Here is a 72089-nt window from a genome sequence, read left to right as displayed (position 1 = left end):
GAATTTCGAAAAATACTAACACCAAATGCATCAAACACTTTTATTCTACGAAGTTCAACTGTTTTTACAGGTTTGTTCTACAACAACGCATCTAAAACTGACGACGAATTGGTTTCCACCAAAAACCTTGCAGTTCCGAAAAACACCTGCAGCCTCACGATCAGCAGCAAGTCGAAAGAGTTCCAAGTGAAGGAAATAATCTTGAAGAAGAAAACTTTTGATGATTTCTTTCAAACCGAAAAAGAAAAGTTCACCGGCAAAAAATGGATTTCTCTGAAGAACATCGTCAATCCTGATGAAAATAATAATGTAGTATTAAAAATATTATACAAAAAAGATTTCGTCACAAGAAACAATTACGTAACAATAAATCCTGATAATGACGTCGTAAATGACGATGACGTCACAGTAGCGTTCCACGAGTCGTGCAACCAGCTTCTACCGATCCTCGGTTACTTCAGCCGAAACACTACAACAGCTGATAACGTGGACTTGCTCAAGCGTGACAAGTGCGATTTCGAGCATGTCAATGCGAGGGTCAACTGCAACTGGCGGGAAATAGTTCCGAACGGGAAACTCCCCTCAGTTGATCACGAGAAGAGGCGGGAAAGTTCAAAGGAAGTCCCTGTAAACTGCGCCGCTTTCCAAGGCGTGCAAGAAAAGGAGAACGTTCAGAACCAGTTCTTCGCCAAAGTGGTCGGCAACCCTGACAGTGGGGAGAAGTTCACCACCGCCTACATGACGTCACCGACCTTTGACGTCACGGAACTGGACCACGTGACTTTCTCGATGCACTCGGCGATCCACTGCGACGGGTCGAGCTTGAGAGGTTACGTCATACCGGCCAGCAATGACGTGTTGGAGGAGGTGGAAAGCGCGGAGAGTTTTTTCGAGGTCGACCACGCCGTGTTCGGGTGGAAGATGGAGAAGTTCAATTTCGACGTTTCCACCCTCGCCGGTGAATACAGGGTCGGTTTGCAGCGTGTTTGTAAAGTGTTCGGTTTATTGAGTGAAAATGTTGAAGTTTTTGAAGCGCTTGCAACTTTTATTCTTGTTTTGAAGACGTTTTATGATACCAGTGTAACGTTAATAGTGAACATAGTTTATAAAAATTCGAAAACTTTTTTGCGATCTGCATGTTATTAAAAATGTTTAAACAGGCATATAGTACACTTACAAACACTAAATTTTTTTTTCATAATTTATTTAAAATGTCAATTATTAGATTCGAAATTTAGCAAAACTAGTTTTTCAAACTGTTAGATGAATAAAGAATATTGCGTAAAAGATTTGAAGCGCTTACAAACGTTTGTATGTTATAAAAAATCATATTTCAACAGTTTGAAAGTATAACTTTTTTTTTAAAATTAACTAAGTATAAAGAATTTTTCAATATTAAATAAAATAAGCTATAGTGTTAGATAAAACACAAAAAATAATTGTCTTATTCTACAATCCAAGTACAAGTTACTGCTTCGGACCACTAAATATTTAAGCATGTTTGTAATTCATTAACTTTTAATTTAGTTTGAACATTAAATTATCTTTTATTCAAATTAATCTTTTGTGTAATCTATATGTAACTGAAAATCTAAATAGAAGTGTACAATACATTTACAACTACTAAACAAATTCAAAATAAATGTAAACTTTAACGCTTAGGTTGTTTTGAAAGCAAGTGTGCTTAACAACCAAACGTGCAAAGGTGACACCAAGTATTGCGGAGTTGGACCGACAATCAACATCGACGAAATTGTCATCGATGGAGGACTCAAGTGCAACAATGGTACATTTATAAGTTTGTTTGAGTACTTAAGTCTAACAATTAAAAATAAATACAATTACATATTTTAAAGTTGTTTACGCAAGTCTAAAATCTACATGTATATAGTTCAGGATAGTTTGTGAAAAGCTTATAGTATTTTCAAAAAATAAATCAAAATGAACTATTTAGAATAAGAAAATTAACTTTTTTTTATTGATTAAAAATATGTTGATCTGTAGAGTACAACAACTTAATCTATTCAACATATTTTGAAAGTTAAGTATGTTATGTAAGCTTAAGTTTAATTCGTTTTAATAGAACTATTTGCTTCTTGTTTAAACTAAAGTGAAATACATTCAGGTTTTGCGAGAAGCGTCAAACATTCTTTTTCAAACGCAAACGAGAACGCTCCTGATAGGTGGGAGAAGACGAGCAACGAAGGTAAAAATTTATTATACTCGTGCTCCGTGGAGAGTGAAGTATTTATCTCGTGATTGAAATTGTTGTGTTCATTTTCTTAAAATTTGTTCGTTTTTTTTGAAAATATTTTTCAAGTGCTTCTTTATATTTAGCTAACAAGAATTAATCCAGTATTTTATTATTGAATTAAAAATAGGGACAAAAAAACTTAGGAAAGCTTGTCTGTAAAAATTTATTATCATGAAACTTCTACTATATATATATATATATATATATATATATATAGAATTAAGTTATTTAACTTAATAAATTAAATTTTTCACACTGAGCTCACCTTGAGGGCTTTATTATTAAAAAGGATTATTTAAAGATGCAAAACTCAAAGGACTCGAGTTTCGTGACTATTCACTCATCAGCTTCAAAACAAGTTTAAAATAAAGCACAAAACAAAATCACCAATGAAAGTTAATTTTTTTTTGCATAAATAGATTATGACGTAATTTTGAAACTATCAAAAACCATGCAAAACGGCTTGTGCAAAAATTAATTTACCAATCGACAATAAACTAGCAAAATTTCATATAACTTTAGTGAGTAACTATATATTAGGACAGATAATTGAAAGAGATAAAGATAAAATTAAGATGGAAATTGAAATTTAGGTTATTTTAAGATGAAATTAAAACTTGTTAAACTTTAAAAGCGACTTTTTTATATGTCTACAAGACGATACAAACTCGCTTCTTTTGTTTAGGCATCTCTTGTCTTTCAGTGCATATACAACGGCTGATGCTTCTTTGAGACACAGCCTACATATTGGGCTATTGCCGTCGGCTATAGGCTGTGCTCTTTTTATAACTTCCCAGAATATTTCGAAGTCAATGTCGCTGCGCTTTAAGCCACAAACATACTTCGAAAGTTCAGTGTCATTTTCATATATGCCGCCTTTGAAAGATTTTTTATGATTGGCATACCTGAATCTAAACTGAGTCGAGCACAAGCAGACATAGAACCTCGTCTCAACGCCAGAGTTAACTGTGGCCTTGTAGACGATGTTCTCTGAACGGCAATTACCCCTTTCAAATTATATTTACAGCTACCAGCGCAGCCACATTGACTCTGAATTCCTGAGTTTTGATTTAAAATTTTTTGGTTATGTGCCTTAATGATATTCTCTAAATTTTCCGTACAAATTTAGAGAATATCATTTTTCACGCTTCTTTTATGGACTGTATAAAACAGTTTATTTCCTAACAATAGAAGAAACTGAAATTAACAGGCTGTTTGTTTTTTCAGAAGAAAGTTGGCAACTAGAAGTTAGCACACGTTCACCTTCAGCCCTGAGCACTGGACTTTTGAAATCAACCAAAAATTGCTCGTGCAAAGTTACTTTCGAATTCACAAATAATGTAAGTATTTTATAACTATAAATAATGTTTTTTTTCTACAAAAAACACAACTTTTAAAAATTTAAATTATGCGCAGATAGTTCAATTTGTAGGAAAAAAATTGTTAGCTTTGCTGAATTAAAATATTTAAAACTAATATTTGCTTAACATTAAAATGTATTATAGAACATAGCAGTAATTTAACACACTAGAGTAATGCGGATAAAGCCTATTGGACAGTTATCACAATAACAACAACTTATAAATTCAAATACCAATGTATAACTCAATTTTTTTAATTTAATTGTCAAAACAATGTTTGAATGTAAAGTATTATTCAAAAAGAATTCAAAATAAAACAACCAACCAATCACAGAACCTGATTCGTGGCGTTGTGACGATCCGCTTGGAGCAGAAGTACGGCCGAACACCGAACGAGCGAATGTCGAACAAGAAGATATTGTGGAAAACGCGACGAAGCGGAACGGTAGAGGTCGAGCTGAATCTGGTCGATGACGGAGTTCCCTTCGTGCTCGAGTTCGCCAGTTCCGAGTACGGGGGATACCCGGAAAACGTGTCGTTGGAGAACATCGTGTTCGTCGGCTGTGGTGAGTTGAATTTTTTGAATGTTGAATATCTGTTGTTGGAAACAAGTTGTTTTACTTTTCTTATAAAGTATTAGACGTTTTGTGAGTCAGTTTGAAAGTTTAAACTTGACAAAATAAATTTTCTTGTTAGCCTTACTATACAATAAAAAATGTTATTCAAAATTTAAATATTTTTACAGTTTTATTGATTTAATTTGGTGTTTAGAATAAAAAAAATTTATATGACCTAAAGCAATTTTTTATTACGCATGTTTAAAGTATTTTTTACTTCATAAGGTTGTTACTCATTATTTAAAATTTTATTTTACTTTACCTAATCAATATGTCTTTACAAACTATAAACCTATGTTGAATTTTCTCTTTATTGAAAGTCTGTTTATTAAACTCAGTTTAAGGATTTTTTAAAGTACACTTTTAATGTCATGTGTGTTGAAAATCAGTAAACGAAAATTAGTTGTATAAATGATATTTATTGCTCGAAAAATTTAAATTTTGTTTGTTTTTTGTTAAAAACTTTAAGAGAATTAGTTTACTAATTAGCTTTACTATACATTAAAAGAAGTTATGACACATTAAATTTATTAACAGTTATAATGATCTAATTTACAGTATTTATAAGACACTTCTATTGACCTTAAGCTATTTATTATTTGTTTCAAAATATTTTCTGTCTTTAGTTGATTTTCATTCTGTATTTAAAAAGGTATTTTTCTTTAATAGTCTTCTAAAGAGTACCTTATTACAAAATATTAACCAATTTTTAAAGAAAAAATGATACTTTTCAGATTTCGTCGAGATAAAATGAAAAGTTAAGCATCGATGTGGAAAGAAAGTGCCAGTTGAAAAAACGTGCTTTTAACTTTTTTTGCTGGTTTAAGCGCAAATTCACTAATTTAAGAAGTTTTAAGCTTAAAAATGAGTGTTTCAAACAGCTATGTAAAGTGTTGTGCAAATGGTTGTATTCACAGACTGAGCAGTCTTAAGCTTTGATTTATGTGATTTGCTTTTTCTAATGAATTCAAAACTTACAAAAAACAATAGTACTATCATTTTGTTTGAAAATTTTGTTTTGTAAATGCTATAAAAGTTTATTTTTAAAAGTTAAAGTTCTTAGCTTTTGTATTTTCTTTTTAATTTTCAAAAGGTTTGCTGTCTTATTTTTCTTTTTTTTTTTTGTTTAGTGAATTCTAGTTGTTTAGTTTTAAACTTTGTATTAACCAATTACATGGTTCAGCTAAAAAATAAGTTTACGAGTTAAAACTTAACTTCTTTTATAGAAATAAATAAAATTTTTCAGTTATACTGACAAACATTATTTTATTTTACCTCTGTAGCGCTATTGTATTTTTTGCCTTTTCACGTTTTAGTAATTTATATGCAAAACAGCATAAACACTGTGTAAAAAATAAAAATAAAATACTAGTGTGGTATGAAAATGCGTTTAAATGGTTATAAACTTATAATGTTTTTGTTGGACTGGCTTTAAAAAGATTTAGTAAAATTTACTGCAGTAAATTTAAATTCATTGTATCTTTCTAAACAATTAATGTTAAGTATTAATACTAAATGATGCAGTTCAATGGTCGTTTTATTTTGCATTGTTCTTTATTTTGCAATCTTTCACTTAATGTTTAATGCTATAAAGCATTATTTTGCCTATAATAAATGGTGACTTTTTAATATTTCGTTAATTTGTTGTAATGCTAATTGAATATTACTTAAGGGTTTTTTAAACACTTAAGGCTAAATGAAATATGACATCAAACATCCCGCTAATATACATATCACATCAACTAAATATTTAAAGGTAAGTTTGTATACCTAAAATTTTTTGTTTTACGATAAATCATTTTATTAAAATCACATACAAGCTATGCTTTTTAATTTTCCAAAAAGCAAAAAATTACAGACAAAATTTGCATGTTTAGAGTGATGATGACGTCATAATACATCAAAAGCATGTATATATGTTAAATTATATGTTATTCCATCACCACCAACCTCTGCCCATTAAAATCAGACATTTAAATGTCAAAATACTTTCTGACGACCAAAACGCCATTTTTGTTTACTCATAAACGAATGTCAACAAGTCCGCTATTGCAAGCAGCATTTGTTATGGCAAGTATCTTGGTGAAAAGCATAAATTTGTTATTTTCAAGAGTGAAAAAAGAGTAAAAATAGGCAGAGCAACTGCACTGACTTACATTTAAAATTTAGCTTCTGGTCAAAAATGATGTAAAAGTTTGATTTATCAATTTATAAATTCTGCGAAACTGTTTGATCTTTAAAAAACTTAACAGCTACTCAAAAAAAAAAACTAAACTTGTAGTGTTCCATTAAAGCTCTACTAACCTTGAAATTTAAAGTATTTACTGAAAGTTTAAAAGTTTAGAGTTTTTGTTTTTAATTTTATTTAATAAACAGATAGTAAGTGCGGTTGCAAGACTGTTGAAATTTTGACAGTTCTGAAAAAGTAATGCATTATTTCGAAAATATATAAATATTTAACACTTCTAAAACTTCTTTAAAAATATTTAGAAATTTGCAAAAAATAGAAAAAGGTTTGTAGATATTAACAACACTAAAACATGTATTTTAAACTTTTTTCCAGTATACATTACTTTTTGAGATATGGTCTTTTGAACAATTTTTTTTTTAATTTGAATTGTTATGCAACCAAACAGAGCATGCTACTGTAACTTGTGTTTCATTTTCTATGTTTTGCAGTTGATTACGTAGATAAAAAATATTAGTACTAACTATATTTTCTATAATACCTGTAGTATTTTTTATGAACAACTGAAAACTTAATAATATTTAAAGTGTTTACAACAAACTTTTGCAACTACTAAGTTTTACCGCAGAACAAATCATCAAATTTGAACTCGTGTTAAAAAATAATTCTGTTTAAACAAAATGTTTTTGTTGTTTAATGCAAGTTGTACCAAAAAAGTCTCTTTTTGCTTACTTTAGGAGCAGTTTTAACCATTGGTTTAATAACAAGACTTCAAAGGACAGCTTGAAATTTTGATTTTTGTAGTAACAGTACCCATATATCTGCTACCTGTACAAGTTTAAAGATTTTAAAAATGGGCGAAACATATTTTTCTGTAACGAAACGTGTTCGCACTTTTAAAGTTTGCATGGAACTTTTTTTACATGTTATTTTGTACTTGAAATAAAAACGTTACATGAAGAATACGATTGAGCGACTCGTTTTCGATAATGTTTCTTGTTCTGATACGAAACAATATACCTTTTTAACTTATGATATTAAATTGTTTTGTCTTTTAACTTAAGTCATTACAAAATACGATTATTAAAAAGTAAAGAATTAAATATCAACATATGTATGGAGATTTTATTCTTTGTTTATAAACTTCCGCTACTTTTATATTTATTGTGAAACTCTATTACGTATAGAAAACAACAACATCCATCAAAATCATCACTTGTTTTTCTTCAGTTTATAATTTAATATAAAACAATTAAAACTTTAACTGCTTATAGTAGTAAAATAAGCTTGTAGAAACTAAATTGTGCCTTAAAGAAAGGTTATTTCCCAATCTAAAGACTAAAAAAAAGTTTTGTGACAATTGCTCTACAAAATGTTTTTTAACAAAAACCACATTTTTGACATATATAATAAGCACCAACTTTAAACTTTGCTGAAATTTACTTAAAATAAAGTTCTACCATCACGAGATAAGTATAATTTTCAATAAAAATACCATTCAAAATAAATAAAATAAATGTAAACTATGATTGCGGTTAAACTGGATCAAATTCATCCTACAAATGTAAATCGATACGAGATTTTTAATAAGAATCGAAATACATTGATACTACAAAAAGAGGTTGTTGTTCTCTACAAAAATGTAAAATGCATGCTGTTTATTACTTTTTTGTAAATAGTTATGTTAACTTGTTTTTATTTTAAATTTACATCTACTATTTTAGTTTACATAATCAAAATATTTCTTACACTTTTGTTCGTTTTGTTACTGTTTTATTCAATTACCTAGTTCTGATAAAGCGAACTTTTCCAGTTATAAAACTGCTTTATTAATAGTACAAGGTTGTTTTGTTTTACCAAAACCATGTAATTAGACAAAAGAATTTAAATAAATAAAATATTAAAAATAGTTTTACAATATGTGTGCTTTTTAAACAAGCTTTTTACGGCTAGTAAGTTGGGCAAAGCTTTGCTTAAAAATTAAACAAAAGTTCGCAAAGTTAATCAAAAAACACTGTGTTCGATTGGATTTACCAAACAAACAAGTTTCAAATACTTTTTAAGATTAAAAGTATATCATATTAATTTGTCTTGTCTTTTAACTCAAGTCATTGCAAAACTAATATAATCTTGCTAAATATTTAGCTGGCACAATTTCTAAATATTTTTTGAGAAGTTGTAAATTTGACGTAAAATTACAAATTAAATTTAATTTAAAAGTGTCTAAATCTAAAAAGTGTACGATTTTTTTAGAATTAAAATTTGTTTAAGAGTTTTACTCGTTTTTAGTTTATTTTAAAAACCCCTGCTTGTTTTATATTTCTTTAAAAATGTTTCATTTTACAGCGAAAAATTTGTAGTTTTTTAAAAATCGTGTCTCACTTTTCTATAAGCACTCGAACTTATTTTAGTTTTGATATGTCACAATCGCGCACTTTGAATTAATAAAACATATCAAAATTATACTATTTTCAAAGTAAACTTTAAGTTAAACAAAAATTTGAAAATTGATCTGATTTAAAAAAAAGGAGTTTTTCTGGTTTAATTTGTAGTATAAAGAGTCAATTCATTTTACTTATATTAATTTAAGGTTGCAATATTTATCGTTTTTTTAAATTTGAAATTAACTTTAAGTTTAATTTAAGTTTTACCAAATCTAACTAATTACAACTTTGTTAGCAGTGATATTTTTAGCTTGTATTATACATTACTATTTAACTCAGTTTATTTCAACTAAAATAAAATAATATCGTTTTATTATTAAGTAGAAAAAATCAAACTGGCTTTCTTTAGAGTTTAAAAAAAATCGGAATGATAAAATTTTTGTACGTCCTTGAACGTATTTGAGTTTAAAGTTGAGTGTTATCAAAAAATAAAAACTTTTAAATTACGTATTTAATAATAATATTGCCTCATAAATATTATATATTTCTTAAAACCAAACGCACTAACATGTAGTTGAAAGTTCAAAAAACAAATTATACTTTTAGAATTTATTGTAAAAAACTTAAAAGTTAAAAACTACGCGATTTTAATATATATTAATTTTTCACCAAAAATTTACGTGAACTTGATTTATTAGACTTAAACTTAAAAAAACATTTTCTTTTTAAACTATATGATGTATGTATAAACATACATAAATAGATCAATAATTTATGTTGTTAATAAAATAATAAAAAACCATACTTTCTTTGTATTCTAAATCTAGCTTGACCTTTTTAAAACCTTGAATAGCAATACTATCTTTATAGAGTATGTGAAATTATTTACATCTTGTTAAAGCTCAACAAGAAAACAACTTTGTTTAAATATATTTTTATTTATAAGGAAATTATCTTATGCTAATAATGTAAGTTAAAGAACTATTAAGTAACATCTTGACTATGAAAATTTATTTTAAAACAAAACGAACTTAAAACTACGCAGTTAAATAAAGTTTATATTCAAGTATTTGATGTGAATTTATTAAAATTTATTCAGTATAAAGTATAAGCTTAAGTAAAGAAAATTTTTACAAGTTTATTTTTTATTAATGAATTTTCAAACTAAACGTCTTTAAATACACTACTTATGGTTATTATAAAATACTAATTCTAGAAAATTAAGTCACAACTAAATTTCTTCAAATTTTAGCGTTATTTATTTTTAACTTTTAGCAGCACTAAGAATTTCATTCAATTTTAGTATCTTTTCATTACTTGTCATAACAAGCCAAGCTGAAGATAACAGTCATGTTAGCACAATACCAAGTGACAAACAGTTATTTTTCAAATAAATGAACTTTTCACGACTTAAAAAATCTCAGTTAAAGTTTACAAAGTGTGACTTTTGTTCCAGAAAGTTTTTCAAACAAAAGTAAAATTTTTGACTAGACAAACACATTCACTTTAAACAAAAAACAAGTTTATTTTCGAGAGTTCAGTAGAGTTTTTAAATAAATCATCAAGAAAAGTTGTTACATAAATGAAACAAATGTCAAATATGATAAATGATAAAAAACAGTACAAATACTTTGTGAAATTAATAATTTGATACAAAGCATTTTAGTATACGATTACCTAATTATATTGATGCGTGTGTGAAAAGGTTTTATCTAAATAATATAACATTTGCATTAGATATATAGCATTGTATGATACCTGATGTTTATTACTGACTTTTTTGGGGTTTTCGTGTAATAAAACAATACAGTTTTTATGTTGCTGCTTATATAAGGTTGTTAAAAATTACTTAACATCGTACTAGATTGTATAATTATATATACAGGGCTAAATTGTATAACATATAATTTTTACTTTCTTGCTTGGTTGTTTAAAGCATTTTATAACATTTAATTGATTTAACACTCACTTATAAGGTAAAAACTAAGTACGTATTTTTTTAGTACTTTAAGTTTGATCTTTGTATAACAAACCATATCTTAATATCAATGATTTAGCATGCAAATTTATGGTTTACTATGTATAAAATCTCAAACTTGTGTTTGTATATTATTTTTGTGATAACTAAAACTTATAACATTTGTTTGACATCAACAAAAATTAAAAAAGTGTTTTGCATATTCTGCGTTACATAACAATATCGATAGATTTAAAGCTTTAGCATTGTGAGACCTTTTAAGTCCTCTTATATTCAGCTTATGATTTAATTTTAATTTTTTCAGTTAAACAAGTATACTTAACAGAAAGTCACTTTGACGGAATCGAGCAGGCGTCTTTAAAGCTTTAAAATAATCAGAAAAAATTAAGTTTGAATATCAATTGATTTCTTTGAGCATTACACCTATTCATAACACTTTTCCAAGCTAAGAAGAACTCAATGCTTTAGCTTTATTTTTAATTTTATCCAGTTTTTAAAAGTGCTTTTGAAAAAAGCCTAAAAATATTTTAAGACTAAAACAACGTTGACTGAATATTTGTTTAAAAATGTACAATTGCACCATAGCTTACTCAAAATTTTCGTATTAAAAACTGAACATTTATCATTTTTAGAATAAACTAGCGATAAGCAAAAAATAAATAAATTATTTACGCATTTTAAAGAATACTAAACTCTCTATACGATTATAATGTATCATCATTACGATGGAAAACGATTAAACAACAGTCGACGTCAAACTACATTAAAAATTAAAAGTTTTTAAATATCTTATCGCTATAGACGGACTGTACTGTGTTTTTAATAGCTTATGTTTCATTAGGCTAACGCTTTGCAGAATAACTTTATTAGCATATACGTTGAAAATATTTGTAGTTTTTTATCATTTTTGTTTAGCCTAATATTGTAAGATAGTTTTTTCACAAAAACAGGTTTTTATTTTTATGTTTTACAAGTGCTGTTATAAAACAAATTAATTGAATTTGACAGTTTTTAAGTACTTAAGTGTTAGCATTTACAAAACACTATTTTATAATTGTTTTTTGAAAATTAGTTTGTTTTCAAACAAATTTATGTAGATAATTGTTAAGTTATCATTAAAAAAGCATCAACAAATTGATATAATTAAAAATAGTTGAAAAATTTTTTCACACAGTTTTTTAAATATTTCAAATAAAAACGTAGAAGAAAGTTAGAAATAAAACAGTAAAACACTGTGTTTTTTACATTTGACAACTTAAACTAAACTTCTTATTTGTTAATAAAATTCTTCGATATTTTTGTAGTGTTTATTATATTTAAAAAAAACTTTACAGTTTCAGTTACATGCTAACTTTTTTCGTCGCTTTTTTTTTCAACAGCTAAATTTTCATCGGTTGTTGAAATCTAAAGTGTAGTTACATAACAAATACCCGTTAATATTAAAAAAAAAAGATTTTTATAAACACCAACAGTAGTTACTACTTGTGAGGTAATTCTTGCGTTATTGATATTTAAAAGTTCGTTGAAACAATTGACCAAAGCATTTACATATTTTCAAGTAACCTTGCCAAAATCACGTGCAATAAAAACGAAAACATAATTGATAAACTGAAATTGATCGAAAGCCAAATTTATTGAAGCTGGATACTATGCACAATTTCGGTTGCGTGAGTAGAAAAATACATTAATCTTCAAAATGAAATGTAAGTTTATAATAAATATGTGAAAAAACACATTTAAAGATTATAAATCATTGTCATACAGCTTTGTTTTATTTTGAAGCACTCTGTGTCATAACACAAACAAGATTTAGTCTTCAGTAGAGAACTAAAAGTTTTTTTTTTATCTGAGTATTAGTATTACTTGTATTTTTAAAAATAAATATTCTGATGTAAAGTAAATAATAAATACACACTTTTCGAACTGTTTTTAGTTTGAATTCGTAATTATGAGCTAGAGTTTACTTTGAAAATTTAGTTTAAGACAGTTTTAAAAAGTTAGTTTTGTTTTTAAAGTATTAATTTAATTTTTATCTGTTAATGATTCCGTCTAGCATGCGTATTTGATCTCAACAAATTTATTTGTTGTTTAATTAATAGATAAAATGTTTTAAAGCGTTAACAAATTTAATTATGTCTCTTAAAGTTTCTTTTATGCTCCAAAAGTCTATTTCAAACCCAGTTGGTACAGAAAAAGTAAGTTATTTTGTAAAGATTTTAAGCTAATTAATTGTGAAAAAATGTTAAAATATTTGTTAAGCAAATTTGTTTTCAAATTTGTTAGTTGCTCGAAGCTTTCAAGTTATTATTTTCTTGTTTCAAATTAAGTGTAAATACTTTTATTTTTTTATCTCTAGCTTTTTTTTACTTATTACTAATAGTACTATTTGGTTTATAAAACAATATTTACATATTTGAATGTTTTTTTTTTCTAATTTATGTTTTGAGTTAGGATAAGTCCTTTAATTTACGATGTTTTAACATACAAACATATCATTTTAAATTATAAATGCCATGGCTTATCAAATATGTATATTAGTCATGATACAACGGTTATAGTAAGTATTTGAAAGAGATTTGTACGTTTTTTTTATACAGTATTTTTTCTTAACTTAAACATATTGCTCAATATAGTGGAATGTAAAGATCTTATATAAATGATTATAAAAGTGCAAATATATTTATTATACTTGTAAACGTCGTTATTTTTTTTACCAACGAAATCTGGTAATAAATAAAAAACTTAATTTGCACTTGTTGTACTATTTATATAATTTTTTCTATAAAGTTTAATGCTTAATAAAGGTTGAATTAAATAAACCTTCTATTAGGCTACTACAATGTATAATATTTACACTACTCTGCAAAGGAAGTTTAAATTTAGCAGCCAAAAAAGATCGTGACAAATTTGTATGGCTCCAAAGTCCAATTTTGAAACTAAACTTCTTCAATAATGCTTGAGTTCTTTTAGTCCTAAAAGTCAGTTCATTCAAAAAAACTAACAGTCATAAATTTCGTGACTAACTGTATCGTATTTGATTGAGGTGTCTATTCAAACTTGATTTTAACTTCCTTCGCTTATATTATTTTAAAATTTCAAAAAGTCAACACCTCCTGTACTTTTTTTAGTTGACAGTCAAAAAACTCGTGACATGCTTGGTATAATGTTAAAAAGTGATTTTAAAAGAAAACTTCAAGAAGTAAAAAAAGTTTTGATGGGTTTGGCAACCGGTAAAGCATCAAATGAAGTTCGTATGCAAACGTTAAAGATTTCCTGTTTTGCTTAAGAAAATGTGAATATTATTTTTGAATATTATTTTTTAAAAGTTAATTTTTTTTCATTTACTGATTATCTTTACAGCATGCTTAGTTCTTTTTTTTTAAATCTCAGTGTTTTTGTTATAACAAAACAGTTTTTATTTAATTTCGCCTAATAAGTGGAGTTAGGAATCTTTTTAAAACAGCTCGACTCATTTGAAAAACTATTATTCAAATTAACCATTAACAATAATTAATAAATGTCTGATTAGAAATTTCAGACATTTTATATTTTAACAAGTTTAGCAAGTTTATAACTAGTTTACTTAATAGCTAAGTTAGTTCATTGAGTTTTAGGCTATTCAAATTACAATACATACTTTAATTAGATTTTTAAATTTAGCATTTGAAATGCTGTGAAAATTCGCTTATAATTTAAATGCAGATACTTTATTTAATTTATTTAATCATAGTTTTATTTATAAACTTCCTAAACTCATATACTTACTATCTTTAAATAGTACATAAATGTTTTAGAGCTTGAAAAACAATGCTTTTATTTTGATAAACTCAGCAGTAAATTGCTTTATGCAGTATTTAAATGATAAGCTAAGTTTGAACACTTCCTCAATCGAATGATGTTGTATTGTTAACAGCAGTTTCGTAGCAATATTATGGGAAAAGTCTAACTAGTATTAAAAAAAATCAAGTTTTGCGAAACGCCATTACTCTTGGTTATTTTAAGTATAATTTAAACAGCTGTTAGTTTTGTGTTAATCTCATTATTGTTTTTGTTACCTTTACATGGCAGCTTCAAAACAAGTCAATTATGTCTACTAAAGTACTTTGTTAAATGTAAAAATTTAAATTTAAAATTATTGTTTCAGTTTAACTATGTTTTAAAAGTTTGTACATTTTACTTTTAAATTTTTTTTTGAAGGTTATTTAGTAGTACATCATAATTCTGTTAAATTGTATTTACTCTTATTACTTATTTAATATTTATCTGACTGTTATAAACGTTTTAATGTAAAAAATTAAAACTCTTACCTTTAAATAAAACTTGAAAGTTTGTTTACAAATTACTGATATTAAATTATTATTTTATTTAGACCTTGATTAACCCAGTAACCGAATAAAATATTTTTACTTATACGATTGTGAATTAAGTTCAAAAAAATATCAGCTTATTGTTTGTTTTTATCAATAACTAAACTAAAAAAAAATGTTGTAAGCATTTATAGCAATAAACAAAAGCAAGTCAATATATTTTTCTTAATATTGTATCTATATTTAAGGTCATGGATAAATATTGCTTTATATTTGTTGTTGAAACTAAAAAGGGTCAGTATTTTGTTTTTTTTTGTTGTCAATCATGAAACTGTTGTTATGACAAATTTATAAAAAAATTTAAAAACATATGATAAGAAAACGTTGACATCAAAAGACGTTTTGACAGATGCAGAAATTATCTTTGAGATTATTACTGTTTTAGATTTTTTAATAATGTGTAAGTCAGATGGGTTAGACGGAATTTTTTTGATGAATATATTTTTTAAAATACTCTAATTTCTAATATATCATTACTTAATGGAGTATTACCTTCAAGTGTTAATAAGACATGTAAAAACAGCTTTGATTTGCATCAAAACTAACACCTAAAAGTAAAATTAACAACACATGTTGTTAAAATTTTAATAAAGTTTTAATTTTTTTTATGAAATCATTTCTTATGTTTGTTTGAAAATGTTTTGCAACTTGAAAAGAAAACGAACTGCTAAATAAAAGTTACCAAAAAACCACAATGATCAAGCTAATATTTTTTTGCTGCTAGGTTACTTCCAAAAAACTCTTTTAAGTATTTTTTGTTTTCGCTATTATTCAAAAATTATTTAGTTTAAAACGCGAAAAAGTTCGTACTGACTTTTAGTAACGTTGTTTTGAAATGAATACTAAATAGCGTTGGCTGCAGTTGTAAGGTTTTGGAAATAATTTCATTCAAGCAGTAAATTCATAACTTTATACGATTGCGGTAAAGTTATAATACAACAGAATATTAAAAACATCCTTTTCTCCAACCAACCTTACCCAAAATTTTTTATCTATACACTTATCCCTAACCCACCTTAGCCAAATATGTGAAAAACTAACCAAAAAAAGTTATTACTTAAAACTAAAAATAAAAATAAGTAAAATATTAACCAATCAGAAGCCACTTAGAACTGCAGCTGACGCATTTAAATTTTATGTGTTATTCACGAGCAACAGGTGCCTTTAAGTTGCGAATGTCGTCTTTAACTTGTTAAGGAAAGCTGAAAATGTCAAAAAATAAAACACAACTTTTGCATTAATGTTGCAATATTGGATAACAGATTTTACAGTTGATAATATAAAATCACATGCTATGTTGATATCCGTGTTTCTTTCGTAAAATATGTTTTATAACCTTTAACGATTTTCAATTGTAAATCACGTAGGCAGTATTGTTTAAGCGTTGATTTTTCTTGAAAACGTATTTTTTTAATTTTTTAGTTAACTTTTGACTATACTTTTTCAGTATACCTAAAGTTTTTAAATCTGTTTTTTTCAATGTTCATTATTATTTTAGTTCTTGCTTACTAACACTTTTGAATACTTTGAAATAAAAAATAAAAATATTTGAATTTCAACCCTTTACGAGGTACTTCCAGTCATAAATCTTAAAGCTTTGTTTATTAATTTTTTTTTCTCATATTTGCAAAATTATTTATCAAAACATTATGTACTAGAGGCATAACCATGTTATAAAAGCTTATCTAACAAAATCAGTACATCAATGAAACAGGTCTCTGGTTTTATTTCAATATCTTTACGCGTTTATTACTTTTATTGTTTTTAAAGTAAATTGCGGAATTTTCAAGCTGTAAATCACAGAACGCAGTCTAATCACATGAATTTTTGATACACTAAAAATACTTTAAACAGTTTAAAAATACACACTTTTTATAAAAGTTCTAAACCGAGTTAATATAAACATTAAAGAAATTTCACTCATTAATTCATGAGATACATACAAGTAAATTTGTGTTTGCATTTTAACAATAATATCATCATGGGACTTGAATTTATTGCGCTAAAATCGATAGTTTTTTAGTCATGCTATCACATAGTGATTCCATTACAAAAATAAAAGTATCAAGTAACGAAAATTTGTGTTGGGTTTTCGTGACAATTTTTTATTTGCAGTTTTGCGTGTAGCTGCTAGTTGGTTGTGCCGTAAAAATAACTTTGATTTTGTTTATGTTAAGAAAAGTTGTTTTTTTTTAAAGATTGTTTTAAATTTTGATTTTTTTTTACTTGGATAGATATTATTTTCATTTTTTAATGAAAAGAATAACTTACATCTTAATATGATTGACAAAGTAAAGTTTGAATTAAATTAGTATAAATTTTAAATGTGTTTTATTATTTTCAGTTAAAATTGGAATGGTTTTATATGTATAAATATATAAATATTAAAGAGCTAATAAAAAATTATGATTGTTTAAAATCACTAAGAAACTTGAGGTTAAAACAAAAAACTTTTAAGCTGTGTACCAGTTGTTTATTTACTTTTAGTTATTTATTTTACAGCTAAAACTAAGCTGCATAAAAAATTCAATTTTGTCTGTATTTTGATTCAGCAAATAAAACGTATTTACAATTAGTAGAGTACAGTCAAAAAAAGTTGTAAAACACAACTTAAAAAGCATGCTTTTATTTTTTAAACTAGTTTTATAAATAATCGTTTTCATTGTATTAAATTTAGGCTTTTTTATTCTTTTAGATTTACAATTTTTTTCTTGTTTTTAATATTAAAACTTCTGTCTATTATAAATTCTTTGTTATTTAAAGCTTTCAATAGCCGTAAGTATTTTAGTTCTAAAGCACGTTTTTTAAATACAAAAGTTAGCATTGAACAATAAAAAGAAGAAAATTTCAAAAACTACGATAAAAAATAATTGCGTAACAAAATAAATAAATAATTGTTCCTGATTGAGAAAGTTCAGCATTTATTAAAAATCAAAGAAAAATAAAATTTTGTAATAATTATTTTACGACTATAACTTGAAATAACACCAAGTTCAATAAACAGTGTAAGAAGTCTTTGAACTTTAAGCAGACTTTTAGTGGATTTATTTTTCTACAAATATCCTTTTTTTCGGTAATTTTTTTTGTGCTCTTCTGGAAGCATGGTGGTATAAATGTCAGAAGTATTGACACTAGGTTTAATAACTTCTAAAGAAAGTTGTAACTTATACAAGTAAAGCTCTTTTGAGAATTGAGGAAATGAAATGTTAATTTTCAAGAGACTATACACTTTTGTAAATCGATATGTCTTAATACAGTTTAACTTGTACTAAAAATTTTAGAACTGTTTTTAACTTAAGAGTTGCTTGTATGCTCAACAGGTAATCAACAGTTTCTAATTATATTGAGGTTAAGTTATTTCTTTTTTTAAAAGATAATATAGTTGGTTTGGGAATAAAAGTAAGGTTATTTAGACTTACTTTAAATGAGTTTTGTTAGTTTGTGATAACTGATAATTTTATAATAGTTAAATTTCTGCAAGTCGACTTTTTAAATCATTCTAAGACGAGTTTATTTGTTATCGATTTGTTTTTTCTTTAAATTTAACTCAGAATTTTTGAGAGATGTTTTGCTCGATAAAAAAATGTATACAGTTTAGTTTGCATACGTTTCTAGCATTAACAAAATTATTATCAAAAGTTTTACAAATAATTTTGCTGATTTAGCTATCAATAAAGAAACTTACAGATAGTAGTTGTTAATATTAATTTCTGAAAAAGTGTTTGAAGTGAAAAAGTGTTATGCCAAAAGTAATTAAGGAAACGTACGTAATGCAACAAAAAACACGTAAGTTACTGATTGAGTTTTTTATTTATTTTTTATTTGCTTAAAAGTTTAATTAAGTATAATTTTTTTATTTTGAATTTCATTACGGAGTATAATAAAGTTTTTACTATTTTTTGACTTTTTACAATACAATAAAAGTTTTATATACTGTTTCAGTAGATTTAGTTCAAAACTTTGCTTTTAGAAGCTTTAGCATCATACTCATTTAATTATAAGTTTTATTAATTTTTATTTTTTCAGAAAAAGATCAGACGCCGAAAGACTGCGACCAGCTGATCGCTGTGAGCATCAAGGAGAGCAAGAAGCGCAAGAAGCGCAAGAAGCGCAAGATGAGCAATATATGCTCCTACTGCTTCAAGAAGAAGAGGACGCTGATCGTCTTCATCGCCATCTTCCTCATCGTCGCGCTGGCGTGCACTTTCATCTTGCTGAAAAATCGAGGTGAGTTTTGTTTAAAGTTTATGATAAGCATTTAAAACATTTGTTTCCCTGTAAATATTTAAAAATAACATTTCTGTTTGAGACTTTTATTGAGTTTCGTAGTTAAATTGAAAATTAAAACGTTATATCCCTATTAATATTTTAAACAAACAATTATTTTTTTAAATCAACTTTATTTTACAAAAATTAAAAGAGTTTTTAAGAAACTCAGAAAATACTAACACCAAAAGCACCAAACGATTTAGTTCTACGATGTTTCTCAGCTGTTTATTTTTCCAGGTTTATTTCACAACAACGAATCTAAAATTGACGAAAAATTGGTTTCCACCAAAAACCTTGCAGTCCCGAAAAACACCTGCAGTCTCACGATCAGCAGCAAGTCGAAAGAGTTCCAAGTGAAGGAAATAATTTTGAACAAGAAATTTTTTGATGATTTCTTTCAAACCGAAAAAGAAAAGTTCACCGGAGAAAAATGGATTTCTCTGAAGAACATCGTCAGACCTGATGCAAATAATAATGTAGTATTGAAAATGTTATACAAAAAAGATTACGTCACAAATAACAATCACGTAACAATAAATCCTGATAATGACGTCGTAAATGACGATGACGTCACAGTAGCGTTCCACGAGTCGTGCAACCAGCTTCTACCGATCCTCGGCTACTTCAGCCGAAACACTACGACAGCTGATCACGTGGACTTGCTCAAGCGTGACAAGTGCGATTTCGAGCATGTCGATTCGAGGGTCAACTGCAACTGGCGGGAAATAATTCCGGACGGGAAACTCCCCTCAGTTGATCACGAGAAGAGGCGGGAAAATTCAAAGAAAGTCCCTGTAAACTGCGCCGCTTTCCAAGGCGTGCAGGAAAAGGAGAACGTTCAGAACCAGTTCTTCGCCAAAGTGGTCGGCGACCCTGACAGCGGGGAGAAGTTCACCACCGCCTACATGACGTCACCGACCTTTGACGTCACGGAACTGGACCACGTGACTTTCTCGATGCACTCGGCGATCCACTGCGACGGGTCGAGCTTGAGAGGTTACGTCATACCGGCCAGCAATGACGAGTTGGAGGAGGTGGAAGGCGCGGAGAGTTTTTTCGAGGTCGACCACGCCGTGTTCGGGTGGAAGATGGAGAAGTTCAATTTCGACGTTTCCACCCTCGCCGGTGAATACAGGGTCGGTTTGCAGCGTGTTTGTAAAGTGTTCGGTTTATTGAGTGAAAATGTTGAAGTTTTGAAGCGATTGCAACTTTTATTCTTGTTTTAAATTTTTTTATGATAGCAGTACTTACAAACACTAAATACTTCATTGTATAATTTATTTAAAACGTCATTTAGTATATTCGAAATTTAGCAAAACTAGCTTTTCAAACTGTTAAATGAAGTTTCCAAGAAAGAACATTGCGTAAAAGTTTTAAAGCGCTTACAAACTTTTAGATGTTATAAAAATCATATGACAACAATTTAAAATTTTAACATTTTTTTTTTAATTCACTAAGTATAAAGAATTTTCTATATTAATTAAAATAAGCTATAGCGTTAGAAAATCACACAAAATAATTATCAAACCAAGTAAAAACTACTGTTTTGAACCACTAAATATTTTAGCATGTTTGTTTTCAATAACTTTTAATTCAGTTTTTACATATAATTAGCTTTTTAAAAATTAAACTTACGTGTAATTTATATGTAACTGAAAATCAAAATTTAAGTGCACAATACGTTTACAACTACTAAACAAACTTGCAATAAATATAAACTTTAACGCTTAGGTTGTTTTGAAAGCAAGTGTGCTTAACAACCAAACGTGCAAAGGTGACACCAAGTATTGCGGAGTTGGACCGACAATCAACATCGACGAAATTGTCATCGATGGAGGACTCAAGTGCAACAATGGTACATTGATAAGTTTGTTTGAGTCCAAAAGTCTTAAAATTATAAATATATACAATTATTTTAAAGTTGTTTATGCAAGTCTGAAATCTACATGTGTATAGTTCAGGATAATTTGTGAACAGCTTATAGTATATTCAAAAACAAATAAACTAAAAAAGCTATTTGTTATCAAAAACTAACTTTTTTTTCTATGGATTAAAAATATGTTGATCTGTTAAGTACAACAACTTAAACTATTCAACATATTTGAAAGTTAAGTATGTTATGTAAGCTTAAGTTTAAAACGTTTTAATAGAGTTTTTTGTTTTGTTTCAATATTAAACCTATAAATCTGTATAAATTCGGAATTTTTTTCTTTCAAACTAAAGTGAAAAACATTCAGGTTCCGCGAGAAGTGTCAAACTTTCATTTTCAAATACAAACGAGAACGCTCCTGATAGGTGGGAGAAGACAAGCAACGAAGGTAAAAGTTTATTATATTCGTGCTCCGTGGAGAGTAAAGTATTTATCTCGTGATTGTAATTGTTGTGTTCATTTTGTTACTGTGAAATTTGTTCGTTTATTTTGGAAATATTTTTCAATTGCTTCTTTACATTTAACTAACAAGAACTAATCCAGTATTTTTTTATTTAAATTAAAAATAGAGACAAAAAAACTTAAGCAAGTTTGTCTGTAAAAATTTATTATCATGAAACTTTTACTAAATATATATTGAAAGAAAGACAGTTGAAGTTTGGCATTGTTTATAAACAAAACTATATTTTTGTTTTCAAACTACATAACACATTTTTACTATAACTTATTTTGCTTACAAACTTTGACCGTAAGCTAAAGTTTGGTGACTTGATAATTGTGCAAATCATTAGCATAATGTGGCAAGTCATATTTGCCGAGTCAGCAAAAAGCTTTTTTTTATCTTATTTTCATTATTGATCACTAAAACTTTATTTTTTTGATTTATTTTCAATATGATTGTGTAAGGTGAGCTTTTCATTGCTAAAAACTTTTAGGTTTTAATTTTTTTTTTAACAAACTGGTTTTCAAGTAAGGTTTTTTAGTATTTTATGACAAAACAATTTCAACTATGGTATATAGTTTTTAATTTAAAGTTATGAAAAATTTTTTGTTTAAAAGTTATAAAAGTAGATTGAAATGTATGAAATATTGAAAATTTTCTTTTAAAAGAGACTGGAAGTATTATACAATAACTAAACACTACCAGTACAATAATAACTAAAACTATTTTTGTTTAATTGTGGTTGTCAAAGACACCAATTACTAATTATATGAATCATAAGACTTTTTTCGTAAAACTTAAGTCTTTTAATTTAACAATGTTTAAACAGTTTTTATTGCTTTTTCTTATAAAAATCCATCCTTTTATTCTTGCTTGTTAGCTCAACTTTTTAAAGTAAAAATCGAAGAAAATTAAATTAAATGACTGTTTATTTTTCTCAGAAGAAAGTTGGCAACTAGAAAACTATACTTCACCTTCAGCCCTGAGCACTGGACTTTTGAAATCAACCAATAATTGCTCGTGCAAAGTTACATTCGAATTCACGAATAATGTTAGCATTTTTTTAACTATATATAAAGTTTTTTTTTCGACAAAAAAGCACAATTTTTTGAACTATAAAATCTTTGTAGATAGTTCAATTTATAGCAAAAAAAATTTGTTACCTTTCTTAACGGAAATATCTAAAACTAATAGTTGTTTAACATTAAATTGTATTATAGAATATAGCAGTTATTTAACACACTAGACTAGAGTAATATGGAGAAAGTCTACTGGGCAGTTATTACCATTAAAGAAAAATTCAAATACCAAAGTAAAACTCAATTTTTTAATTTTATTATAAAAACAATGTTTCACTCGTTTGAAATAAACCAAACGAAATCCTCAGTTGAATGTAAAGTAATATTCAAAAAGAGTCCAAAGCAAAACAACCAACCAATCACAGAACCTGATTCGTGGCGTTGTGACGATCCGCTTGGAGCAGAAGTACGGCCGAACACCGAACGAGCGAATGTCGAACAAGAAGATATTGTGGAAAAGGCGACGAAGCGGAACGGTGGAGGTCGAGCTGAATCTGGTCGATGACGGAGTTCCCTTCGTGCTCGAGTTCGCCAGTTCCGAGTTCGGGGGATACCCGGAAAACGTGTCGTTGGAGAACATCGTGTTCGTCGGCTGTGGTGAGTTGAATTTTTTGAATGTTGAATATCTGTTGTTGGAAACAAGTTGTTTTACTTTTGTTATAAAGTATTAGATGTTTTGTAAGTCAGTTTGAAAGTTTAAACTTGACAGAAAAAATTTTCTTGTTAGCTTTACTATACATTTGAATAAAAATTATAAGAAATTTAAACTTACTAATAGTTTTATTGGTTTAAATTTCAGTTAAAAGTAAAACATTTTTAAACGAGATAAAGCTTTTTTTGTTATATATGTTAGAATTGTTTGTTACCTTAATAGGTTTTTATTTATTATCTAGAAATATCTTTTAATTCTCTTTAACAATACACATTTACAAATTATTAACCTATGTTGAATTTTTTGTATATTGAAAATCTGTTAATGAAACTTAAATAAAGGATTTTCAAAAGAACGCTTTTAATGTTTTGCGTTTGTTGAAAATCTATAAACGAAAGTAAGTTGTATGATATTCATTATTCAATTTTTTTTTTGTTTCAGGTTTAAAACTTAACTTTAAGAGAATAGTTCACTTTTTAGCTTTGCTATACATTAAAAGAAATTATGATACATTAAATTTATTAACAGTTATAACGTTTTAATTTACAGTTATTAATAAGAAACTCTATTGACCTTAAGCTATTTTATTATATATTTTAAAAACAATTTCTGTCTTTAGTAGGTTTTTATTCATTATTTAAAACGATATTTTACTCACTAGTCTTCTAAAGAGTACCTTATTACAAAATATTAACCAACTTTAAAAAAAAAATATCATTTGCAGATTTCGTCGAAGTAGAATGAAAAGGTTAAACATAGATGTGGAAAAAAAGTGGCAGTTGAATAAACGTGCTTTTAACTGATTTTGCTAGTTTAAGCTAAAAAATCACTGATTTAATAACTTTTAAGTTTGAAATTAGTTTCGCAAATGGTTGTATTCACAGACTGAGCAACTTTAAGCTTTGTTTTATGTGGTTTTTTATTCTAATGAACTTAAAGACAATAGTGCTACCATTTTGTTTAAAAATATTGTTTTGTAAACGTTATAAAAAGTCAAGTTGACTTTTATTAAAAGTTTATTTTAAAAAGTCAAAGTTCTTAACTTTAGTTTTTTTCTTTTAATATTCAAAAGGTTTTTTTTTTTTAATTTTAGTTTAACGACTACTTGTTTAGTTTTAAACTTTGTATTAACCAATTCCATGGTTTAGCTAAAAAATAAGTTTATGTGTATATATATATTTTTTTTTTAATTTTTGAAATTTTTCAGTTAGACTGACAAACATTATTTATTTTACCTCTATTGCGCTAGTGTATTTTTTGCCTTTCCACATTTGAGTAATATATATGCAAAACAGCATAAACACTGTGTAAAAAAAAACTAGTGTGTTATGAAAGTTCGTTTGAATGGCTGTAAACTAATAATGTTTTTTTAACAGACTAACTTTAAAATTTTTAAATAAATTTGCTATAGTAATTTGAAGTTTACTATATATTTCTTAAAAATAAAAGAAAAGTGTTAAGTGTTAATACTAAATGATACAGTACAATGTTCGTTTTATTTTGCAATGTTCTTTATTTTTAATCATTAACATTTTAATTTTGTTCAGTTAAACAACTACACTTAATAGAAAGTCACTTTGACGGAATCGAACAGGCGTCTTTGAAGCTTTAAAATAATCAGAAAAAAAAAGTTTGAATATCAATTGATTTCTTTGAGCATTAAACCTATTTGTAACACTTTTCCAAGCGCAGAAAAACTCAATGCTTTTAATTTTAAGTTTATCCAGTTTTTAAAAGTGCTTGCCACTTGGAAAAGGCCTAAAACGATTTTAAGACTAAAACAACGTTGACTAAATAGTTTTTTTTAAATGTACAATTGCACCATAGCTTACTCAAAATTTTTGTATTAAATACTAAACGTTTATCATTTTTAGAATAAACTACCGATAAGCAAAAACAAATAAATTATATACGCATTTTAAAGAATACTAAACTCTCTATATATTTATAATATATCATCATTACGATGGAAAACGATTAGACAACGGTCGACGTCAAACTACATTTAAAGCTAGGAAAAATTAAAAGTTTTTAAATATCTTATCGCTATATACGGACTGTAATGTGTTTTCAATAGCTTATGTTTCATTAAGCTAACGCTTTGCAAAATAACTTCATGAGCATATATGTTGAAAATATTCGTAGTTTTTTATCATTTTTGTTTAGCCTAATATTGTAAGATAGTTTTTTCACCAAAGCAGGTTTTTATTTTATTTTTATGTTTTACAAGGACTGTTATAAAACAAATTAATTGAATATGACAATATTTAAGTAGTTAAGTGTTTGATTTACAATAAACTTCTTTATAATTGGTTTTTGAAAAGTAATTCGTTTTCAAACAAATTAATGTAGATTTTTGTTGAGTTATCATTAAAAGAGCATAAGAAAATTGATATACGCACATTTAAAAATTATAAATCATCGTCATACAGCTTTGTTTTATTTAAAGCAATCTGTGTCAAAACAAAAACAAAGTTTAGTCTTCAGTAGAGAACTATAAGTTTGTTTAGTCCAAGTATTAGTATTACTTGTATGTTTTGAAATAAATATTCTTATGTAAAGTAAATAATAAATACACGTTACGAACTGTTTTAGTTTGATTTTGTAATTATGAGCTATATTTTATTTTAAAAATAAAGGTTTTGACAGTTTGAAAAAAACTAAAACGGTTTTTATCTGTTAATGATTCCGTCTAGCATGCGTATTTGATCTCAACAAATTTATTTGTTGTTTAATTATTAGATAAAATGTTTTAAAGCGTTAACAAGTTTAACTATGTCTCTTAATGTTTTTTTTTTATGTTCCAAAAGTCTTTTTCAAACCCAGTTGTTACAGAAAAAGTAAGTTATTTTTAAGCTAATCAAACATGAAAAAATGCTGAAATATTTATTAAGCAAATTTATTTTCAAACTTGTTAGTTGCTCGAAGTTTTCAAGTTTTTTTTTTCTTGTTTTAAATTTAGTATATATACTTTTAGTTTTATATCTCTAGCTTTTTTTTTTACTTTTTAGTAATAGTACTATTTGGTTTATAAAACAATATTTACATATTTGAATGTTTTTTTTTTCTAATTTATGTTTTGAGTTAGGATAAGTCCTTTAATTTACGATGTTTTTACATACAAACGTATCTTTTTAAATTATAAATGTTATGGTTTATCAAATATGTATATTAGTCAAAATACAACGGTTATAGTAAGTATTTGAACGAGATTTGTACATTTTTTTATACAGTATTTTTTCTTAACTAAAAAATATTGCTCAATATACTGGAATGTAAAGATCTTATATAAATGATTATAAAAGTACAAATACATTTGTTATACTTATCAAGGTCGTTATTTTTTACCACCGATATCTGGTAATAAAAAAAAAATAATTTGCACTTGTTGTACTATTTATATAATTTTTTCTATTAAGTTTAATGCTTAATAAAGTTTGAATTAGATAAACCTTCTATTAGGTTGCTAGAATATACAGAATTTTTACTACTCTGCAAAACAAGTTTAACTTTAGCCATTAAAAAAGATCGTGACAAATTTGTATGGCTCCAAAGTTCGATTCTGAAACTAAACTTCCTCAAGCTTTGAAAGCTTGAGTTCTTTTAGTCCTAAAAGTCAGTTCATTCAAAAAAAACCACCAGTAACAAATTTTGTGACTAACTGTATCGTGTTTGATTGAGGTGTCTATTCAAAGTTGAGTTTAACCTCCTTCGCTTAAATTGTTAAAAAATTTCAAAAAATCAACACTTCCTGTACTTTTTTTAATTGACAGTCATAAAACTTGTGACATGCTTGGTATAATGTTAAAAAATTATTTTAAAAGAAAACTTCAAAAAGTAAAAAATGTTCTTATGGGTTGGCCAACCGGTAAAGCATCAAATGAAGTTAGTATGCAAATGTTAAAGATTTCATTTTTTGCTTAAGAAAATGTGAATATTATTTTAGTCAAAATGAATATTTAAAAGTTATTTTTTTTCATTTACTAATTATCTTTACAGCATGCTTAGTTCTTTTTTTTTTTTTAAATCTCAGTGTTTTTGTTATAACAAAACAGTTTTTATTTAATTTTGCCTAATAAGTGGAGTTAGGAATCTTTTTAAAACAGCTCGACTCATTTGAAAAACTGTTATTCAAGTTATTCATTGACAATAATTAATAAGTGTCTGATTAGAAATTTCAGACACTTTATATTTTAAATTTTAACTAGTTTACTTAATAGCCAAGTTAGTTAAAAGAGTTTTAGACTGTTCAAATTACAATACATACTTAAGTTAGATTTTTAAATTTAGCATTCGAAATGCTGTGAAAATTCGCTTATAAATTAAACGCAGATACTTTATTTAATTTATTTATTCAAAGTTTTATTTATAAACTTCCTAAACTCATATACGTACTACCTTTAAATTGTACATAATTGTTTTAGTGCTTGAAAAACAATGCTTTGTTTTTTAAATAAACTCAGCAGTAAATTGCTTCATGCAGTATTTAAATGATAAGTTAAGTTTGAACACTTCCTCAATCGAATGATGTTGTATTGTTTACAGCAGTTTCGTAGTAATATTATGGGAAAAGTCTGACTAGTATTAGAAAAGTTCAAGTTTTCCAAAACGTCTTTACTCTTTAATTATTTGAAAAGCTGTTAGTTTTCTACTAATCTGATTATTGTTTTTGTTAACTTTACTCGGCAGCTTCAAAACAAGTCAATTATGTCTACTAAAGTACTTGGTTAGATGTAAAAATTAAAACTTAAAATTGTTATTTTAGTTTAAGTGTTTTTTAAAAGTTTGTACATTTTACTTTTATATCAATGCTTTTTGGAAGAATATTTAGTAGTACTTTATAGTTCTCTTAAATTATTTAAATTCTTATTACTTTTTTAATATTTATCTGACTATTAAAAAAGGTTTTAAGTAGAAGGTTAAAATTATTACTCTAAAATAAAAGTTAAAAAGTTTGTTTACAAATTACTAATAATAAATTATTATTATTTTAAATTTTGATTAACCCAGTAACCCAATAAAACATTTTTAATAATACGATTGTGAGTTAATTTCAAAAAAAAAATCAACTTATTGTTTGTTTTTATCAAAAACTAAACTAAAAAAAATGTTATATGCATTTATATCGATAAACAAAAACAAGTCAATATATGTTTTTAATATTGTATCTATGTTTAAGGTCAAGGAAAAACATCGTTAAATATTTGTTTTTGAAACTAAAAAGGGTCAGTATTTTGTTTTTTTTTGTCAATCATGTATTTATTGTTATGACGAATTTCAAAAAAAAAATTGAAAAACATATGAAAAGAAAAAGTTGACATCAAAAGACGTTTTGACAGATGCAGAAATTATCTTTGAAATTAGAATTGTTTCAGATTTTTCAACAATGTGTAAGTCAGATGGGTTAGACGGAATTTATTTTTATGAATATATATTTAATAATTCACTATAATATTATTGTTTAATAAAGTATTACGTTCAAGTGTTAATAAGACACGTAAAAACAGCTTTTATTTGCATCAAAACTAGTGATGTACCGGACTCACTATCCGGGTCCGGGTCCGGCCGGATATTGCCATTTTTGTCTGATATCCGGATCCGGCCGGATTCTAATTTGAAAAAAAAGTCCGGATCCGGTTCCGGCCGGATTCTAACTTGAAAAAAAAGTCCGGGTCCGGTTCCGGCCGGATTCTAATTTTAAAAAAAAAGTCCGGACCCGGATCTAGTTAGTAAAAAAGAGCATACTGAAAAGTATTTTTTCATAAACAAACCCTGTGTGAATTAATAAGAGTCATTTTCGTCAGTTAAAATTAAACACCTACCGTGGGCTCATTTTGTACACGTGACTAATTTACAATTGTTTACATTTAAACTATGAAATAAACATTTCATGAAATGCAACTTTTTACAAATGTTGTAAAATTGAAAACTTTGGAATGAATACTTGCATTATTTATTGTTCAAAGTTGAGCTCAGAGAATATTTAGAGTTAATACGGTTGAATGTACGAGCCAATGAGAATCATATGACGAAATGTTTCAAACTAAATACTGATGCAACAAAACATCAGAATATGACAGGCAGTTTATATGTAAGCAGTTAGTTAGTTTCGTGTGTAGCTTGATACAACAAAATATCTTGAATGTTTTTGTGAATGCTTATTGTAAGTAGTGTTTTGTTTTAAAAGTGAATATTTCAACAGGTGTTTAATTGTTTAAATATTTAAGCCAGGTTTGTAGTTTAATAGTTTATTAAAAATTTTACAGTTTCTTGTTTACTAAAAGTTTTATTGAATTTTTAGTTTTTAGTTTTAAGTCTTTTGATATAGATTTAAATAGCGTCCAGTTTTTAAAGTGTTACCAAAGTAATATTTCTAGTATTTCTTGTTGTGTTTTATATAAAAGATTCATCACTCAAAACTGTCGTGTCTGATCATAGAAAGTAGTCTTAGTTAGAATTTAGTATTTTTTAGATATTAATTAAATAAAGTAGGATTTAGTTATGATGGGTAGTACTAATAAGTTAAGTGTACCACAATCAGTCCACAAATTTACTACCAAATTTTCAACCTTTGCTAGCTGTTCTACTGATTATTAGATTAAAGTAATTTTTTCAGTTTTTAAAAACCTCATTATGACTCAGGCTTGTTTATACTCACTCTTGCTAGTTTTATTGAATTAAACAGTGGCAACCCTGCTAGTTTGAAAAATTTTGGGAATTTTAGAAAATCTTGGACTGCCTCAGGCTAGTTTAGTTTTTTATAACAACTCAGGCTAGTTTTCTTTTAGATTTTAAATGAGTTTGAGCTGATCCAGTTTTCAATATTTTTAAATTTTCTAGTGTATTTTGTTCAAGAACTTGATTTCAGATTTTTAATTGTGAATAACACCTAAATTTGTAAACCTTGTGGCTAGCTGTTCTACTTATTAATAAATTAAAGTTCTTTTTTTTTCAGTTTTTAAAAACCTCATTCTGACTCAGGCTAGTTTATTCTAGTGATGTACCGGATTCACTATCCGGGTCCGGGTCCGGCCGGATATTGCAATTTTTGTCTGATATCCGGATCCGGCCGGATTCTAATTTGAAAAAAAGTCCGAATCCGGTTCCGGCCGGACTCTAATTTGAAAAAAAAGTCCGGATCCGGTTCCGGCCGGATTCTATTTTGAAAAAAAAATCCGGATCCGGTTCCGGCCGGATTCTAATTTGAAAAAAAAGTCCGGATCCGGGTCCGGCCGGACCCGAAATTGTAGGTCCGGTACATCACTAATCAAAACTAACACCTAAAAGTAAAATTAACAACACATGTTGTCAAATTTTTAATGAAGTTTTATTGTTTTTATGAATTCATTTCTTATGTTTGTTTGAAAGTATTTTAAAACTAGTGAGGAACGCGAACTGCTAAATAAAAGTTACCAAAATACCACAATAAAAAGTTAACATATTTTTTGTTAGATTACTTCCAAAACACTCTTTTAAATATTTGTTTTTTGTTTTCGCTTTTATTCAAAAACTAATCAGCTTAAAACACGAAATAAAATCGTACTGACATTTAGTAACGTTGTTTTGAAATAAAATTTAAAAGGGGTCGGCTGCAGTTATAAGGTTTTGGAAATGTTTCCATTCAAGCAGTAAATTTATAACATTACACGATTGAGGTAAAGTGATAACACAGCAGAATATTAAAAACAACCTTTTCCCCAACCCACCTTACCCAAGATTTTCAATATGTACACTTATCCCTAAACCACCTTACCCAAATATGTAAAAAAATTAACCAAAAAAAAATTATCAGTTAAAGCTAAAAATAAAAAAAGTGAAATATCAACCAATCAGAAGCGACCTTAGAACTGCAGCTGACGCATTTAAATTTCATGTGTTATTCTTGAGCAACATGTGCCATTAAGTTGCGAATGTCGTCTTTAACTTGTTAAGGAAAGCTGTAAATGTCTAAAGATAAAACTCAATTTCTCCAACAATTATGCAATATTGTGTAGAAGATTTTACAATATAAAATCACATGCTATGTTCATATCCGTGTTTTTTTCGTAAAATATGTTTTATGACCTTTAACGATTTTCAATTGTAAAACACGTAGGCAGTATTGCTTGAGCGTTGATTTTTCTTGAAAACGTATTGATTTAATTTCTTAATTAACTTTTGAATATACTTGTTCAGTATACTTGAAGTTTTTTAAATCTGTGTTTCAATGTTTTTTATTGTTTTTGTTTTTTCTTACTTACACTTTTCGATTACTTTTAATTAGAAAAAAGCAATAGAATAATTTCAACCCTTTACGAGATACTTATAGTCATAAAGTTTAAAGCTTTGTGTGTTAAAGTTTTTTCAGATTTTCAAAATATTTCCGATAAAATTTTTATTTATTAAAAAAGTGTATTTTAGAGGCATTACCATGTTTTAAAAGCTTATCAAACAAAATCAGTACAGCAATAAAACAGGTGTCTGGTTTTATTTCAATACGTTTTACGCGTTTATTACTTTTATTGTTTTTAAAATAAGTTGCGGAATTTTTGAGCTGTAAATCACAGAACGCAGTCTAATCACATGAATTTTTTATATACTAAAAATACTTTAAACAGTTTAAAAATACACACTTTTTATATAAGTTCTAAACCGAGTTAATATAAACATTGAAGAAATTTCACTCATTAATTCATGAGATACACACAAGTAAACTTGTGTTCGCATTTTAACATTAATATCATCATGGGACTTTAATTTATTGCGCTAAATCGATAGTTTTATTAGTCATGCTAACACATAGTGATTCCATTACAAAAATAAAAGTAACGAAAATTTATGTTTGGTTTTCGTGACAATTTTTTATTTGCAATTTTGCGTGTAGCTGCTAGTTGGTTCTGCTATAAAAACAATTTTGATTTTGTTTATGTTAATAAAATTTGTTTTTTTTAAAGATTGTTTTAAATTTTGATCTTTTTTTACATGATTAGATGCTAGTTACATTTTTCAATGAAAACAATAATTTACTTTCAAAAATGTTTGACAAAGTTAAGTTTGAATTAAATTAGTTGAAGATTTTAAAGTGTTAAATTATTCTCAGTTAAAATTGGAATGTTTTGGTTTTCATTTTTATTCATTTTTATTTACTATTAGATGATAGTGATTGGTTAAAATCAAATTGGTTTAACAAAAAATATTTGTTTTACAGCTAAAACTAATCTGTGTAATAAGAACAACTTTATCTATTTTGACATTAAGCAAAAAAAACGAATTAACAGTTAATAGAGTACAGTCAAAAACAGTTGTGAAACACAACTTAAAAAGCGTGTTTTTATTTTTTAAACTAGTTTTATAAATAATCATTTTCATTATAGTAAATTTAAGCTTTTTTACTCTTTTAAATTTACAATTTCTCTAGTTTTTAAGATTAAAACTACTGTATATTAAAGATCCTGTGTCACTTAAATTTCTTGATAGAAGTAAATGTTTTAGTTTTTAAACACTTATTTTGTCTACAAAAGTTAGCATTCAATAATAAAAAGTAAAAAAATCCAAAAACTGCGATAAACAATAATTGCGTAACAAAGTAAATGAATAATTGTTCCTGATTGAGAAGATTCAGCATTTCTTAAAAATTAAAGAAAACAATTTTTTGTAATAACTATTTTACGATTATAACTTGCAATAATATCAAGTTCAATAAACATTGTAAGAAGTCTTTGAACTTTAAGCAGACTTTTGGTGGATTTATTTTTCTACAACCATCCTTTTTTTCGGTAAGCTTTTTTTGTGCTCTTCTGGAAGCATGGTGGTATAAATGTCAGAAGTATTGACACTAGACTTAATAACTTCTAAAGAAAGTTGTAACCTATATAAGTAAAACCTTTTGAGAATTGAGGAAATGAAATGTTAAACTTCAAGAGACTATACACTTTTGTAAATCGATATATCTTAATACAGTTTAACTTGTACTAAAAATTTAAGAACTGTTTTTAACTTAAGAGTTGCTTGTATGCTCAACAGGTAATCAATAATTTCTAATTATATTGAGGTTAAGTTATTTCTTTTTTTTTTAAGATATACTGAATCTTATATAGTTGGTTTGGGAATAAAAGTAAGGTTATTTAGACTTACTTTAAATGAGTTTTGTTAGTTTGTGATAATTTTATAATAGTTAAATTTCTGCAAGTCGACTTTTTAAATCATTCTAAGACGAGTTTATTTGTTATCGATTTGTTTTTTCTTTAAATTTAACTCAGAATTTTTGAGAGATGTTTTGCTCGATAAAAAAATGTATACAGTTTAGTTTGCATACGTTTCTAGCATTAACAAAATTATTATCAAAAGTTTTACAAATAATTTTGCTGATTTAGCTTTCAATAAAGAAACTTACAGATAGTAGTTGTTAATATTAATTTCTAATAAAAGTGTTTGAAGTGAAAAAGTGTTATGCCAAAAGTAATTAACGAAACGTACGTAATGCAACAAAAAACACGTAAGTTACTGATTGAGTTTTTTATTTATTTTTTATTTGCTTAAAAGTTTAATTAAGTATAATTTTTTATTTTGAATTTCATAACGGAGTATTTTAAAGTTTTTACTATTTTTTGACTCTTTACAATACAATAAAAGTTTTATATACTGTTTCAGTATATTTAGTTCAGAACTTTGCTTTTAGAAGCTTTAGCATTATACTCATTTAATTGTTAGTTTTATTATTTTTATTATTTTTTTAGAAAAAGATCAGACGCCGAAAGACTGCGACCAGCTGATCGCCGTGAGCATCAAGGAAAGCAAGAAGCGCAAGAAGCGCAAGATGAACAAGATCTGCTCCTACTGCTTCAAGAAGAAGAGGACGCTGATCGTCTTCATCGCCATCTTCCTGATCGTTGCGCTGGCGTGCACCTTTGTTTTGCTGAAAAATCGAGGTGAGTTTTGTTGAGGTTATGAGAAGCAGTTGAAACATTTGTTTCCCTGTAAATATTTAAAAATAACATTTCTGTTTGTGACTTTTATTGAGTTTCGTAGTTAAATTGAAAATTAAAACGTTATATCCCTATTAATATTTTAAACAAACAATTATTTTTTTAAATCAACTTTATTTTACAAAAATTAAAAGAGTTTTTAAGAAACTAAGAAAATACTAACACGAAAAGCACCAAACAATTTAGTTCTACGATGTTTCTTAGCTGTTTATTTTTCCAGGTTTATTTCACAACAACGAATCTAAAATTGACGAAAAGTTGGTTTCCACCAAAAACCTTGCAGTCCCGAAAAACACCTGCAGTCTCACGATCAACAGCAAGTCGAAAGAGTTCCAAGTGAAAGAAATAATTTTGAACAAGAAAACTTTTAATCAGTTCTTTCAAACTGAAAAAGAAAAGTTCACCGGAGAAAAATGGATTTCTCTGAAGAACATCATCAATTCTGATGAACATAATAATGTAGTATTGAAAATGTTATTCAAAAAAGATTACGTCACAAGTAACAATCACGTAACAATAAATCCTGATAATGACGTCGTAAATGACGATGACGTCACAGTAGCGTTCCACGAGTCGTGCAACCAGCTTCTACCGATCCTCGGCTACTTCAGCCGAAACACTACGACAGCTGATCACGTGGACTTGCTCAAGCGTGACAAGTGCGATTTCGAGAATGTCGATTCGAGGGTCAACTGCAACTGGCGGGAAATAGTTCTGAACGGGAAACTCCCCTCTGTTCATCACGAGAAGAGGCGGGAAAGTTCAAAGGAAGTCCCTGTAAGCTGCGCCGCTTTCCAAGGCGTGCAGGAAAAGGAGAACGTTCAGAACCAGTTCTTCGCCAAAGTGGTCGGCGACCCTGACAGCGGGGAGAAGTTCACCACCGCCTACATGACGTCACCGACCTTTAACGTCACGCAACTGGACCACGTGACTTTCTCGATGCACTCGGCGATCCACTGCGACGGGTCGAGCTTGAGAGGTTACGTCATACCGGCCAGCAATGACGTGTTGGAGGAGGTGGAAGGTGCGGGGAGTTTTTTCGAGGTCGACCACGCCGTGTTCGGGTGGAAGATGGAGAAGTTCAATTTCGACGTTTCCACCCTCGCCGGTGAATACAGGGTCAGTTTGCAGTGTGTTTTTAAAGTGTTTGGTTTATTGAGTAAAAATGTTGAAGTTTGTGAAGCGCTTGTAAAAGTTTATCTATTATAAAAATCATATTACAACAACTAAACAAGTTCGCAATAAATATAAACATTAACGCTTAGGTTGTTTTGAAAGCAAGTGTTCTTAACAACCAAACTTGCAAAGGTGACACCAAGTATTGCGGAGTTGGACCGACAATCAACATCGACGAAATTGTCATCGATGGAGGACTCAAGTGTAACAATGGTACATTGATAAGTTTGTTTGAGTACTTAAGTCTAAAAATTGTATATATATACAACTATTTTAAAGTTGTTTACGGAAGTCTGAAACCTACATGTGTAAAGTTCAGGATAATTTGTAAACAGCTTATTGTATTTTCAAAAACAAACAAATCAAAATATAACATTTACAATAAAATTGTAACTTTTTTTATGGACTTAAAAATTTGCTGATATGTAGAGTACAACAACTAAATTTATTTGACGTTTTTTGAAAGTAAAGTATCTTACGTCAACTTCATTTTATTTTGTTTTAGTAGAACTATTTGCTCTTTTTTTTAAACTAAAACCTATATTGCTGTATCAACTACAAAAAAGTATTTATTTTAAACTAAAATTTTATTCAGGTTCCGCGAGAAGCGTCAAACGTTCTTTTTCAAACGCAAATGAGAACGCTCCTGATAGGTGGGAAAAGACGAGCAACGAAGGTAAAAATTTATTATACTCGTGTTCTGTAGAGATTTGAGTATTTATCATGTGATTGAAATTGTTGTATTCATTTACTTAAAATTTGTTCGTTTTTATTGAAAATATTTCATTTCAAATTTTACTTTATATTTAGCTATCTAGAATTAATCCAGCATATTTTATTATATAAAAATTGAGGCAAAAAAACTTAGGCAAGTTTGTCTGTAAAAGTTTATTACCCTGAAACTTCTACTATATATATTGAAAGAAAGACAGTCGAAGTTTGGCCTTGTTAATAAATAAAACTAAATTTTTGTTTTCAAACTACTTAACATATTTTACTAAAACTTATTTTGCTTACAAGCTTTAACTTTAAGTTTGATCATAATCTGGAGTGGGTGACTTGAGAATTATGCGAATCATTGACACGATGTGGCAATTCATATTTGCCTAGTCAGCACAAAAAGCTTTTTATGTATGTTATTTTTAATATTGATCACTAAAACTTTATTTTTTGATTTATTTTCAATATGATTGTGTAAGGTGGGCTCTTCATTGCTAAAAACTTTTAGGTTTTAATCTTTTTTTTTACAAACTGGTTTTCAAGTAAGGTTTGTTAGTATTTTATGACAAAAAGTTAAAACTATGGTATATAGTTTTTAATTTCAAGTTATGAAAAATTGTTTGTTTAAAAGTTATAAAAGTAGATTGAAATGTATGAAATATTGATAATTTTCTTTTAAAAGAGACTGGAAGTATTATACAATAACTAAACACTACCAGTACAATAATCTCTAAAACTATTTTTGTTTAATTGTGGTTGTCAAAGACACCAATTACTAATTATATGACTCATAAGACTTTTTTCGTAAAACTTAAGTCTTTTAATTTAACAATGTTTAAACAATTTTTATTGATTTTTCTTATAAAAATCCATCCTTTTATTCTTGCTTGTTAGCTCAATTTTTTTAGACTAAAAATCGAAGAAAATTGAATTAAATGACTGTTTATTTTTCTCAGAAGAAAGTTGGCAACTAGAAAACTATACTTCACCTTCAGCCCTGAGCACTGGACTTTTGAAATCAACCAAAAATTGCTCGTGCAAAGTTACTTTTAAATTCACGAATAATGTAAGTGTTTTTATAGTTGTATACAGTGTTTCTTTTTATTATTAAGGAGCACAATTTTTGAACTGTAAAATCTTTGCAGATAGTTCAATTTGTAGCAAAAAAAATTTGTTACCTTTTTTAACGGAAATATCTAAAACTAATAGTTGTTTAACATTAAATTGTATTATAGAATATAGCAGTTATTTAACACACTAGACTAGAGTAATATGGAGAAAGTCTACTGGGCAGTTATCACCATAAAAAAAATACATTTAAGTACTAAAGTAAAACTTAATTGTTTTAATTTTATTATCAAAACAATGTTTCACTCTTTTAAAGTAAACCAAACGAGATCTTCAGTTGATTATAAAATATTATTCAAAAAGAATCCAAAGTAAAACAACTAACCAATCACAGAACCTGATTCGTGGCGTTGTGACGATCCGCTTGGAGCAGAAGTACGGCCGAACACCGAACGAGCGAATGTCGAACAAGAAGATATTGTGGAAAAGGCGACGAAGCGGAACGGTAGAGGTCGAGCTGAATCTGGTCGATGACGGAGTTGCCTTCGTGCTCGAGTTCGCCAGTTCCGAGTACGGGGGATACCCGGAAAACGTGTCGTTGGAGAACATCGTGTTCGTCGGCTGTGGTGAGTTGAATTTTTTGAATGTTGAATATCTGATGTTGGAAACAAGTTGTTTTACTTTTGTTATAAAGTATTAGACGTTTTGTGAGTCAGTTTGAAAGTTTAATCTTGACAGAATAAATTTTCTTGTTAGCTTTACTATACAATAACAAATGTTATGCAAAATTTAAATTTTTTAACAATTTTATTGATTCAATTTGCTGTTTAGAATAAAAAATTTTTATATGACCTAAAGCAATTTTTTATTACGCATGTTTAAAGTATTTTTTACTTTATAAGGTTTTTTTTCATTATTTGAAATTTTATTTCACTTTACCTAACCAATATATCTTTACAAATTATTAACCTATGTTGAATTTTTTGTATATTGAAAATCTGCTAATGAAACATAGTTGTTTTTTTTTAAAAACGCTTTTAATGTCATGTGTGTTAAAAATCAGTAAACGAAAATTAGTTGGATAATATTCGTTGTTCAAAAACTTTGAATAATATTTGTTTGTTTCAGGTTAAAAACTTAACTTTAAAAGAATTAGTTCACTTTTCAGCTTTATTAAGCATTAAAAGAAGTTATGGCACATTAAAATTTATTAACAGTGATAATAACTTAATTTACAGTTTTCAATAAGACATTTATATTTACCTTAAGCTATTTTATTATATATCTTAAGATAATTTTCTGCCCTTAGTAGGTTTTTGTTCATTAACTAATAAGGTAGTTTATTTCACTAGTTTTCTAACGATTGCCTTATCACAAACTACAAACCAATTTGAATAAAATACTTTTCAGATTTCGTCGAAGTAAAATGAAAAGGTTGAACATCAATGTGGAATAAAAAAAAGAAAGACAGTGGCAGTTGTCGTACTTGCTTTTAACTGATTTTGCTAGTTTAAGCTAAACAACAACTAATTTAAGAAGTTTTAAGCTTAAAATTAGTGTTTTAAACAGCTATGTTTTGTGCAAATTGTTGTATTCACAGACTGAGCAGTCTTAAGCTTTGATTTAAGTTATTTGCTTTTTCTAATAAATTAAAAAATCACAAAAAAAAATACTACTACCATTTTGTTTAAAAATATTGTTTTGTAATTGTTATAAAAGTTTAATTGACTTGTATTAAAAGTTTATTTCAAAAAGTTAAAGTTCTTAGCTTTAGTATATTTCTTTTAATTTTCAAAAGGTTTGCTGTCTTATTTTTCTTTTTTATTTAGTGAATTTTAATTGTTTAATTTTAAACTTGTGTTGTATTGATTGTTATATTAATACAACACAAGTTGTAATAATAAATATTTGAAACTTTTCAGTTATACTGACAAACATTATTTTATTTTACCTCCGTTGCGCTAGTGTATTTTTTGCCTTTTCATGTTTTAGTAATTTATATGCAAAGCAGCATAAACACTGTGTAAAAAATAAAAATAAAATATTAGTGTGTTATGAAAGTGCGTTTAAACGGTTGTAAACTAATAATGTTTGCGTTAGATAGGCTTTAAAAAATCTTAAAGTTTTTTTACGTTTTTCAAAAATTTTATTTAACAGATTTAAGTTTTTAATTTTGAAAACTTATGTAATTACGTGTTTGTTGATGCTAAACATCACCATGGACTGTGTAAATATTGTATACTTTTATAAAAAATATTTGTTGACTATTGCTGACTTTACACATTTTAATCATTACAATTCTAGCATTTCGAGCTTTTATTTACTTTAAAATAAACTACAGACAAACTTTCAAGCTTTTGTGGATTTTAGAAAACAAATTGGTATAAAACAAGAAAAGAAAAATAAACTAATCTTCTTTTACCCTATGGTATAAGTACTGATGATTTAAACTGTTATTAAAACAGTTTATTTCTGCTTGTGACAACTAAACCTCTTAAATATCAAATTTTTTGTTTTTCATGGTTATCGAACCTGTTTAAATAATAAAAAAGTAACTTTAGTCACAATTGAGTTTGTTTTTAAACAAAATCATTAAGAGTTTGTACTATGAATCAATATATATGTCACCGTTAGAATTTACAACTAGCTAATTATTTTTAGATTAAAAAAAGTTTGTTTATTAGTCATAAGTTTTCAAAAACGAATTGCATGCTACATCCTGTGTGGCATTTTTATAAAATTAACTCACAGTTTTTAATTAAAACTTTGTTCTTCCAATGTGAAAAGTTTTAGTTTTGTAAAAAAATGTTCAGTTAACTTTTACAGATTTTCAAAACAGTGTAATGTAAAAATCATTTCTAAAAAATAGTAATTTAATTTGCTAAAAATCCAGTTTGCCAAAAAAATCACGAGCAAAAATACATCAGACAACCTTAAAACGAACAAAAAATATTTTGGAAATTTTTCAATTAAATTGCTCTTTTATCATTCATTTCTGAATGTCAGTGTAGATTAAAGCCGTGTTGGTGGATTTTATTTTTTCTTTATCTTACATTAATTTAAATTATTGTTTACCAAAAAAAATAATAAAGAAACAACTCTCTATCCTGAGTGTGTATTTATTACTTTGTTTACTTTTACTGAAATTAAAAACTAAATTTTTTAACATCTGCGCTCACAAGACATTAAATTTCCAGCAGTCATACTGTTGTTGAAGATTAGACATAATTTCATTTTATCTTTGATAATGAAATTTGACGGTTATTGCTTTACATGATTAATGACCTTTTTTGTTGTTGTAAATTACGAGTTTGCTTCCGTTTGTGATGAACATAAAAACCGGAGTTAATGCTGTTATTGTTTGCAAATATAAACCGGTTTAATATTAATATAACTTTCTAGTTTTTTAGTTTACTTTATTTTTTATCTGTTTTACAAAACAAAAAGTTATAATAATACTTTGCCTAAAATATGTAGTAGAAGATATCGATTTAACCTGAGCAAAACTAAACAAAGTTAGTTTTAAAATTTATTTTTTACACTAATCTTTTAAACTGTTTATTTTTTTGATATTCATTGAAATATTTCTGTTAACATCAAAAGAATCGCAAGCCTCATCGTATTTTTAGTATCGATCAACTTTTAGCTGCAAACAATAAGTTAATCTTTGTACATTTATACTGATAAACATAAAGTTATTGATCGAATTCAGTACGTAAAACAAACAAGTTTTGTATGTTTGTATAGAACAGTAGATCTAAAAAATTCCTAGAAAACAACGACATCGCCACAAATAGAATTTAACTGAAAATCAAAATAAACCTCAAGATTTTTTATTGAATTAGAAATTTTTCTAAACACATTTAAAGTTTAAATTTAGACTAAGAGTATCTTTTCATATATAATTTTTAAGGCGTACCTTATCACATTGTAGCATACACAGTGTATTGATTAAATAAAAAAAAAGTTTTTAATTTTTTTAACTAAAACTTTCAAGTAATTGTTTTAAATAAACTATTAAATTGTTCAGGTAATTTTCTTATTAATCACAGATAATGAAAAGTTCTTTGCAAGTTAGTTTAAATCTACTAAAACGTTTATAGTTATAAAAAATCTTAACTTATATTATTATAGTAAATTAAATTTTAAGAGTTAATGACAAAAATAATTAATGTTAAATTATTTAAAATACCAAAAAAAACTTTAAAAACTACTCTATAATATAACCTAGCCCGAAAGTCTCAAATGTGAGGTTTGTTTAATCATTTATCAATATAATTAGAGTTCATTCTAAAAATTAAACATTTCTAACTTTGTTGCTAAAAAAAATTATCTAGTTGTTTATTTACTGTATTTTTACTATAAAAACTTTTAACTTTAAAAACTAGTATAATTTTTTTTAAACTAAAAAAAAAGGCATATTGTAAAACCTATAAAATTAACAAACATAACTAACGTTCTACTTTATATAACACTCTTGTGTACTGTAATATGATATGTAAAGTATTCATATTTTGAACATGAATACAATAAAAGTCCTTACATATAGCATGCAAAGACCAACTTAAGGACACGAATGTAGACCCTCCTAAGAATGAGCGAACTAAAAACTTTAAAAATGATGAAAAATTAAATTTGAATAAGGTTGTTGTTAGTTCAAATATAAATTTAAACTGCAGTAGTGGCTGTAAATCGAAATAAATTTGTCGTGAGGACAAAGGTATAAACAGTGAAATTTTAAATCTCAAATGTTTAAGAGGTAAATGCACAAAAACTGTTCTATACTATTCATGTATAATTTTAATTCGACATCAATAAACATTTCTAATTTTGTAATTATGATAAACTATGCTGTATCAATAATTTGTTAACAACATTTTTGATAATTAAGCTTTTTTTCGTATTTTTAGACAGCATTTTTTCCTTGTATTTTACATTTAGATAACAGTTTTTATTGTTTTCAAAACTTATAAACCATATAAATAAAACAAAAAGTCCGTCTCAAAAGGTAGAAGTAAACCGGTACGACTTTTTATGGGTACTAATTTATGGGCACTATTTTATGGATAGAGTTGCATAAATCTACCCTTAACTTGATTTTATGTCATTAAAATTATAGGTAGTATTTAGATGTTGCTGCAATTAAGTTGCTGCAATTGAATGGAAAATAAAATAGTGTCTAGTCCTTAAATAAATATTATTGAGTAGTATATTATGGAGAGTATTTGTCATAAATTTTATAAACAAAAAAATAAAAAAAACGACTCCAATACAAATAAACTAATTTTTTGATTTATAAGTACATTTATGTAATTTATATTTTGTAAACTAATAGAAGTAGTGGCTCAGCTTACTAAAAGGCTATGGATAGATTTGTATTTAAGATTTTGTAAAGAAAAAATGTTTATATACATAAAAACTTTAACACACATAAACCAGTTGTTTGATTTATATTTTGTTAACTAAAGAAGTAGTGGCTTGGCATTTATAATTATTTCGGATAGTTTTTGTATTTAAGATTTAATAAACAAAAATAAAAGTTAAAACTTGAACACATATAATCCAATTGTTTGATTTATAAGTGTATTTATATAATTTATATTTAGTAAATTTATAGAAGTAGTGGCTTGGCCTATTATAAATATTATCTTTTGTTTTTGTATTTTTAAAATTTGGTAAACGAAAAACACTTGAGTTCACATAAACCAATTGTTAGATCTATAAGTACATTTATGTAATTTATTTTTTACAAACAAAAATAAATTTAGTTAGATATGTGATAATCAGCTAGGATGATGTTGCACCAACATCGAACTGAAATTAAAATCATGTTCATTTGATTCGGGCTGCAATCTAGTCTAAACTAAACCATAATTTTAAATTTGTGCTATTAACAAAGTATGTACATTGATAAGGTACGCACATTAAGAAGTATGTAACCGCATAAGGTACGCACTAAATTTTTAACACACATTAATTTATTATTTTTAAATGTTTTCTATAATAAGTACGCACATGCGTAAGGTACGCGAAAATTTTTATTTCCTTTAAGGCTAAAATAATGTTTCCTTTTACAAATTAATGAAAACGCTTCTTGTGTCATACCTTTTTTTAAATGAAACCTGTTACAAAAAATATATAAAACAAAACTCGTAAATAATCATAATTTGTAGGGTTTAAAATAAGTTATAAGTTGCTTTTTACTGTTTTAAAAAATTCAAACTAGTTTTTAATATAACAGGTAAAACAAAGAAACGCAAATCATTAAGCAACTAAGTATTTAAAATTTTTGTAGCTATAAAAAAGTTAAAAACTTGATATTTAAAAGACTTTTTTGTCACAAACAGAATTAAACTGTTTTAATAACAGTTTAAATCATCAGTACTTATACTATAGGGTAAAACAAGATTTGTTTATTTTTCTTTTCTTGTTCTATACCAATTTCTATTCTAAAATTCACAAAGCTCGAAAGTTTGTCTGCAGTTTATTCTAAAATAAATAAAAGTTCGAAATGCTTAACTTGTGATTAAAATCTGTAAAATCAGCAATAGTCAACACTTATTATTTATAAAAGTATACAATATTTACACAGTCCATAATAATGTTTAGCGTTAACAAATACATGATTACATAAGTTTTTAAAATTAAAAACTTAAATCTGTTATATAAAATTTTAGAAAATGTAATATATTTTATTAAAATTTTTTAAAGCCAATCTAACAAAAACATTATTAGTTTACAACCGTTTAAATGCACTTTCATAACACACTAGTATTTTGTTTTTATTTTTTACACAGTGTTTATGCTGATTTGCATATAAATTACTAAAACGTGAAAAGGCAAAAAAATACAATAGCGCTACAGAGGTAAAATAAAATAATGTTTGTCAGTATAATTGAAAAACTTTAAATATTTCTTAGAAAAAGTTAAGTTTCAACTCGTAAACTTATTTTTTAGCTAAACCACGAAAATGGTTAATACAAAAAATTAAAACTAAACAAGTAGAACTCAGTAAACAAAAATTAAAAATAAGACAGCAAACCTTTTGAAAATTAAAAGAAAAATACTAAAGTTTAGAACTTTAAATTCTTTAAATAAACTTTTATTAAAAGTCAATTAAACTTTTCATAACGTTTACAGACAATATTTTTAACCAAAATGGTACTTATATCGTTTTTCGCAATTTTTAAGTTTATTAGGAATAAACAAATCACATTAAACAAAGCTTAAAGTTACTCAATCTGTAAATACAACCATTTGAAACACTAATTTTCAAACTTAAAACTTCATAAATTAGTAATTTTTAAGCTTAAACTAGCAAAATCAGTTAAAAGCACGATTATTCAACTGGCATTTTCTTTCCACATTGATGTTTAACCTTTTCATTTTACTTCGACGAAATCTGAAAAATATTATTTTTCTTTAAAAATTGGTTAACATTTTGTAATAAGGCAATCTTTAAAAGACTAGTGAGTAAAATACCTTTATAAATAATGAATAAAAACCTACTAAAGACAGAAATTGTTTTAAAAATATACAATAAAATAACTTAGGGTCAATAGAAATGTCTTTTTAAAAACTGTAAATTAAACCATTATAACTGTTAATAAATTTAATGTATCATAACTTCTTTTAATGTATAGCAAAGCTAAAAAGTGAACTATTTTCTTAAAGTTAAGTTTTAAACCTGAAACAAAACAAAAAGTTGAATGATAAATATCATACAACTTATTTTCGTTTATAGATTTTCAACACACGCAAAACATTAAAAGCGTTCTTTAAAAAAAAATCCTTTATTTAAGTTTCATTAACAGATTTGATTTTCAATATACAAAAAATTCAACATAAGTTAATAATTTGTAAATGTGTATTGTTAAAGAGAAGTAAAAAATCTTTCTAGATAATGAATAAAATCCTATTAAAGGAACAAACACTTTTAACATATATTACGAAAAAAGCTTTAGGTCGTTTAAAAATGTTTTACTTTTAACTGAATTTTAAACCAATAAAACTATTAGTAAATTTAAATTTCTTATAATTTTTATTTAACTGTATAGTAAAGCTAACAAGAAAATTTATTCTGGCAAGTTTAGATTTTCAAACTGACTCACAAAACATCTAAAAAGTTTGTAACAAAAGTAAAACAACTTGTTTCCAACACCAGATATTCAACATTCAAAAAATTCAACTCACCACAGCCGACAAACACGATGTTCTCCAACGACACGTTTTCCGGGTATCCCCCGTACTCGGAACTGGCGAACTCGAGCACGAAGGGAACTCCGTCATCGACCAGATTCAGCTCGACCTCCACCGTTCCGCTTCGTCGCCTTTTCCACAATATCTTCTTGTTCGACATTCGCTCGTTCGGTGTTCGGCCGTACTTCTGCTCCAAGCGGATCGTCACAACGCCACGAATCAGGTTCTGTGATTGGTTAGTTGTTTTACTTTGGTTTTTTTTTGAATAATATTTTACATTCAACTGAAGATCTCGTTTGGTTTATTTTAAACGAGTGAAACATTGTTTTGATAACAAGATTAAAAAAATTAAGTTTTATTTCGGTATTTAAATTTATAAGTTGTTTTTTATCGTGATTACTATCCAATAGACTTTCTCCATACTACTCTAGTGTGTTAAATTGCTTTTACATTCTAAATTACAATTTAATGTTAAGCAACTATTAGTTTTAAAAATTTCAGTTCAGAAAAGCTAACAACTTTTTTTTTGCTACAAATTGAACTATCTGCAAAGACTTTACATTTTAAAAATTGTGCTTTTATGTCGAAAAAAACATTATATATAGTTAAAAAAATACTTACATTATTTGTGAATTTGAAAGTAACTTTGCACGAGCAATTTTTTGTTGATTTCAAAAGTCCAGTGCTCAGGGCTGAAGGTGAACGTGTGCTAACTTCTAGTTGCCAACTTTCTTCTGAAAAAAATAAACAGTCTGTTAATTTCAGTTTCTTCGATTGTTAGGAAATAAACTGTTTTATACAGTCCATAGAAGAAGCGTGAAAAAAAAAAACAAATTTTTATAACAACAAAACTAGAGTTACTAAACTTAATATTTGTTTAATTTTTAATATTTATTAAACATTACATTTAAGTTACGTAAATCAACAAAAATATATGTGACTAACAGCTTGAGAAATGTGCAAATCATTAGCATAATGTAGCAAATCATTTACATGTTTGATGAGTTGGCAACTTTTTTAATGCTTTTTTTTTTTTTTTTATACCCTTATCCCTAACCCACCTTACACAATCAGATTGGAAATAGGTCAAAGAATAAATTTTTAGTGGTCAATATTAAAAATAACATGCATAAAAATCTTTTTTTGCTGACTAGGCAAATACGATTTGCCACATCGTGCCAATGATTTGAACAATTATCAAGCCACCCACTCTAGCTAATAATCAAAGTTAAAGTTTAAAGCTAGTAAGCAAAAAAGTTTTAGTAAAAATATGTAATGTAGTTTGAAAACAAAAATATAGTTTTATTTGTTATTAAGGCCAAACTTCTACTGTATTTCTTTCAATAAATAAATATATATAGGAGAAGTTTTAGGATAAAAAAATTTTACAGACTAACTTGCCTAAGTTTTTTTATCTATATTTTCAATTCAATAAAAAAAATGAATGGATTTGTTTTTGTTAGTTAAATATAAAGAAGCATTTAAAAAATATTTTCAATAAATACGAACAAATTTTAAGAAAATGAATACAACAATTTCAATCACAAGATAAATACTTCACTCTCCACTAAACACGAATATAATAAACTTTTACCTTCGTTGCTTGTCTTCTCCCACCTATCAGGAGCGTTCTCGTTTGTATTTGAAAAAGAATGCTTGACACTTCTCGCGGAACCTGAATGTTTTTTACTTTGGTTTAAAAAAAACTTTTTTTTAATACAGAAATATAGGTTTTATTAAAAAAAAAAGCAAATATTTCTGTTATAACGAATTAAAATATAGTTTACGTAAGATACTTCACTTTCAAAAGACGTTGAATGATTTAAGTTGTTGTACTCTACATATCAGCAAATTTTTTAAATCCATATAATTTTTTTTTTTTTTAATAATTCTTTTTATTTTTTTTGTTTTTAAAAATACTATAAGCTGTTAACAAATTATCCTGAACTATACACATGTAGGTTTAAGAATTGCATAAACAACTTTAAAATAGTCGTATATTTTTTCAATTTTTAGACTTAAGTAATCAAACAAACTTATCAATGTACCATTGTTGCACTTGAGTCCTCCATCGATTACAATTTCGTCGATGTTGATTGTCGGTCCAACTCCGCAATACTTGGTGTCACCTTGGCACGTTTGGTTGTTAAGCACACTTGCTTTCAAAAAAACCTAAGCGTTAAAGTTTATATTTATTGCAAACTTGTTTAGTAGTTGTAAAATTATTGTACGCTTATATTTAGATTTTCAGTTACATATAAATTACAAAAAAGTGTAATTTTAAAAAGCTATTTTAATGTTTAAACTGAATTAAAAGTTATTGGAAACAAACATGTTAAATATATAGTGGTCCGAAACAGTAGCTTGTACATGGTTTGACAATTATTATTGTATTTTTCCAACACTATAGCTTATTTTATATTGAAAAACTCTTAAAACATAGTAAATTAGAAAAAAAAAATTAAACTTTTAAACTGTTGTCGTAATATTTTTTATAATAAATAAATATTTGTAATCGCTTTATAACTTTAACGCAAAAGGATTGATCATGCCAATTCGATCATCAGACCACAAGTTTCGGTAGACTGAGACCGGTTTTGTCCTTATTAGGACTCATCAGTCAGTCACAACCAAAAAACTTGTAGTCGTCAATCTACAAACGGATTATGATGCTTTCACATGAAGCAACCATTTGCTGGCAATGATTAGTGACGTCAGCATTGTCTTTGCCGTGCAACGTTTCAAACATTGTCCACTAGGCAAGACATCTGATCGAATTGGCATTATCAACCTTTTTGTTAAATTTGAGCTTGTCTCACGGCAAACGAAAGTCCGGACTTGTTCTGCAGACTTTCGCCGATTTCGTTGATTGAACTTTTACGCAATGCTCTTTTTTGAAAACTTCATTTGTCAGTTTTAAAAAAACTAGTTTTGCTAAATTTCGAAGCTACTAAATGACATTTTAAATAAATTATGCAATGGAATATTAAGTGTTTGTAAGTATACTATACGCCCGTTTAAACATTGTCAATAACATATTTAAAAACAATATGTCAATAAAATATTCAAAAATCAAATAACAGAAGTATTTAGTGTTTGTAAGTACTACTATCATAAAAAGTTTTTAAAGCAAAAAATAAAAGTAGCAAGCGCTTCAAAAACTTCAACATTTTTACTCAAACACTTTACAAAACACGCAGCAAACCGACCCTGTATTCACCGGCGAGGGTGGAAACGTCGAAATTGAACTTCTCCATCTTCCACCCGAACACGGCGTGGTCGACCTCGAAAAAACTCTCCGCACTTTCCACCTCCTCCAACACGTCATTGCTGGCCGGTATGACGTAACCTCTCAAGCTCGACCCGTCGCAGTGGATCGCCGAGTGCATCGAGAAAGTCACGTGATCCAGTTCCGTGACGTCAAAGGTCGGTGACGTCATGTAGGCGGTGGTGAACTTCTCCCCGCTGTCAGGGTCGCCGACCACTTTGGCAAAGAACTGGTTCTGAACGTTCTCCTTTTCCTGCACGCCTTGGAAAGCGGCGCAGTTTACAGGGACTTTCTTTGAACTTTCCCGCCTCTTCTCGTGATCAACTGAGGGGAGTTCCCCGTTTGGAACTATTTCCCGCCAGTTGCAGTTGACCCTCGAATCGACGTGCTCGAAATCGCACTTGTCACGCTTGAGCAAGTCCACGTGATCACTTGTCGTAGTGTTTCGGCTGAAGTAGCCGAGGATCGGTAGAAGCCGGTTGCACGACTCGTGGAACACTACTGTGACGTCATCGTCATTTGTGACGTCATTATCAGGGTTTTTTGTTACGTGATTGTTACTTGTGACATAATCTTTTTTGTATAACATTTTCAATTCTACATTATTATTTTCACCAGAATTGACGATGTTCTTCAGAGAAATCCATTTTTCTCCGTTGAACTTTTCTTTATCGGTTTGAAAGAAATCATCAAAAGTTTTCTTGTTCAAGATTATTTTCTTCACTTGGAACTCTTTCGACTTGCTGCTGATTGTGAGGCTGCAGCTGTTTTTCGGGACTGCAAGATTTTTGGTGGAAACCAACTCGTCGTCAGTTTTAGATGTGTTATTGTAGAACAAACCTGTAAAAACAGTTAAACTTTATAGAATAAACTTGTTTGGTGCTTTTGGTGTTAGTATTTTTCGAATTTCTTAAAAACTGTTTGAATTTTTGTAAAACAAAGTTATTTTAAAAAAAGAATTGTTTTGTTTAAATATTGATAGGGATATAACATTTTAAATTCCAATTTAACTACAAAACTCAATAAAAGTCACAAACAGAAATGTTATTTTTAAATATTTATAGGTAAAAATTGTTTCAACTGCTTCTCGTAACCTCAACGAAACTCACCTCGATTTTTCAGCAAAACAAAGGTGCACGCCAGCGCGACGATGAGGAATATTACGATGAAGACGATCAGCGTCCTCTTCTTCTTGAAGCAGTAGGAGCATATTTTATTCATCTTGCGCTTCTTGCGCTTCTTGCTCTCCTTGATGCTCACAGTGATCAGCTGGTCGCAGTCTTTCGGCGTCTGATCTTTTTCTGGAAAAATGATAAAAATTTAAAAAAGTAAAAATAATCAAAAAAAATAATAATTAAATGAATATACTGCTAAAGGTTTTCAAGATAAAGTTCAGAACAAAATCTATTAAAACAGTATATTAAATTTTTATTGTATTGTAAAAAGTCAAAACATAATAAAAAAATATATTAAATTCACTTAAGAACATCAAAAAAGTTATACTTAAATAAATTTTTAGTAAAATAAAATACAAGTAAAATACAAAGTAAAAGATTTGACAATTAGCCCTATCAATACAGCTAATAATTTTTCAACGTCTGGTAAAAACTAAAAAAATAAGGTATAACACTATGATAAGGTCTTTATAAAACTAAATTTAAGAATTAAAACTTAAATAAACTTTTAGTAAAATAAACAGTAAATAAAAACTCAATCAATAACTTACGTGTTTTTTGTTGCATTACGTACGTTTCGTTAATTACTTTTGGCATAAATTCTTCAAACACTTTTTCACAAATTAATATTAGCAACTACTATCTGTAAGTTTATTTATTGAAAGCTAAATCAGCAAAATATATCGGTTTTGTGAAACTCTTTAAAATACTTTTGTTAATGCTAGAAATATATGCAACTAAATTACCAACCTCTATACATTTTTTTATCGAGCAAAAAATCTCTCAAAAATTCTGTGTTAAATTTAAGAAAAAAACAAATCGATAATAAATAAACTCGTGTTAGAATGATATTAAAAATAAGTCGACTTGCTGAAATTTAACTATTATAATATTATCACAAACTAACAAAACTCATTTAAAGTGTATCTAAATAATCTAACATGTTTTTTTTTTGCCAAACCAACAATACAAGATTAGGTTATCTTTAAATAAAATAAATAGCTTATTTTCCTATTTTAATTAATCAATAATGATTACATGTTTAGTATACAAGTCGTTCTTAAAGTTAAAAACAGTTTTTAAATTTTTAGAACAAGTTAAACTGTATTAACAAATATCGATTTACAAAAGTATATAGTCTCTTGAAGTTTAACATTTCATTTCCTCAATTCTCAAAAGAGCTTTACTTGTATAGGTTACAACTTTCTTTAGAGGTTATTAAGCCTAGTGTCAACATAGTTATTAAGCCTTCTGACATTTATACCACCATGCTTCTAGAAGAGCACAAAAAGAGCTTACCGAAAAAAAAGAATATTTGTAGAAAAATAAATCCACTAAAAGTCTGCTTAAAGTTCAAAGATTTCTTATTTGAACTTGATATTATTGCAATTTATTATCGTAAAAAAATTATTACAAAATTTATTTTTCTTTGATTTTTGATTAATATTGAACTTTCTCAATAAGGAACGATTATTCATTTATTTTGTTACGCAATTATCATCTATCGTAGTTTTTGGACTTTCTACTTTTTATTGTTCAATGTTAACTTTTGTATTTACAAAAAGTGCTTTAGAACTAAAACACTTATGGTTATTAAGAGATTTAAGTAACACAGAATTTATAATACACAGAAGTTTTAATAATAAAAACAAGAAAAAAATTGGAAACTTAAAAGAATAAAAATGCTTAAGTTTAATGCTTTTGAATGTGTTTTACAATTGTTTTTGACTGTACTCTACTTATTGTAAATATATTTTATTTACTGAATCAAAATACAGACAAAGTTGAATTTATTATGCAGCTTTGTTTTAGCTGTAGATCAAATAACTAAAAGTAAATAAACAACTGGTACATAGCTTTAAAGTTTTTTGTTTTTACCTCAAGTTTCTTAGTGATTTAAACCAATCACAATTTTCTATTAATTTTTTAATATAGATATATATATATGTAAGTATACATATCGAAACATTCTAATTTTAACTGAATATAATAAAACACTTAAAAAACTTAAACTAATTTAATTCAATCTTAACTCTGTCAAACATGTTTAGATGTAAATTATTCTTTTCATTAAAAAACTTAACTAACAACTAATCAAGTAAAAAAATATTAAAATATAAAGCAATCTTTAAAAAAAACTAGTTTTTCTTAACATAAACAAAATCAAACAAAAATAACAAAAGTTATTTTTACGGCACAACCAAGTTGCAGCTACACGCAAAATTGCAAATAAAAAATTATCACGAATATCCAACACAAATTTTCGTTACTTGTTACTTTTATTTTTGTAATGAAATCACTATGAGATAGCATGACTAAAAAACTATCGATTTTAGCGCAATAAATTAAAGTCCCATGATGATATTATTGTTAAAATGCAAACACAAATTTACTTGTATATATCTCATGAATTAATGAGTGAAATTTCTTAAATGTATTAACAAACAGATTTAGAATTTGTATAGAAAAAGTGTATTTTTAAACTGTTTAAAGTATTTTTAGTGTATAAAAAATTCATGTGATTAGACTGCGTTCTGTGATTTACAGCTTGAAATTTCCGCAATTTACTTTAAAAACAATAAAAGTAATAAACGAGTAAAAGTTATAAAATAAAACCAGACACCTGTTTTATTGATGCACTGATTTTGTTAGATAAGCTTTTAAAACATGGTTATGCCTCTAAAATACAAAATTTTTAATAAATAAAAATTTTATGGTAAATCATTTTGAAAATCTGAGAAAGACTTTAACAAACAAAGCTTTAAGCTTTATGATTGAAATTATCTCGTAAAGGGTTGAGATTAATATATTGTCTTATTTTTCAATTTAAAGTAATTAAAAAGTGTTTGTAAGAGAAAACAAAAAGAATAAAAAACATTGAAAAAAAAAAAAGATTTAAAAAACTTTAAGTATACTGAAAAAGTATAGTCGAAAATTAATTAAAAAATTAAATCAATACTTTTAAAATTAAAATCAACGCTTTAGCAATACTACCTACGTGATTTACAATTGAAAATCGTTAAAGGTCATAAAACATATTTTACGAAAAAAAAACACGGATATGGACATAGCATGTGATTTTATATTGTCAATTGTAAAATAATCTGTTATCCAATATTGCAACATTAATGCAAAAGTTGAGTTTTTTTTTTTTGAAATTTTCAGCTTTCCTTAACAAGTTAAAGACGACATTCACAACTAAATGGCACCTGTTGCTCAAGAATAACACATGAATTTTAAATGCGTCAGCTGCATTTTTAAGTGGCTTTTGATTGGTTAATATTTTACTTAATACTATATTAAGTTTTAAGTAATAATTTTTTTGTGTTTTGGCTCGTTTTTTATATTTTTTGGTAAGGTGGGTTTGGGATAACTGTATAGATAAAAAGTTTTGGGTAAGGTTGGTTGGGGATGGTGATGTTCCTAATATTCTGCTGTATTATCACTTTACCTCAATCGTAAAATGTTATGAATTTACTGCTTAAATGTAAATGTTTCCAAAACCTTACAACTACAGCAGTTGCTATTTAAATTTCATTTTAAAACAACGTTACTAGAAGTCAGTACCAACTTTTTTCGTGTTTTAAGCTGATTTATTTTTGAATTAAAGCAAAAACAAAAAAAATATTTAAAAAACTTTCTCGGAAGTAATCTAGCAGCAAAAACGGTTAACTTGTTCATTGTGGTTTTTTGGAAACTTTTATTTAGCAGTTCGCGTCCCTTACTAGATGTATAATACTTTCAAACAAAAAAAAGATTTCATTAAAGATTTAGCAGTATGTGTCGATAATTTTACCTGTAGGTGTTAGTTTTAATGCAAATAAAAACTGTTTTTACATGTCTTATTAACACTTGAACGTAATAACTTTATTAAATAATGATATAATAGTGAATTATTAAATATGTGTTCATCAAAATGAATTCCGTCTAACCCATCTGACTTACACATTATTGAAAAAGGTGAAAAAGTACTAATCTCAAAGATAATTTCTGCATCTGTCAAAACGTCTTTTGATATCAACTTTTTCTTTTCATATGTTTTTCTATTTTTTTATAAATTTGTCATAACAATAGTTTCATGATTGACAACAAAAAAAAATATTGACCCCATCTAGCTTTAACAACAAATATTTAGCATTATTTTTCTTTGAACTTTAACATAGAAATAATGTTTAAAACATATATTGACTTGTTTTTGTTTATCGATATAAATGCTTACAAAAATTTTTTCTTAGTTTAGTTATTGATGAAAGCAAACAATAAATTGATTTTTTTTTTGAACTTAACTCACAATTGAAAACATAAAAATGTTTTATTCGGTTACTGGGTTAATCAAAGTCTAAAAAAATAATAATTTATTATCAGTAATTTGTAAACAATTTTCAAGTTTTATTTAAAGGTAATAATTTTAATCTTTTACTCAGAACAACTATCAAGATTCAGAATAATATTAAAAAAGTAATAAGATTATAAATTACTTAATAGAATTATAATGTACAACTAAATAACCTTTCAAAAAGCATTGATATAAAAGTAAAATGTACAAACTTTTAAAACATAGTTAAACTGAAACAATAATTTAAAATCTTAATTTTTACATTTAACAAAGTACTTTAGTAGACATAATTGACTTGTTTTGATAATGCCGTGTAAGGGTAACAAAAAAAATTAATGAGATTAACACAAAACTAACAACTGTTTAAATTATACTTAAAATAACCAAGAGTAATAGCGTTTCGCAAAACTTGAACTTTTCTAATACTAGTTAGATTTTTCCCATAATGTTGCTACGAAACTGCTGTAAACAATACAACATCATTCGATTGAGGAAGTGTTCAAACTTAGTTTATCATTTAATTACTGCATCAAGCAATTTACTGCTGAGTTTATAAAAATAAAAGCACTGTTTTTCAAGCACTAAAGCAATTACGTACTATTTAAAGATAGTGCGTATATGAGTTTAGGAAGTTTATAAATAAAACTTTGAATAAAAAAGTTAAATAAAGTATCTGCAATTAAATTATAAACGAATTTTCACAGCATTTCGAATGCTAAATTTAAAAATCTAATTTTAGTATGTATTGTAACTTGAACAGTCTAAAACTTTTTGAACTAACTTAGCAATTAAGTAAACTAGTTAAAAACTTAAAATTTAAAATGTCTTAAGTTTCTAATCAGACACTTATTAATTATTGTCAATGAATATTTTGAATAATATTTTTTCAATTGAGTCGAGCTAATTTAAAAAGATTCCTAACTCCACTTATTAGGCAAAGTTAAATAAAAACTGTTTTGTTATAACAAAAACACTTAGATTAAAAAAAAAGAACTACCAGAGCATGATGTAAAGATAATCAGTGAATAAAAAAATTAACTTTTAGATATTCATTTTCACAAAAACATCTTATTCACATTTCCTTAAGCAAAACAGGAAATCTTTAACATTTGCATACAAACTTCATTTGATGTTTTACCGGTTGCCCAACACATCAAAACTTTTTTTTTTGAAGTTTTCTTTTAAAGTCACTTTTCAACACCATACCAAGCGAGTTTTTTGACTGTCAATTAAAAAAACAGGAGGTGTTGATTTTTTAGATTTTATTAAATAATATCAGAGGAAGTTAAACTCAACTTTGAATAGACACCTCAATCAAATACGATACAGTTTGTCACGAAATTTATGACGGCTGATTTTTTAAATGAATTGACTTTTAGGACTAAAAGAACTCAAGCATTTTTGAGGAAATTTAGTTTAAAAATTTGACTTTGGAGTCGTACAAATTTGACACGATCTTTTTTGGCTGCTAAATTTAAACTTCCTTTGCAGAGTAGCATCTAGCAGCCTAAAAACTAAATAGAAAGTTTATCTAATTCAGATTTAAGATAGTATTGAGTTGTTTAGAAAACAACATACAAATCTCAATCAAATACTTGTTTGCTTAGTCAAGGCTTTCATAATTTAAAAAGATACGTTTATATGTTAAAGCATCGTATGATAAAGGACTTGTTCTAAGTCATAACATAAATCAAAAAAAAAACTTTCAAACGGGTTAGTATTGTTTTTTAAACTAACTACTACTATAAACTAAGAAGTAAAAAAAACTGTATGTGTAAAACAAAAAATATACTTAGTTTGAAACAAGAAAATAATAACTCAAAAGCTGAACACAAATTTGCTTAATAAATATTTTAGCATTTTTTTCATGATTGATAAGCTTATAAGCTTTTACAAAATAACTTACATTTTCTGTAACGACTGGGTTTCAAACTATTTTGAAATAAACTTTTGGAGCATAAAAGGAACTTTTAGAGGCATAATTAAATTTGTTAACAAACAAATAACAATTTATTTTTTTTCAAATTGTCTTAAACTTTATTTTCAAGGTAAAGTCTAGCTCATAATTACGAAATCAAACTAAAAAGAGTTCGAAACATTATTAACTTTATATTAAAATATTTATATCTAAACATACAAGTAATACTAATACTTGGACGAAACAAACTTATAGTTTTCTACTGACTAAACTTTGTTTATGTTTTGACACAGAGTGCTTCAAATTAAACAAAGCTGTATGACGATGATTTATAAATTTTAAATGTGCTTTTCCACATATTTATTATAAACTTACATTTCATTTTAAAGACTAATATGTTTTTCCATTCACGCAACCGAAATTGTGCATAAATTCAGTTTCAATAACTTTGGCATTCGATCAATTTCAGTTTACCAATTATGTTATTGTTATCACTTGAACGTGATTTCGGCAAGGTTACTTGAAAATATGTTAACGCTTTGGTCAATTGTTTCAACGAACTTTTAAATATCAATAACGCAAGAATTGCCTCACAAGTAGTAACTACTGTTGGTGTTTATAAAATTTCTTTTTTAATATTAAACCGTATTTGTTATGAACCTAAACACTTTTGATTTCAACAACCGATGAAAGTTTAGTTATTTGAAATAAAGCGACGAAAAAATTTAGCATATAACTGAAACTGTAAAGTTTTTTTTTATAAAATAAACACTATATCAACTCATAGAATTTTATAAACAAAATAAAAGTTTTATTTAAATTGTCAAATTAAAGAAAAAACTGTTTTTTTACTGTTTAGTTCTAACTTTCTTCTACGTTTTTATTTGAAATATTTAAAAAACTTTGAGAAATTTTTTTTTAACCACTTTTAATTCTATCAATTTACTGATGCTTTTTTTTTAATGATAACTTAACGAAAATTTACATTAATTTGTTCGAAAACAAATTAACTTTCAAAAAATATATATGAAAACTTTTACTAAAAGAGTATTGTAAATCTTAAAACCTAACTAATTAAATATTGTCATATTCAATTAACTTTTTTTATGACACTAGCTGTAAAATATAAAAAATAAAAAATAAATAACCTGCTTTGATGAGAAAACTATCTTATAATATTAAGCTAAACAAAAATGATAAAAAACTACTAATATCTATAACGTATATGCTCATGAAGTTGTTCCGCAAAGCGTTAGCTTAATGAGACAGAAGCTATTAAAACCACAGTACAGTCCGTCTATAGCGATAAGATATTTAAAAACTTTTATTTTTTTTACGCTTTAAATGTACTTTGTCGTCTAATTGTTTACCATCGTAAAGGTAACACGTCATGGATGAATTAGAGAGTTAAGTATTCTTATAAAATGCGTAAATAATTTATTTATTTTTTGCATATCGGTAGTTTGTTCTAAAAATGATAAATATTCAGTTTTTAATACGAAAGCTTTTGAGTAAGCTATGGTGCAAGTAAATAGTTTCAAACAAATATTCAGTCAACGTTGTTTTAGTCTTAAAAGGTTTTTAGGCCTTTTCTAAGTAGCAGGCACTTTTAAAAAGTGAATAAACTTAAAAATAAAATTAAAGCATTGAGTTCTTATGAGCTTAAAAAAGTGTTATATATAAGCTTAATACTCAAAGAAATCATTTGATCTTCAAACTTGAATGCACTTTTTTTTTTGATTATTTTAAAACTTCAAAGACGTCTACTAGGTACCGACAAACTGACTTTCGGTTAAGTACACTTGTTTAACTGAAAAATTATAAAACTAAAAATTAAACAGAAAATAAAAATATTCAAAGCTCTCACAATGCTATAGCTGTAAGTCTATCAACCTTGTTATGTGACGCAGAATATATAAAATATTTTTTGAGTTTTTGTTGATGTAAAACAAACGTTATAAGTTGTAGTTAACACAAAAATAATATATAAACACAAATTTGAGATTTTTTACGTAGTAATCGATAGATTTGCATGCTTAATCATTGGTATTAAGATATGATACAAAAATCAAACTTGAAATAGTAAATACAATTAGTACTTAATTTTTACCTTTTAACTGAATAATATTCTCATTCATTTAACGTTTTTATTGAAAATACTTTAAAGTTTTCCAACTAAATCTATAAAATATGTTAAATATTATAAAATTCTTTAAATAACCAAGCAAATAAGCAACAAAATATGTGTTATACAATTTAGCCCTGTATATATAATTATACAATTTAGTACGATGTTAAGTAATTTTTAACAACCTTATATAAGCAGCAACATTAAAACTATATTGTTTTATTACAAAAAAAACCCAAAAAAGTCAGAAATAAACAGCAGATATTATACAATGCTATTTATACAAAGCAAATGTTAAATGTTTTAAATAAAACTTTTTAACATACGCATCAATGTAATTAGGTAATTGTATACTAAAATGTTGTGTACAAATTATCAACTTCACAAAGAATTTGTATTGCTTTTAAGCATTAATCGAATTTGAATATTTGTTTTCACTTATGCAACAGCTTTTCTTGATGATTTATTTAAAAGCTGTACTGAACTCTTGAAAATAAACTTGTTTTTTGTTTAAAGTGAATGTGTTTGTCTAGTCAAAAATTTTACTTTTGTTTTAAAAACTTTCTGGAACAAAAGTCACACTTTGTGAGCTGTAACTGAGATTTTTAAGTCGTGAAAAGTTTATTTATTTGAAAAATAAATGTTTGTCACTTGGTATTGTGCTAACATAATTATTTGCTTCAGCTTGGCTTGTTATGACAAGTAATGAAAGAATATTAAAATCGAAGTGGACTCTTAGTGCTGCTAAAAGTTAGAGGTAAGTAACGCTAAAATTTTTAAAAAATTAGTTATGATTTAATTTTCTAGAACTAGCATTTTATAATAACCATAAATCGTGTATCTAAAGACATTTAATTTAAAAACTAATTAATCAAAAATAAACTAGTAAAAATCTTCTTTACTTGAGCTCATACTTTGTACTGACAAACTCACATCAAATACTTGAAAATATTTTTTTTTTTAATGCGTAGTTTAAAGCTCGTAAGTTTTTTCAAATATTTTTTTATAAGTAAAATCTTAGTTAATGACTTTTTAACTTACATGAAAACTAAATGAAAATTTCCTTAAAAATTAAAATAGATTTAAACAAAGTTATTTACTACTTGAGCTTTAACAAGATGTTAATAATTTTACATACTGTATAAAAGTAATATTGCTACTCAAGGTTAAATAAATATCAAGCTAAATTTTGAAAAACAAATTAATTAAAGTTTAATTTACGCAAACTATTATTTTATTTAAGACATAAATTATTGATTTATTTATGTATGTTTAAACATACATTAAGTGGTTACAAAAGAAAATGCTTTTTTTTAATTAAAGTCTAATAAAACATGTTAACGGAAAGCTTTGGTGAAAAATTACTATTTATTAAAATCGCGTAGTTTATGATTTTTAAGTTTTTTACAATAAATTCAAAAAGTATAAATTTTATTATTTTCAAAAAGTATAATTTATTTTTTGTACTTTTAACTACATGTTCGTGCGTCTAGTTTTAAGAAATATAAAATATTTATGAGGCAATATTATTAAATACGTTATTTAAAAAATCTTGTTTTTTGATAACACTTGACTTTAAACTCAAATAAGTTCAAAGATGAACAAAAATTTTATCATTCCCATTTTTTTAATCCAAAGAAAGCCAGCTTAATTTTTTCTATTTAAGTTAAAGACACTATTAATTTAGTTTAGTTGAAATGAACTGAGTTAAATAGCAATGTATAAGTATAATACAAATAAAAAATATCACTGCTAACAAAGTTGTAATTAAGTTAGAATTCGTAAAACTTAAATTAAACTTAAATTTAATTTCTAGTTAACAAAATACGATAAATATCCCAGCCTTAAATTAGTACAACTAAAAATAATTGACTGTTTACACTACAAATTAAACCAGAAAAAATATTTATTTTAAAAATAGATCAATTTTCAAATTTTTGTGTAACTTAAAGTACTTTGAAAAAAGTATAGTTTTGATAGGTTTTATTAGTTCAAAGTGCACTATTGCAACAAAGTAAAACTAAAACAAGTTCGAGTGTTTATAGAAAAGTGAGATAGAATTTTTAAAATGTCAACTACAAGTTTTTCGCTGTAAAATGAAGTATTTGTAAAGAAATTTAAAGCAAGCAGATGTTTTTAAAAAAACTTAAAACGAGTAAGACTTTTAAACAAATTTGAATTCTTAAGAACTGTGTACTTTTCAGATTTTGACAATTTTAACTTAGATTTAATTTGTAATTTTACATCAAGCTTCACAATTACTCAATAAGATGTTTAGAAATTATGCCAACGAAGTATGTTGCAAAATTACACTTCCAATATAAAAAAAACCTTGAAACTTTTTTGTTTGGTACATTCAACCAAACACAGTATTTTTTGATTAATCTTTAAAACTTTTGTTTAATTTTTAAGTAAAGTTTTGTTCAACTTACTAGCCGTAAAAAGCTTGTTTAAAAAGCACACATATTGTAAAACTATTTTAAATATTTCATTTATTTAGTTTATTTTGTTTATTTACTTGGTTCGGTAGATAAATCAATCTTTTACTACTAATAAAGTAAGTTTGCAACTGGAAAAGTTCGCTTTATCAGAACTAGGTAATTGAATAAAACAGTGACAAAACCAAAAAAAGTGTAAGAAATATTTGATTTTGTAAACTAAAATAGTAGATGTAACTTGTTTCAAAAACTAGTTAACATAACTATTTACAAAAAAATAATAAACAGCATGCATTTAACATCTTTTTTCAAGAACAACCTCTCATTGTAGTATCAATAATATCAATGCATTTCGATTCTATTTAAAAAATCTCCTATCAATTTACACTTGTAGGATGAATTTACATCCAGTTTAACATTAATCATGGTTTACATTAATTTTATTTATTTTGCATGGTAATGTAATTGAAAATTATACTAATCTCGTGATGGTAGAACTTTATTTTAAGTAAATTTCAGCATAATTTAAATTTGGTGCTTATTAATTTTGTCAAAAATGTGATTTTTGTTAAAAAACTTTTGTAGAGCACTCGTACACTTTTTTAAAATCTTAAGATTTCGAAATAACCTTTCTTTAAGGCACAACTTTAGTTTCTACAAGCTTAGTTTCTTACTATAAGCAGTTAAAATTTCAATTGTTTTATATCATTTTATACTTTGTAGGATAAATGCTGAATTTTGAAGATGTTGTGATGTATTGTATACGTAATATTGTTTCACAATTAACATAAAAGTAGCGGAAGTTAATAAACAAAGAATAAAATATTCATATATATGTTAATATATAATTCTTGACTTTTTAAAACTCGTGTTTTGTAATGACTTAAGTTAAAAGACAAATTAATATGATAAATTAAAAAGGTATCTTATTTCGTATCAGAACAAGAAATACTATCGAAAACGAATGGCTCAATCGTATTCTTCATGCTACGTTTTTATTTCAAGTACAAAATAACACGAGCGTTACCTTAGCTCGATTAGCATTTTTTGCAATTTTCAGAAGATGTCCAAACTTTAGATCCAATTATTTTCCTTATCTTTAAAGATAACTAAGATTTTTTTAATTCTAAGGAACACTCCTTTGACTGTAATTTTTTAAAATCCCTAGGATTGGGGTTTGAATTTTTGAGTTGGGCCCCTTAGAATTTTTTTTTTTTTTTACTCTAACGGATGTTTCAGGCAAAATATAATTTTCTTTAATATTCTTAGTTTGCTGTGTTCTCAAGGAATGTTTTTTTTAAACTTCTAATAAATTAATAATATAAACAAATATTCCCGATTGTAAATATCAAAAACCTTTAATTTACTAACGGTAACTGTAGGAAAAAAAATATTTAAATACACTAAATTATGACTATTTTAGATGCTTAACGTTTTTTTGATCTAAACTGTTTTTATGTACAACATGACCAATGTACATTTTACTAAAATTATAATTATTTAAAAATGAAACCTCCCATAAAAGAAATATGCGGGATTTCATGATCAAAATTGAACCCATATACATTTATTTAAATTAACCAAAGTTATGCAAGCAGAGATAATTTGATTATTTGTTTTCTCTGTTTAGCTAATTAGAACTCTTATGTTATGTAAAAATTGTTTATTCAGAACTTAGAATTTTTTTTTTGTTTTGAGATTTGCTTGATTAACTAATTTTAGATGCAATTATAAGGCAATATAAATTAAATATTTTCTTTATTTTGTAACAATTGTAAGACACTGGAGAAAATTGTTGAAATATATTTGTGTTTAGTAAAAGACCTTGTTTTTTTTTATATACGTATGTTAATAGTAGCCTTTTTGTAGAAATAAAATATTTATGAGATATTGAGCTTAAGTTTCTGTGGAATATATAAAATAAAAATCATTATTAAGAATTATGTTTGTATAAATTCAGAAATAAGATAAAATTCTGTAAATCTTTTAACCTAAACAAATCAAGATAAGGATAAGTTAAAAAGTATTTTTGTATACATTTAAAAACTTTAATTTTAAATAAGTTGGCTGTTTATTTTTTCAATAGTTACTATTTTCTAAACAAGAAATTTAAAAGTATTTATTTCAAAAAAGCTCAATTTTAGTCAGCTTGCTTAAGTTTTTTTCAAAAACTAGAAAACGCGTTTGTGCTTTATGCTGTTAGATAGATCCGGCCAGGACGTTGTCTATTCCTATTTTTTAAAACTATTAACGTTTTTTTGTAAATTTTCGTTTAGATGCAATCAAACATGTTAAAAATATTGAACTCAAATTTTGTTTATAGAAATTGCGTAATAACTCAATTGCCAATTTCCGCGACAGGCAACTGTAGACGGTTTATAAAATTTTTTCATAACAAAAATTAAAATATTTAAAAATTAATCTATTTGATTATATCTTTTCACCAACTTTAAAATTCTAGAGTAAATTACGCGTTACAACATTTACTTTAAATATACTTTCTATTAAAATAAAAACACTGATTGCTTAGTTTAATGCTTCGTTCTCAATGAGGTTAGTCGCACTAATCGATAGCAATTGTGCGAGAATAGTTTGCTAATTGGAAAAGAATATATAATTTACTTTTCCTCACAAAAACTTATCAAAGATTTTATACCTTTCTGGTTTTACTGTTTGTTATTTGCAGGAGGTTTAATAAAAATATTAGTTATGTTTTCTCTAGCTATAAATTACAATCAAAACTTTTTAGACAATTCTACAAGTGTTTAAATAAATGAAAAGGTATAGGATGGCGTAGTTTTGATAAAAGTTTATATTATCTAGAATAATAATATTGAGTTTGGAAATTCTATACCTGAATGTAAGTATAGAATTTGAAGTAGGTTACAGATTGTAATTTTCATGGTTGCTACAGACCAAGCTGAGAAAAATTTTCTGACTTTTTGCTGACTTTTTACCAAAATGTCCCTGACTTTTCTAAATCAAACTCTTAATTTAGACTTATTCTAAAATACATAATCTAACACTTGAAACTATATAAAGTTTTCAATCTAATTTTAATAAAGGTTGAAACAAGTTTTTTTTTTGCTGAATTTAATCATCAAACTTCCATTACATCACTTGAACCATCTGTGTATGGTTGATGTATTTGCAATAAACAGCTCTAGCAAAATACTTGTATTATTACGTTATAAACACAGGTTGTATGAAAAAAGACTCAACTTTTTAGCATTTCCTAACATACATGTATCTAAATAAACGAAACAACATATAAGAAACTTTTACAATTAAAACCCTAAACGAACTTTCACAACTAAAATCTTAAAACAATAACGAACACATTTTTTTCAATTTCCTAGCATTAATGTATCTATATAAACGAAACAACATATAAGAAACTTTTACAATTAAAACCCTAAACGAACTTTCACAACTAAATCTTAAAACAATAACGAACTTTTTATAGTTAAAACTTTAAAACAATAAAAAACACAATTTTTAAAAATTTCCTAGCATAAATGTATCTAAATAAACGAAACAACATATAAGTAACTTTACAATTAAAACCTTAAATTAATAAAGAACTTATTCTTTAAAAATTTTCAAAGTAAACTTTAGTCAGACTTAGTACAAAAGTTGTAAAACAACCTAGAAGGTAAAAATATCTAATGATAAAAGATATTTACTTAGAACATGTTTTACTTATATAAATTGTTCACTTAGTTTAATAAAATACTACCTAAACTAATTAATATAAAGTTCTTAAAGTAAAAATCAATTAAAAAAGAATATACTTAAGTAATTGTAAAAAATACATAAAAAAGTAAACTATATATGTGTTGTATAAAACATCTCCTCTAATTATTTAGTAAAAAGTTTGTAACAAATAAATATACTCATATTTATTTTAAAAACTTAAGTTATTCTACAAAAAATACAAATAATAAATAAACTTAATCTTGGCACATTCTTCTCTAATAACTTATTTTATAAATTTAAACAACTTTGAAAGAATTATAAAGAGCTTAAGTATACACATCAGTTTGTTACATAAAACACTAAAATAAATGCATAATTATAAAGAACTCAATTATTTACTTAAACAAAAAACACTTTGATTCTAAAATTGTGCTAGATAAACTTTTGTGTATATATCTCAGTTTCACTATGGAAGTGTCCTTGCTACAGATCATCAATACTAAAAAGCTTACAAAATCTGCTTGTTCAAGTAGGGTACTTGTTTAATATGTTAATAGAAAAATGTTGCAGTTTTACAAAGGATATTTTACTAATTTATACCAGATGAAGGCATTGGAAATAATACTAAATATTTTTGTAAATTTATAGGAAAACTTGGGAATTTTTTTTCTGACTTTAAAGGATTTTTAGTTAATTTTTACATTTGAAGGCTTTGGAAATAAAGAATTTTATATTTTTAAACTGACAAAATTTGACTTTTTTTTAAATTTTATCAAATTTCCTGACTTTTTTTCAAAACACCCCATTTTTTCCTGACCATGTGGCAAGCCTGAAGTTTCCTAGGTACCAGGGTTGCTACTGGTTATTGAGAAATTTCTTCAAGATTTTTTGGTCTATATTATTCAAGAGTTTAAATCTGTGTTAAATAACATAAAAACATTGAAAAGGTAATGTAAGAATAGTTTTTTTTTTTTTTTAAATTTTGATGATAACAATTTCTACATAAAAAAATTTTCGTGTCAAATCATAATTTTACTACTTAAAAAAAAACTGTTTAAAATTCAAGGTATTTTAGTGATTTTGTTCAAGATTCAAGGTTTTTTTTTTCAACATTTCTTAATTTCCAGGTTTTGTGGCAACCCTGTACATAACATTTTAACTGCATTTGTTTGTAACACCTTCTGTTAATAAACTTAATATCTGTTTATAGGTAGAAGAACTGCTAAAATTTATAAAAAGAACGTGTAACTTTTCAAGGGGTTAAGAAATATTGATAAATAACTATAGGAGACAAGCTATCTAATTAATTATTTCTTATTTACTAAATTTTGTTTGCAGCTTCCATTAAAAATCTTTTCAATTTGAGTATATTGTAATAAACCACAGTTTTGTTCAAGTTTTGTTTAAACCACGGTTTAAGTTTAAGATTGATAACGTAGATATACAATAGATCAGCTTGTAATTTAAACATTTCCATTGATGTGTTACTTCAGTAGAACAATAAGCAAGTGTTGTTGTTAATAAAGAATGAGAAACAAATTAATACTTACTGTTTTACCATTGAAAGTATTAAGGTTATTTAAAAAAAATTAAGATGTTTATACGTTTGTGCAGTAATTTTTAAGATCCTATTTTTTTATTAAACAAAAGGTGTACTTAATGTAAAATAGATTTACCAAAAAGTTTTCATAATTGCCCCTTGGCAGAAACTGCAAAAATAATTTAGCTTGTTTACTTATTTACTACCCAATAAACTTTCCGACCATTTAAGAGTCTTTTCCCTCCAATAACCTTAACCACCCAAAAAAGAAGTGATACTGCCTACTAGTAAAATCTTGATGGAGAAATCAAACTTTCAAATCAAATTGGGTCGTAAGATACAAACATACTATTTGTTTAAAATCATTAAGAACTTATTTCGAAAACATTAATACCATCTGAGAAGTATGAAACTAAAACAAAAGTAAAACTAACAATTAAAAAATTCTTAAATTTTACAAAAACCGAAGAGATGTACACCAAACCTTTTTTTAATATTTAGATACTAAGTTAAAATATTTTTAAATTATAGAGTTTAATAGTTTTCGAAAAAAAAATCAAAATTCTAGAGCAAAAAGTTTTAAAAGTAGTTTAAACTAAAACAAAAGCAGCAACTTTTTATTTATACAAACATAAACTTTAAGCAGTATTACTACTCAAAGCAGAAAACTTTTTTTTAATTAAGTAAATCAACCTTAACTCGAACAATTTGAAAAAAAAAACTATATATAATGCGGACAAGTTTATTTCTTTGTAAAAGTTAACAAAATTTGAGAAAATTTAATAAAACAAAACATTGCAGGGTCAACACGGGCAGAACAAATAGTCTCAATACAGTCCAAACAATTCTAATCCCCGTGCAGGAAGTGTTTGAGCAGCTTCTTGAAGGTCATCGGGATGGAGTTTGCAACGTCGTGCTTGTAATCCTCCATCTTCATGCTGTCCACTTCCTCCTTCTTCATTTCGGGGTGGAATATCTTGTCGTCGTACAGCGGCTTTCTCATGTATTTCAGGTACTTGTACGGGTCGAATGGCGGCTGGTTGGTTACCACGTCGTTCCTGGGGCTCCTCGTCGCCGTGACGTCATCATCGTCACGGCTGCTCTTCTCGATCCGCTCCACGGTGCCGTCCGGCAGGTGGCGCTCCACCACCTCCCTCTCGACCCCGTCCTGGTCCCTGGTCGTCGTGGTAACCTGCTTGTTGCCGTCGGAATCGATAAAGGTTGACGTTTTCTTGTAGTACCCGTTCGACCTGAAACTGAAGTTGCTGCTTGATTCCTGCTTGAAAAAGTTGCTTTTCGGGGAAATTCCCTGACCCTCGTCCATGTCGACGTCCTGTCTGGGGTTCTGACGGCGCCTATGGAAGTTGGAAAAGGGGTCGAAAGGGTCTTCGCCCCTCAGTGAGCCGAAATCGTCGAAGAAATGTTGCCTCTGTCCACGTGAAAAAGGGTCGAAGAAATCGGGAAGGAAAATGTCAGCGAATTCGTCAAACTCGTCCCTGAAAGCGCTATCGAAATTGGGGAGCCCCCTTACCTGCATGTTGTGTCTCCTGGGGTCCTGGATTTCCGAGGGGTTCTTCAAAACTTCGTCTCTCTGATTGTTGGAAACCGGAGGCTCCTCACCCCTCATGGGAAAATCCCTTCTGATTACGTCACCAAAGTTTCCAAAACCATGACGATGGAAGTTGTTCTGATGGGGCTTTTTGAGCACATCGTCGCGGGGAGATGATCCTTGACAGTCTCCCTGGCTGCAAGGCGGTTCCTCCCCGTCACCGTGGTTGCCAGGCATTCCGGGCCCCATGAAAATCACGTCACCATGACCTCCTCCAGCAGGGATGAGCTTCTCGATGACGCTGATGATAGAGTCCAAGTCGAATGGATCCATTACAACTTTTAATGTATTTTGTGTTTTTACTCTGATTTATTATCAAAAAATTGTTTAAAAAGTATACTGAAAATAAAATGGTTTAAAAATGTATACAGTTATTTTAACAACTACATTTTAATATTAAAAAAAGTTTCAAAAAACTTACTGACAAGCATTCTATCTAAAGAAACTAAACATTAAAGAAGAAAATACGAATTGTAAACTATATTAAAAATTTCCTAGCATAAAAACTATTACATCTAATTTGAAAAAAAAAGATTAAAGTACACGGAAAATGTATTTCTATGAACTAAAAAGAAAAAAAAAACAAATAAGTATTTTTATATAGACCTTTAGGTAAAAAGAATTTTTCTAAACAAAAAAAAGCTTATACATAATATTAAAGTTAATTAATAATTTCATTTGCTTAAACAGCTAAGTTTTTAAGAGAAAATAGCTACAACTGAAACTGTTAAAACTAAATTTAACCTACTAATAAAAATACTTATCAATAAAAACTTAAATATTATTTAAATAAAATTTCTCAGCTGATTTTAAAACTAAGTAAATAGTTAAGTCAAAGAAAAGTGTTGAACAAGGTATTTTATATAAATGTTTTTTAAAACTTACACTTATTCAAGTAAAACTTATATAAAACTAAAAAAAAACACAATAACAAGTTACCAGTGCAAGACTAAAACAATTAAAAAAGATGTTAAAACAGTTTTAAACTAAATTTTTATACATTTTTTTAGAATTCGATACATTTAAATTACCTCTTGCTTTAAAAACAACTTCACAACTCTTTTAAAACATAGACATTAGTATTTCTATTTATAAAAATTTATACAATTTCATTTCTCAAAATAACTTCAACTAAAATTCATACACCTATATAAGAAGTCACTGCATTTTAAAATTTGATATCATTCATACTTAATATTCAAAACCAAAACAACAGTATCTTATACTTCAAATTTATATTGTACTCAAGTTTTATTCTACCTGGTAAGTCTCAGCAGTGCGGTTCATCAGGTAGACGCAAGCCTTCAACCCGCCAATGTTGATGAAGAACTGCTCCCTGCACTTCCAGTACTTCTTGCACTTGGCGATGGCCATTCCCATGCTCCTCTTGTCCCTGGTCAGGAAGCACGCCCTGGCCACGCCCACCCTTGCCACTCTGGACAGCTCCAGCAATGTGCTCGGGTACAGCTTCCTGTTGTCCTGCTTGGACCCCACCCTCTTCCCAAACGGCATGTCTGTCACTATGACGTCGATGGAGTCATTTCTCCAGGGGAGGTTTGTCACGTCCCACTGCATCACGTCAGCAAGGTAAGTCACGTGACCCGCTTGCTTGTTCAAGTGGTCAAAGTTTGCTCTTGACCTCACAATGGCCGGGTGAGCGTTGTCGGCTGCGATTTGGAACGAGCCCTGCCACTCTGAAGCCGCCTCAATTGATATGCAACCCGTCCCGCACATCGGGTCCAACACAACATCTCCCGTCTTGATGTTGCACAGCCTGGCCAAGTTGTAGGCAATGGTGCCGCGCAGGGTGGTGATTCCAAAGTGGGTGATGTTCCTCCTGTGCAGGCTGCTGGTTGTCAATGACAACGTGATCATCACATGGTCCATTCCCAGTATCAGGTTGACTTCCAGGTCGTAGTTTGACAGGTCCACTTTCCAGTGGGTGTGGTCGTTTAGGGACCCTCCAAAGGTTCTCTCAGCTTCGGGGGAGATGAAACTCTGCTTCTTGCCAACCCTGGTTGCGCTGACACGGAAGGAAACCTCATTTGATTTCTTCTTCTTCAATGGAACGTCAGCATCCCCTGAGTCTTGGTTTTTGTCCTGTGCATTTTCATCTGGTTTGGGCTTCATTGACTTTTTGGCTTTTTTGTTGCAGTGCTCTTTGTTGAGGTTCCACAGGTCCACGACGTTTTCCCAGGGAATGTCAAGGGGGAGCTGGAACAGATCAGCCAGCGCTTTCTCCTTGTCCTCATTGTAAACGTAGTTTGGAATGTGCTTGACAACCAGGAAAAGGTTGTCAACAGACTTGAGCTTGTGGATCTGCGCAAGCGTGCTTTTGGTGGCCTGGAAGTAAACTTTTCCCTGCATAATCTCACAGTTGCTCGTTTCTATTTTTGAGTTTACTTCCCCGGCGGCTGACCTTTCAAACCCGGTTGGAGTTGTTGCTAAAATTGTGAATTTTTCATTAGTGTTTTTGAAGTTCTCCATGGAGACTTCAGTTAATTTTTTTACCATGTTTAACTTTCTGTTTTGAATTGTAAAGTGTTGCCAAATGGTTTTAGCTGAACAAAATTTTAACATGTCTAGCAAGGTATTTAAGTATATTTAAATTCAATTTAAATTTCAGCTTAATTATAAAAAAGGCACACAACTACAACTTATTTAGTTATCAAAGATTTTTTTTCTTTTTAATTGTTAATTTAAGTATCAGATAAAAAGGTAGTTTGACAAACTAAAATTTATATATAAGACATTGTAATGCATTATTTAATTGAATTACAACCTGTCTGTAACTATGTTTTTTTGTCAAGTTGTTGTAATTTGTAACCATAAAATAGTTTCTTGTCATTAATACAACATAAACTATTTTACTACTTTGCTTCTATAAAAAAAAAATTTAAACTTCTGTTGATTTTTAACTTAAAAAATATTACCTAATTGTTGCCACTATTTGAGTTCAAAAAAGTCAGCTTGAGAGACCAAATACCAGCCTGAGTTGGCCTGGGTTAATGAGAAAATAATAAGAATTAGTCAATAACTAAAAAACATACTACTAAATTTAAAAAACTTATAATCCAAAATAAAATAAACTAGCTTGAGTGTGTTGCATCCTTGATTGAAAGTTTTATTTGGTAATAATTTTAGTTTTAATATTATTTAGTGATATAAATATTTAGAACTTAGTAAGAGGGTTGCCACTCTTTAAGTTAAAAATCAAGGCTGAATAAACAAAAACTAGCCAGCTTTAAAAGAATGCAAAATAAAAAATTATCATGAGTGAAATAATTCTTCAATTTAAACTTCAAGTATTTAATACTATTACTCAAGCTTAAATATCTAAAAATACCAAAATAATAACAAAAGGGCTAAAAAATAAATTCTTAAAATCAAATAAACTACTCTTAAATTAATAAAACGTATAAAAACTAGCTTAAGTCAGCCTAAGTTTTTCAATAAGTTTAAACTAACTATTTAAACTTGCTTGAGTTAGTCAGAGTCAAGCTAAGCTTTTAAAAAATTTCAAACTAGCCAAACTTATCCAAAGTTATTGAATAAACAGCTTTGTAGTATTTATGGCAGGTATAACTAGTTTTTTACAAATCTGTATAATTTATTAAACTTTCATCTCATCTACAAACTTAAAAAAGACTTTAAATCGGTTTTAAGATATAAGGAACAAAAGTTGGTTACTTAAAAAAGTTCAGCATATGAAAAATTGTTGGAAATACTTTTCCTTAATATTTCAAGTAGTCTCCTTTTAAGGGCATAGGGGGGGTTAAACACCCTTTTTTGGTTTTTCATCTTATTTTATATAGTTTTTACTAAGCTACAAGATGCTTTTTACAGATTTAAAAAATTCAAAATAATTTTTGAGATAAAGTTGGAGCCAACAATAGGTTCCTTATGGGAGGCGCAATCTAAAACAGCAAAAATAAGCTATTTTACTAAAAATCTATCTTCTCCTACATTTTTTGAGATAACTACCTCAAACTTTCAGGAAATGTTCCTTGATATATTTAGAAAATTCTGTTGGAAGGAATTTTGAAAAAAATGTAAAATAAAAATTTTATATAAAAAATAAACATAAAAACAGTTTTTTTTTGTTTGTTTGTTATAAAATTTTTATTTTTTAATTTTTTTAAATTCTGTTCCGACAGAATTTTCTAAATACTGCAAGGAACATTTCCTGAAAATTTGAGGTAGTTATCTCAAAAAACGTAGGAGAAGATAGGTTTTTAGTGATTTCTAGTTATTTGCCGTTTTAGTTTGCGCCTCCCATAAGGTACCTATTGTTGGCTCCAACTTTGACTGGCTATATCTCAAAAAATAT

General features: G+C 27.2%; 5 protein-coding genes across 7 annotated transcripts in view; 3 read left to right on the top strand and 2 right to left on the bottom strand.

Moving 5' to 3' along the window:
• LOC145840584 (uncharacterized) overlaps window positions 1–5799 on the top strand; it is a 6715-nt gene extending 916 nt beyond the window's left edge. Inside the window, exons 3-8 of the mRNA XM_082947888.1 lie at window positions 71–969; window positions 1663–1786; window positions 2126–2206; window positions 3482–3594; window positions 3950–4181; window positions 4967–5799. Of these exons, the coding sequence (XP_082804014.1) occupies window positions 71–969; window positions 1663–1786; window positions 2126–2206; window positions 3482–3594; window positions 3950–4181; window positions 4967–4986 (1469 nt within the window). The 3' untranslated portion in view covers window positions 4987–5799. The remainder of the gene's footprint in view (window positions 1–70; window positions 970–1662; window positions 1787–2125; window positions 2207–3481; window positions 3595–3949; window positions 4182–4966) is intronic.
• Window positions 5800–18839: 13040 nt separating this feature from the next.
• LOC145840395 (uncharacterized) lies at window positions 18840–37949 on the top strand. Of its 3 annotated transcripts, XM_082947645.1 has the most exons (9): window positions 18840–18935; window positions 19176–19376; window positions 19656–20554; window positions 21150–21273; window positions 21656–21736; window positions 22732–22841; window positions 23235–23466; window positions 24246–24269; window positions 37939–37949. In XM_082947645.1, exons 1-8 carry the CDS (start codon window positions 18890–18892, stop codon window positions 24263–24265), a joined length of 1713 nt encoding a protein of 570 aa, XP_082803771.1. In that variant the 5' UTR covers window positions 18840–18889; the 3' UTR covers window positions 24266–24269; window positions 37939–37949. The 3 variants fall into 3 exon arrangements, with proteins under 3 accessions (XP_082803771.1, XP_082803772.1, XP_082803770.1); XM_082947646.1 differs by lacking the exon at window positions 37939–37949 and having other exon boundaries at window positions 22735–22841; window positions 24246–24882; XM_082947644.1 differs by lacking the exon at window positions 37939–37949 and having other exon boundaries at window positions 24246–24882.
• Window positions 33899–39123, top strand: LOC145840397 (uncharacterized). The gene is made up of 8 exons (XM_082947647.1): window positions 33899–33995; window positions 34237–34428; window positions 34706–35604; window positions 35751–35874; window positions 36257–36337; window positions 37338–37447; window positions 37844–38075; window positions 38860–39123. Exons 1-8 carry the CDS (start codon window positions 33950–33952, stop codon window positions 38877–38879), a joined length of 1704 nt encoding a protein of 567 aa, XP_082803773.1. The 5' UTR covers window positions 33899–33949; the 3' UTR covers window positions 38880–39123.
• A 5587-nt stretch (window positions 39124–44710) lies between these two features.
• LOC145841653 (uncharacterized) lies at window positions 44711–50680 on the bottom strand. Its single transcript, XM_082949005.1, has 8 exons — window positions 50643–50680; window positions 50026–50217; window positions 48858–49756; window positions 47697–47820; window positions 47243–47323; window positions 46270–46382; window positions 45643–45874; window positions 44711–44851 (listed from the first exon to the last, which is right to left on the bottom strand). The coding sequence occupies exons 1-8, from the start codon at window positions 50656–50658 to the stop codon at window positions 44832–44834; spliced, it is 1677 nt and encodes a 558-aa protein (XP_082805131.1). The 5' UTR covers window positions 50659–50680; the 3' UTR covers window positions 44711–44831.
• An 18021-nt stretch (window positions 50681–68701) lies between these two features.
• LOC145841652 (tRNA (guanine(6)-N(2))-methyltransferase THUMP3-like) lies at window positions 68702–70273 on the bottom strand. Its single transcript, XM_082949004.1, has one exon. It carries the CDS (start codon window positions 70271–70273, stop codon window positions 69011–69013), a length of 1263 nt encoding a protein of 420 aa, XP_082805130.1. The 3' UTR covers window positions 68702–69010.
• Window positions 70274–72089: the final 1816 nt, after the last annotated feature.

The sequence above is a fragment of the Thalia democratica genome, chromosome 7 (genome assembly GCF_965202585.1).
Source record: "Thalia democratica chromosome 7, ktThaDemo2.hap1.1, whole genome shotgun sequence".
Taxonomy (NCBI): Eukaryota; Metazoa; Chordata; class Thaliacea; order Salpida; family Salpidae; genus Thalia; species Thalia democratica.
The sequence above is the reverse complement of the archived record's forward strand: the minus strand, read 5'-3'. Positions and strand labels throughout refer to the sequence as shown.

Excerpts from the sequence above, each read along its gene's own strand:
- LOC145840397 (XM_082947647.1), top strand. The coding sequence starts at position 33,950 with ATGCCAAAAGTAATTAACGAAACGTACGTAATGCAACAAAAAACAC. Across the intron at positions 35,875-36,256 it reads AGGACTCAAGTGTAACAATG|GTTCCGCGAGAAGCGTCAAA; the intron begins GTACATTGATAA and ends AATTTTATTCAG. Across the intron at positions 37,448-37,843 it reads CTTTTAAATTCACGAATAAT|AACCTGATTCGTGGCGTTGT; the intron begins GTAAGTGTTTTT and ends AACCAATCACAG.
- LOC145840395 (XM_082947645.1), top strand. The coding sequence starts at position 18,890 with ATGCCAAAAGTAATTAAGGAAACGTACGTAATGCAACAAAAAACAC. Across the intron at positions 20,555-21,149 it reads CCCTCGCCGGTGAATACAGG|GTTGTTTTGAAAGCAAGTGT; the intron begins GTCGGTTTGCAG and ends TTTAACGCTTAG. Across the intron at positions 23,467-24,245 it reads CATCGTGTTCGTCGGCTGTG|ATTTCGTCGAAGTAGAATGA; the intron begins GTGAGTTGAATT and ends TATCATTTGCAG.
- LOC145841652 (XM_082949004.1), bottom strand. The coding sequence starts at position 70,273 with ATGGTAAAAAAATTAACTGAAGTCTCCATGGAGAACTTCAAAAACACT.
- LOC145841653 (XM_082949005.1), bottom strand. Across the intron at positions 45,875-46,269 it reads CTTTCAAATTCACAAATAAT|AACCTGATTCGTGGCGTTGT; the intron begins GTAAGTATTTTT and ends AACCAATCACAG. Across the intron at positions 44,852-45,642 it reads CATCGTGTTTGTCGGCTGTG|ATTTCGTCGAAGTAAAATGA; the intron begins GTGAGTTGAATT and ends AATATTTTTCAG.